The 71,526-nt window shown below is 40.7% G+C and overlaps 4 protein-coding genes across 5 annotated transcripts; 1 reads left to right on the top strand and 3 right to left on the bottom strand.

Moving 5' to 3' along the window:
• Nucleotides 1-20,210: 20,210 nt before the first annotated feature.
• apbb1 (amyloid beta (A4) precursor protein-binding, family B, member 1 (Fe65)) lies at nt 20,211-30,659 on the bottom strand. Its single transcript, XM_050064518.1, has 14 exons — nt 30,499-30,659; nt 29,169-29,829; nt 27,473-27,678; nt 27,331-27,390; nt 27,072-27,151; nt 26,878-26,944; nt 26,316-26,462; nt 26,012-26,139; nt 24,993-25,107; nt 24,795-24,879; nt 24,622-24,702; nt 24,337-24,452; nt 23,397-23,573; nt 20,211-22,965 (listed from the first exon to the last, which is right to left on the bottom strand). The coding sequence occupies exons 2-14, from the start codon at nt 29,806-29,808 to the stop codon at nt 22,810-22,812; spliced, it is 2,058 nt and encodes a 685-aa protein (XP_049920475.1). The 5' UTR covers nt 29,809-29,829; nt 30,499-30,659; the 3' UTR covers nt 20,211-22,809.
• A 1,551-nt stretch (nt 30,660-32,210) lies between these two features.
• Nucleotides 32,211-47,931, bottom strand: LOC126407222 (integrin-linked protein kinase). Its single transcript, XM_050071941.1, has 13 exons — nt 47,813-47,931; nt 46,314-46,578; nt 39,334-39,499; nt 38,036-38,131; nt 37,841-37,937; nt 37,669-37,752; nt 37,361-37,446; nt 37,138-37,247; nt 36,792-36,919; nt 36,466-36,587; nt 36,205-36,304; nt 33,838-33,968; nt 32,211-33,693 (listed from the first exon to the last, which is right to left on the bottom strand). The coding sequence occupies exons 2-13, from the start codon at nt 46,400-46,402 to the stop codon at nt 33,544-33,546; spliced, it is 1,359 nt and encodes a 452-aa protein (XP_049927898.1). The 5' UTR covers nt 46,403-46,578; nt 47,813-47,931; the 3' UTR covers nt 32,211-33,543.
• Nucleotides 47,932-49,224: 1,293 nt separating this feature from the next.
• On the top strand, nt 49,225-55,041 carry rrp8 (ribosomal RNA processing 8). The gene is made up of 8 exons (XM_050074030.1): nt 49,225-49,416; nt 49,522-49,639; nt 50,131-50,392; nt 50,521-51,358; nt 53,060-53,189; nt 53,268-53,374; nt 53,458-53,554; nt 54,275-55,041. Exons 2-8 carry the CDS (start codon nt 49,535-49,537, stop codon nt 54,386-54,388), a joined length of 1,653 nt encoding a protein of 550 aa, XP_049929987.1. The 5' UTR covers nt 49,225-49,416; nt 49,522-49,534; the 3' UTR covers nt 54,389-55,041.
• A 400-nt stretch (nt 55,042-55,441) lies between these two features.
• On the bottom strand, nt 55,442-67,992 carry si:ch211-149e23.4 (uncharacterized). 2 transcript variants are annotated; one of them, XM_050069036.1, is made up of 15 exons: nt 67,901-67,992; nt 64,673-65,002; nt 64,277-64,585; nt 60,911-61,192; nt 60,661-60,817; nt 60,162-60,331; nt 59,772-60,053; nt 59,335-59,634; nt 58,962-59,246; nt 58,690-58,852; nt 57,933-57,998; nt 57,467-57,639; nt 57,219-57,294; nt 55,991-56,018; nt 55,442-55,869 (listed from the first exon to the last, which is right to left on the bottom strand). In XM_050069036.1, exons 1-15 carry the CDS (start codon nt 67,965-67,967, stop codon nt 55,720-55,722), a joined length of 2,838 nt encoding a protein of 945 aa, XP_049924993.1. In that variant the 5' UTR covers nt 67,968-67,992; the 3' UTR covers nt 55,442-55,719. The 2 variants fall into 2 exon arrangements, with proteins under 2 accessions (XP_049924993.1, XP_049925001.1); XM_050069044.1 differs by lacking the exon at nt 57,933-57,998.
• Nucleotides 67,993-71,526: the final 3,534 nt, after the last annotated feature.

Genomic DNA, 71,526 nt, shown 5'->3' with positions numbered 1-71,526 from the left:
CATCTGATTAATAACTTTCTCCTTGTGCAGTTAAAGACCGCTCGGCAGGGCCACTGTCAGTCAAGAGGGGCAGTGTTGGGCGTCCTGCCCACCTAATTCGCTTACTGAGCACTGGGCAGCGTGCCCACCTACTGAAGACGCAGAGCAGACTGTCTCAGGCTGTCAGACTTTCATCTTGGAGATCCACCATGCTGGGCCTGCCAATGAAGACACCAGGAGTCTGTTACAAATCCACTCTTAACACTCTCCCACACATCTTCAGCTGGGAGAGGAGGAGAAATTAAGGCAAACTAAAGTCAACAGAAACATGCAAAACACTGCTGGGCTTTAAGCAGATGTCATTACAGATGGATATTATATTTACAAAGGCAAACGGGGATACAGTGTGTGCCGTCTCATTCATTTAGTTATTAACGTAAGGAAAAACTGGAGTAAAAATAACTCAATAACAGCCCTGTCAATGTGGCAGCCTGCAAGCTGCAAAAGCAAAAAATAAACACACATGTGTGAACACGGATACAGCCATTCCTCTCTCCTATCTCATCAAATTTCCATCTCCCGCTCACACACTGAATTCCTCTTTAAAACATCACTTGTACTTCAGAGAGATGGAGAGAAGAGAGAGAGGGCTGGAAGTAGATGGATGATGATTATTCAGGCACGCTCTCTCTTCTCTTTCTCCTCTCTCCATTGATCCCGTCCCATCAGAGAGGCTATAAATATTAATAAGAGGGCTTTGTTTTAGCAACCTGTGTGAAGATCAGAGCTTAGAACAATAGAAGTATCTGGACATGTATTTTTTTTTTTTTTTCGGCAGACAGGCAGGCAACCTGCAGAGTGTCCTTGGGGGAGGGGAGCCTGGGGGGGAGCCCAGCCCTCAGCCCAGCGCCTCGGGCTCAGTGCGTTCAAGTCAAGGGCAGCTCAAGGGGAACTGCTAATGTGGGAGACCTGAGTCTGGTTTAAAATTAGCCTTTCACAGGCTAAGTTGTGGTGCATGAAATTGTAGACATTGATTATAGTGTGTAGAACATACAAAACACTTTTTTTATATTTGCGTCAGGTTTTTCTTTGGTATTTTCACACAATTACAAAAGAAATTGTGCCACAACACAACAGATGAAGCAGGCACGGCATTATTTCTCTCATTCCCACATTCCTCTCTGAACCTTAAGGCAATTTTCAAAAAGGGTCAGCTCACTCGACTCACACACACACACACACACACACACAAACCTAATTTTCTCTCACTGCTTATGATATAGAGCAAAGCAGATTGTTTCAATATTAAAGGGTCAGTTCAACATTTTGGGAAAAGTGCGTTTTGGTTTCCTGGCAGAGTTAGATGAGAAGACTGATACAACTCTAATGTCTGTACAGTCAACACATTTTCACTCCGACCTTAATTGATGTTTTGCTCATGGACTTTCCGTGTCTACATTTGACGTACAAGGTACCCTGGATGCATTGGTTGTTGACACCGCAAATCGACTGTTTTTTCCCACAACAAACACACATGGTGGGGTTTAGGCAACAAAAGGAAGTGGTTAGGTTTAGGGGAAAAAAACAGGGTTTGGTTTTAGAATCTTACAGGACGTGAACACTGCTCTCTCGGGTGAAAGTCTGTCTTTGTTGACTCCTGCCCACCCCTTTGGACTTTCGCTACCTTAACTTTCGTTCTTGTCCCGCTGCGTTTCCCCCTGACGCTGCCAGGCGCCTTTAAACTATAGCAACCGGTTGTGTATCATGCTGACGTTAAAGGATGCCTTTTTTCGTTGGGTTCTGAAACCGCAAGTCACTGCCTATGCATCAGATTTTGACGACTTTGGCGTGAGACTAGGCTCTTACAGTATAAGGCTACAGTCTGCAGCAAATCAGACATGGTCGCCAAATAAGTTTATTAACTAGTCCTTTAAGCTTTAATGTACTGGCAGCCAATGACCCAGTCACCAAAAGAAAATGTTGGCATTGAAATATTTCTTCAAACCACAGATACGTTACATTTGCACGTTTCATATATAGCATATCAAAGTTTCTAAAGAGATGTAGTATATAAGCTGACTTTGTCATCAGGAGGTGGATGGAATAGCAGATGGCATGTTACCTAGGCGAGATGCCTGCCAAGTTGCAGACGGCTCCGACCATCTAACAACAATACTGGATGTCTTTTGGAGACACTTTGAGCCCTTTGGCCCCGAACCTGGCTGTTTTTCACAGACACAGCATTTCCCAGCAGTGTTTTAGCCACAAAAGCAGCATGTTTTTCACTGAAACATTGCATTATTTCCCCGAGGCATTTGAGCCACCAAGCCTGGGTGTATCTCACCACCCTATCCCTGCTTTTCCAACAACTTTTGTGCCTCCAAAAGCAGGTAATTCGTTTAGATCTTTTCATAAGCATAACCAAGTGGTTTTTGTGCCTAAACCTAATGTTGTCGAGAAATTCAAGGTTTGAACATATTGGTTAACAAATGTAATAAATCTGTGGTTCACAGAAATATTTTTTTTCTGGCTGTTGCGTTGCTGCCAGATAGAATTTTCTAAAAGAACGTGGATGTCCCATTTATTATTTACAATATTCTCTTCCTATTTCATTCTATTTACTATTCATAATATTTATAACTTTTTCAAACAATAACCTTTTTTATAACGTGATTTCTTTTGGAGGTGTCTGATATTTTTAATCTAGTCTTCTTTCTGGAAAAAAAAAAAGGTCATACATTGAATGCTTATTTCTGTCTCGAGGGGGTTGGTGGGCTGTGGAAACACCAGGTACAACAATGGAAATAAATCTGATACTCTATATTTCTATCCCTGATAAAGTCTGATATGTTGTGATTTTAGGAATATATTACAAGCTGCATAAATCTCAGATCAGACAGATACCTTTAAATCTCAGTAAATAAAACCAGATGCCACTTGGGGGGTAACAAAATGTTTTAATTTGGTTTGGGTGAACTGAGCCTTTAACTCAATTAAAGAAAAACCATCCAGAGATAAAACAGGTCAAATATGAGCCTAAGTGTATTTGACCTTCTCTCCCTCCCGGTGTCATTTAGTGTCTTAGAATAATATGTGTTTGTGCATTATGTGACCTCCATTTTCTCATCCTGACCTGACTGATGGTGTGAGCGTGTGGGGTCACGCTGCCCCGCCACTTGGTTAAACGTTTTAATGTTGTACCCGACATCATTGTGTTCACAAACCAGAGTCCTCTCTCTCATGGTGGGGACAGTGATGAAGGGTCTGGCCTGCTAAGGTTGCAAAAATAAAACTAGGACAATGGTTTGACCCAGGACAAAGAGGGAGTGTGTTGATGGCTGGTGGCAGAATGGATCCCTCTGGCTAATGGGAGTTTATGATTTACAGCAGATGTTAGCCAACTCCTTTTCAATCTAGAAACAATACGTGTGACATGGGGCCCATTTCTAGAAGGGAACGAATCGATGATACAGACTGGTGTGGTTTTTATGAGAAGTTGGACTGGATTGGCTGTGGGGGAATGACTGATGCAAGCCATCCAAGCTGATCCACTGAGTACAGGAGCTGCCTTTGTGATGTGTGGAGGATATAGCTGCAGTTTGTGCCGCTCATGAGTTACCATTACATTGAAGTCACAAAGCTAGGCATTGGAACAAAGAGAGGGCGCTGTTATTTGGATCTTTTCAGTCACACCTTGGAACCTTTTTTTTCTATTTGATAAAAAACTTTAAAGATTTGAAAGAGGCAGAGCTGAGCAGATGATTTTCTGATAAATAAATACTTAGTGATTTTTGAAAAACCCAGAAGGTTGTTTCACAACACTTTTCAAAAACTCTTTGCAGAACTCTTAAAAACTCTTAAAACACCTGGATGAAATAACATTCTGGTTTCTCAAGTTGGGACTTCAATAGTTATGGCCTTGCTCTTTTTGTTAAACACAATCAAAATATTCATTTATTTTTCATCAGTCTGTATGGAAATCACGTTGTAGAAACTCAGCAAGAAGATAGTGTGCGTCAGTTACAGCTACGGTCGTTGTTTGGATTTGGAAAAAAAGGTCTGAATTAGAGATTTATTGTGTAACATGGAATATTTTGTCATCCAGATGGTTAGGAAAATGTTTGAGGATTCTGAAATTACCATCAGGACAATGTTAAGTTTTCTTAACCTTCTGGGTGTTTCAAAGATTTCCAGGTAGCCCACATATTTTTTGGAAAATTGGATGCTTAGCGCGGTGACTCGAATGTTTCGTTAATGAGAGGCACAAACTGGAGCTAGATATTGCTGTTCAAGGGCTGTTGTTTGGCACATCCATTTCCAAACAAATGTGCAGGAGAGTGACGAGAAGAACAAAACTTGTAGAAAAGACTCCCACACACTGTCTAACTTGCAAAAATAAGTATTTGAATGCTGCGACGTTTCGGTGACAAGACCTTCATCAGGTTTGCCTTTGTTTAAGGGCCCTGACACACCAAGCCAGCTCTTGCTGGTCTCGTCATCACAAAGTCTCTTGCACCAGCTTGGTGGTGTGTGTCACACCGTTGGGCACTAGTCGGTCTGTATTGGATTTTTTTTTGCAGCTCACTTCAGTACATGAGAAGAGAAATGGAAGGGAAGACAGTAAACAAACAGCTAAAGTCAAGGTCAGTCAGTCGGGAGTGATATCAAAACAAACTTTGTATATAAGGTATGATTATTTCTATATATTGATTTAGCCCTTGAGCTCTTTAGCAGGAACAATTCATTACTGTTTGTGCTTTTGTTGGAGAGCACACGGTAAATATCCTTTCCGCTTTCAACATCGGGTCATGTTGGTCATGTGCTAACTGGCTAACTAGCCTCTTGAATCCCTCCTGTTAGTCTTCCAGTCTCTCTTTTTGAATGGCGAACACAGACTTCTACCACCTGTTGGTATGGAGAGTTACTTCCTCTGACGCAGGCCCAAGGCATATGTGCTACTTGAGCCCGGTCTCACTCCCAAGTCGTCGAAATCCGGCGCTTGGGCAGGGACTCGCGGTGTCAGAAACCTACTACAACGTCAACACGATACACGGCCTATTGCCATTATAGTTTATCGGTGCCTGGCGGCATCAGGGGGACATGTGGCAGGACAAGGATGAAAGTTAAGGCAGCAAAAGTCCAAGTGGGGTGGGTGGGTTATGTGGTGGATGGGTCCAACACCGACATTCACCTGAGAGAGTGGTGTTCGCGTCCCGTAAGATTATAAAGCCAAACCCTGTTCTTTTGTCCTAAACCTAACCAAGGGCTTTTGTTGCCTAAACCCAACCATGTGTGTGTGTGTTGTTGAAGGGAAAAAAAAGTCAATTTGCAGTGTTGTACCGATGTAGTGCATTCATTTTGAAAGAGACTGGATGCAAACATTATATTTCCTGTGAAAACTGAAGTGTATCTTGAAAGGAGAAAACTTGACATGGTGTCCCAGAACATCAACAACCAAAGCACCCAGGGTACCCTGCATGTCGTATGTGGATGTGGAAAGTCCATGACCAAAACGTCAATATGTGACGAGGTCAGAGTGAGAATGTGTTGGCTAGTAAGCCATTGGTTGTAGTCTTTGAGATGTGTTCAATTGCAACTTCTCAGCCAAGACACAGGTGACGCAACAGTCAGCCTTCATCACTACTAGTTCTTTAATGTCAGTTTGGTGGGCCTTAAAGGGGAGTTGGTGTTTCCTCTTTGTTGTCATACAACAGCAGATTATCACCTAGTTGTTACAGCTGAGAAAGACATTATTACATGCATTTAGTCCCCTTCTTCCACTGTTCTCTGTTAGGAGTCTACCTTAGTTTGGAAAAAGAGAGCTCTTCTATGGCACACCACTTATTACTTCCTCTTTTTCTTGTGTTGTTTAACTGCAGATTCCATTTAGTTAAATGCTGCATTACCACCCTCTACTGTTCATCTTTTTTCTCACTCTATCCACAAAATGTGTAGTGGTAAAACGTCTGAACATGGAGGGTTAACTTTTGTGATTTGAGACACCATACGTCTCTTATAAATGTGCAATCAGAGGGAGGAGTGTTGAAAGTCAAGTTCAGAAGAGGACAAAAAGTGAAATAACAGGAGTCTTGTGGTGTATTTAATGAATACTGCCTCTTTTATTCTACAGAACGTTTGTTTTTAATGGTAGGAATCATCAACATGGTGTGCATGATGAAAGATGATTTATTCACCTTGATGAAATGAAATGCACCCCCTTCATTTTATACCTGGAGTAAAAAAACAAAACAAAGATGTGTATGACAATAGCAGTGGGAGGAAATAATCAGGGCTCATTAGAGTCCACATGTTATGGGAGAGAGGGAAACCAAAGGCAGCTAAGATTAAAAACAGTGGGGTGTGCTTGTGACAGTGAATCTGTCCAATACTATGAGAAATGCTGTGACATGAATCCTGCAGGGGCAGCAACAAAAAATAGCATCTTGGTACCAAAATGATGATTTTAAGAGCTAAACAGAGGAGGAGGAGGAGGAGGAGTGCAGCTCCTATTCAAAAGGTAATGAATCACCAGAGAGCAAAAGGTAAAGAAAGAAATCAGGAGCACCATGTCCTCCTCTATTGTTCCGACTGTCAGGCCACAATCGGAGCCACAGCCGACAGGAGACTGACAATGAAGCAATGTATATACACTCCACCAGTTTGACTATATGAGACATTCTTCTGCGCTACCTCTTAAAGCCCCTATTGAGGGAACCAGCAAGGTGTGCGCTTGCATTTCATTTGTCGCCAGCCACTTGAGAATCTCCGGTATGACCTGTAAACAGGTTTCTCTGCATCCCAGCCAGCGGTGCGCCGGTGTCGCCTGTCTGCAACAGTGCCGAGCCAAGCGTCGCCCATGTCACGCTCCGATAGCTCAATTTAAATGGAAATTGGATGAACTGCTTGGAAGTGATCCAGCCATCCAGAACAATTAACCCATATTACTGGCAGGCCTTGAAGGAGTAATTTGACTTTGAATGAGAATGGGGAGGAAAGCCTGTGGTATTTAATACCACTGGAAACAAAATAGCCTCAAGTTCAGAAAAGAGCCTGTTTGCTGCTTTTAGTACCAGAGATTTCAAACAGCATCTCTAAATCCTTTTTACATATTTAATATGATGTAACAGTCATCCATTATCACAGTTAAAGGATGTAAATGATTGATAATGTTTATTTTCGCTCCAGTATTTCATCCGAGCAACAATAAAACTTGTATTCAAGTGGTCTCTGTTACTGCTACACTGGATGGATGGGAGCCAACATGCATATCTACAGAAGTCACTGGTTCCCTGTTGTCTTTGGTTCAAATGTACAACCACTATTAGAAGCAATCACTGCCCAAAGGGTAAAGCTCGGGTTAATCTTTTGTATTGTCAACAGATCCCACTGAAAGGCCAAACTCTAAAATGTATTAGTCTGTTTCTCAACACTTTTCACCTTCGCTACCCTGACAGTCGCAGCACCATCACTCCAACTGAAAATGTAAATGTTTGAAAAAGAAATATATATATATATATATATATATATATATACATATATATATATATATATATAAAAAGCCCTGTAATTTTTTAATGTGGCTGACCGCTTTGGTTTTGAGCAAACGTTACTAAAGCAGGAGAAAAAAGAGCTTACACGGGATTATTTTCAGCTGCGGATGATTACACATTTGGTTCGCTAGTGAAACACAGCAGCAGGATGGTGTAAACGACAGAGCCCATGTTCACCGTAATAAAGGAACATGTCACCAAGTGTAACAGTCTGGGTTACTGATGTGTTTTTAATAGTTGGCGGCCAACAGCGGAGGTCAAGGGCACAGAAAAATTACATACCAGGCTTTGCTTTTGTCACAGTCACAGTTTGTCATTTTTTCTCTCTCTTCAGTGATTTTAAATATGTGATGAGTCAACCATGACCCATCACGACCAATCTATTCAGACTGAATAAACACACTTAAAAATAAAACTTAGAAGCATTTAGAGATTAAGAGAGGAGTGTGATATATAGAAGCTAGAGATAATCACACCTTATATTGTCTATGGTGAGATGGCTGACCAAAGGCAGAAGAGGAACATGGCATAATGTCTATATTAAAGGGCCAGTTCACCCAAACTATAAAAAGAACAAAATAAAAATGTCATTCACATTAGTTCGATAAGGTCAGTAATAGATATCTCAGAGACAGATCAACCCAATCGCCGGAATAAATGTTAGCATTGTACATTTCTGCAAACCATGATATGTAAGATTTATATGTTATTATGTAGCAAATACCTTTATGTTTCAACAACTCTGTGGTTAATGTGTGGTTTGGTTTAGGCACAAACACCACTTGGTTATGGTGAGAAAAAGATCATGTTTTGGCTCATACAACTAGGGCTGTAGTCAACCAAAGAAAATCTTGGTCGACTAAAGTCGCACATAATCTTCAACTAATCAATTAGTCGTGGGGAAAAAAAAAAATCTGCACATTATTTTTACTTCTGCGGTGGTTTGTCTGTGTCACTCTGCAGTTACACCTCCAAAACACTAGTCGGCAGTGGAGGACTGTGTTAAGTGCTGTAAAGTTTAGTTCAAATCAAACTTTATTTATATAGTTGATTCAAAACACACATTAAACATGGCTTAATAGAGACAATTTCAAACACAAGTACACAAACTGGCTTCACTATAAATCGCAGAACTAACAGAAAAACACTTGTCTTTATCTGGACACATTTCCCCCACCAATACAACATGCTAATGTTGTTAGCACAAGTCTATGGCATTTTACATTGTATAAATTAGCCTAGCGTCTAGCGATCTTTTAGTAACGGTACATAATTTGGCTCCATTACAACTCACAACATTCAGCGACAAAACAACTGTCTTAAACTAAACACGTTTTCCAAGCAAATACAACATGCTAACCATATTAGCGCCAGCCTATGACATTTTACATTGTATACATTAGCCTAGCGACGAGTGGAGATTTCCTCTGCTCATATGAAGCCAGGATAAATCCGGAAGTGTAAATCCCTGAAGGATAAATCACACACAAGACTTAAGATGCTATTTTAGTGGAGGCTTTACTGTCTTCACAATTTATTGTTTCTTATCTGTGAAATACAAGTAAATACAACCTTAATTTCCACTGAGGGAAATGGTTTCAGCTTACAGAAAGAGACAGGAGGTCTGCCTCACCACGAGGCTAAGCGTGAGGGTGGGCGAGTTTCAACTTTCTGTCAACAACGGGGTTTTTTGAAAACACCCCCATTTTCACAGGGAACTTAGCCTGTCCCCCCACTGTTAATGTAGCTCTTCTCTCCTTATGAAAGTAACACGGCAATTATTCGACTAATGAGAATTTGGTCGGACGAGAGCATAGCAACCAAATAGTCGACTAGTCGACCAGGAGACTACAGCCCTATACAGCCCATATTTGGTGGCACAAACCTTGCAGGAAAAACAGGAAAAGTAGGTAAAAACACCTGGGATCAGTGGCTCAAATGTTTCTGGGAAACGGAAACTAACTGCAGGGAAAGGGTATTTTTCTGAGAAACAGGACTTCGGAGCAACGAGCCTTTGTTCTTGGGATAACGGCCTGTTGGAGAAATGGGCTTTCGGTCCAGTAAGACATTTTTCAGACTAATTGGGCTTTGGAATTTGGGCTGATTTCACAACATGGCCAGCTAAAACTATGAGCACGATGAGGTACCACTAGGAGTAAGAAAATATGTTATTTGTAGTTTAGGCCCTTTAACTCAACTATGACGAGAAAATGAAAATAAAAAGTTGCGAGAAAAAATTGCTGCTAGGCAGAGAAATTGTTCAAGGATGAGATTGTTTTCAGCCTGAATGCTGTTGAATTAAAATTCAAATAATTTAAATTGCTAAATAAGCTGCTAAATTTCGGTTTGAATCCCTCTCTATCTCCCTACAATGCTTATTTGTAAAATGTGGCCAGATTGCCTCCAGATTACATAGAATTTGACTTAAAATGTGAGTCTCAGTCACAATCTCTTTTTGAAGACTGGAAAGTTAGAATGTTTCTGCTAATGTTACAGTGTATATGTTTGTAGGCCAACTTTCAGACCCTTTGGCATTGATTGGATAATCAAAGTCACACAAATACTATAATTACAGTAAGTATAGCCCTGAGAGTAAACACACACAGTCACCGCAGACGGAAGACTCGGCCAGACTGGCAACAAATGATAAACATACTAATTTTTACACAAAGCACATCACTGTTAGTGTCTGAGGAAATAAGTATTCAGGGTTTGAGAGCTGCCTTGTCCCCCAGCGGTGTTGACAAGAAAGAGTTAGAGGAAAGGCAAAGGGAGGCCAGAAGAATGGCAAAAGCGGCTGAAATCACGGCACTCTGTATGCAGGGGGATTCAAGCGTGTTGGACTTTTGAGTCAGTCAGGTAATGGGTGAAATTGTGTCTGCTGCACAGCTTATAAATCGCAGTGCTGGCAGTATTTATCTATGTCTCAGACAATCCTGCTGGGAGATGGGAACGGTGAAATGAGAATCAACAGCCTGCTTCTCCTCCCCTCAGCTCCCGTCAGGTCATTTCATTCCCCCCCCTCAACCCTCCTCTCGAAGGCAACATGTGAGGAGAAACTGATAAATATAAAGCAAGTTGAGCCGCCTGCCTCTGCCCTTTGCATTTCGCCACAATTCCTGAGGTCATTTTAATGTATTTTGTCCAAACCTAAAGGGAACCAGACTACGCTGCTTCTCTTGCCCAAGCTCCTTGCAAAAATACGCTAAGATGAAGTATTCATTCCTATTTTAAAGCACTTCCTGTCTAGCACTACCACATTAAAGACCATCCACTCTAGTCCTCCATTGCATTTCCACACAAATTTTGCATATTTCATATCCCAAATCAGGGGTTTTTACACTCTAGTGATGGCATGTCCGCTATGTAATAAAAGATGGGACGGGAGCTATTTCTAGTCCCCCATCCTAGACAATTGCCCTTTGGCTTTGTCGCCAGCAGTCACACCTTGTTACCCCATCTCCGAAGGATAGAATAGAGGAGACAGACGTGGGCATGTGGAAAAGGGGTGGATGGAGAAAGAGGACAGGAACACAGGGAGGTAACAATAGCACGCAATTTCAGGCTTCATTGTAATTCTGCTCTCATCTCAGTCCCAAGTGACAAGCGGCGAGCCGCCCAGGATTCTAATCATTCCTGTTGTCAGATTGGTACCCCAAGTGAGATTGAGTTGATTGCTTGAACAAATTTGCAAAGTAACGATGCAATTTGCTGCAGTATGCCTTGGGAGGGTTCAGGCCGTCAGATTGCTGGGGTCTGTGGAGAGGCTCGCAGGAGACCAGGTTGGAAGTTGTTGTCTTCTTAGAGAGTCTCGTCTGCAAGTAAATTATTCTCACTCTTAATCTCTACACCTGTAAGAAAAACTGTTAAATATCTGCGTACGCTTGGTTTGACTGCACCAATGCTGCAGCCACAGAGGGTCAATGGATTTATGCCTTTATTGATTTTATTTTAGGAAACACACCTTTTTGCTTTACTGCCAAGAAACAGATGAGAAGATTGATACCACTCTCCTATTTGTCAGTTTAATATAAAGCTACAGTCAGCAGGCAGTTAGCTTAGCTTAGCTTAGCTTAGTTTAGCTTAATGACTGGAAATGGGAGGAAACAGTTAGCCTGGCTCAGTCCCAAGGTGACAAAATCCTATAAAGCTTAATAATTATGCATTAAGAGGCGACACTGTACCTGCAGTGGCTATGTGTGCATGCTCTGGGGATACAGAGTGCTATCTCTGTATCTCCCATGTTGTTCCTCTGTGGCTGAAGCTGCTACAGAGATACGACATGCGAACATGAGCTGTCCATGCTGACACAGTTCTCTAGTTCGCATGTCGTATCTCTGTAGCAGAGATACGACATGCGAACTAGAGAACTGTGTCCATGCTGACGCAGTTCTCTATTTTAATGTATTTTGTCCAAACCTAAAGGGAACCAGACTACGCTGCTTCTCTTGCCCAAGCTCCTTGCAAAAATACGCTAAGATGAAGTATTCATTCCTATTTTAAAGCACTTCCTGTCTAGCACTACCACATTAAAGACCATCCACTCTAGTCCTCCATCGCATTTCCACACAAATTTTGCATATTTCATGTCCCAAATCAGGGGTTTTTACACTCTAGTGATGGCAGGTCCGCTTTGTAATAAAAGATGGGACGGGAGCTATTTCTAGTCCCCCATCCTAGACAATTGAACTGTGACAGTTTTCTAGTTCGCATGTCGTATCTCTGTAGCAGAGATACGACATGCGAACTAGAAAACTGTGTCAGCATGGACAGCTCATGTTTTTACTTATGCACTCTGATGCCAGAAAAGATTGTTAAGAGTGAAGACGACTGGAGGAAGTTCAGTTGTCTTCTTCATGATAGCAACCGAGTGCAAACCCTCTGCTAATGAAAATGATCACTCTCTTCACAGTGAATGAAAAAACCTATAAATGGCAACTTGGAATAGTCAGTGATGTAACAAATAATTACTCTATATTACAAAGTAACGAAGGATATGGTCTGACCAGGTATGATACATCTGTCTGCTGTTGCAGTGGTGCTATAGCACTATAAATAAACCTCCACCAAAGGTATCAACATCCTGGTGTCTATGAGAAACCCAGTTTAAAGCTCACTAATTAACAAGTTATATGTGACTTGTTTCATTTGTACAAAATACCCAGGTTATTATGTACTTGGCCAGGTGCAGTGACTTCCCTGTAAAATCCAATGTTGTTTTTGGAAAAGATTAAAAAACATACAGTGTATTAATGAGGTGCTGGAAGGCAGAAATACAGTATTTGGTACCGTCAGTCAGAGCCAGGCGAGCTGTTTCCCTCTGTTTCCAGTCTTTTTGCTAAGCTAACAGTCGGCTTCTTGCTGTAGCTTCACATTAAGTGTGCCGACATGAGCGTGGTATCAATCTTCTCATCTAACTCTCAAACAAAAAAGCAAATAAGCACACAGCTCAAAAGATTAATGCGAGACGGTTCATTATTTGACTATCCGGAAATGAGAAAACATTTAAAACGATAACAACCTCTGTAACTAGCTGTTAGGATGTTTCATCCTTACGTATAATGAGACATGTCATTTTCCCACTAACTCCAATCATTGAACATTACAGCCTGACAAACCCCAGCATCACCGTGTATGAATATGAATTGGTTGCTGTCTCTCATCTCAAGTTTAATGATTAAAGATTCCAGTGACATGGTTTTGCACCAAATGTAAAGACCATTCATTTCCAGGATGACAGTCGCTATTCTTCATTGCAATTACTCTATTATGGAATTTGACAAATTTTAATAGAGATGACTGATTGGAGGTGGGAGAGAGGGGGCCAAGGTGCGCCAGAGACGTAGATTTGTCATAGAACAAAAGTGCTTGTCAGTGAGTCATATTGAGATCTTGGCTGCATTTCCATTCATGCATTTCCTGCAAAGAGGTCTATGACAAACTCTAAAAAGATTAATTTGGAGGTAACTGGTGGGAGGATCGATGGAATATTTGTCAAACAGACATATTTTTCCCCCACAATGCATCTCTCTCTTATCCCTCTGAAGAATCCAACAACAAATATCTAATAAACCAAATCTACAAATAAATAAATAGTTCACAGTCAAAGTTTACAAAGAGCATCTGGTTTCACTGCAAGCTGAAAGTCTCAAGAGTCCTCCAAATTAGCACCTCCTCATGAGAAGCAGGTAACTAGGTATTTAAGGTGATTGCACTTTTATTGTTGTTGCTTGGGGTGTTGGAGCCGCCTCACACAAAATAATCAAGTGTCTTTATATTCCCGTGTTTGCTTTGGTGTTTTCTCCATTTCCTTATGACTGCATTATCAGCTTTTACGGTCTATACATTTTGATGTAGTTTTTATGGATGACTTTTATGTCTCTTTCATTACATATTTCTGTTTTCGTCCTTCTGTATAGCACTATGTAACTCCTGTGAAAGGGTTATATAAATAAGGAGGTGGGGTAGACACTATAAAACACATGTTTCACAACAATACGATATGTTATCATCCATCCATCCATTTTTGTAACCGCTTATCCTCTTGAGAGTCGCAGAGGGGCTGGAGCCTATCCAAGCTGACATTGGGCGAAAGGCAGGATACACCCTGGACAGGTCGCCAGATTATCACAGGGCTGACATATAGAGACAGACAACCATTCACACCTACGGACAATTTAGAGTCACCAATTAACCTGCATGTCTTTGGACTGTGGGAGGAAGCCGGAGTACCCGGAGAAAACCCACGCTGACACGGGGAGAACATGCAAACTCCACACAGAAGGGCTCCCTCCTGGGATTGAACCAGGAACTATGAGGCGACAGTGCTAACCACCACACCACCGTGCCGATAAATATTGTATCGTTGATATTTTATCAACGATACAATATTTATCTGCCACGATACAATTTTAATTTGATTCAGTTCAGGGGCCTGTAATTAATATGAGAAGATACCAGTAAATAAGCTCATTGTCTTTTCCTTGGCTGCTAACCATTATCTGCCTGGTGCTAGACCACTAGCACTGTCTGAATGTTTAGAAAGTAGGTGTGCCTGGTCTGCAACGGTGACCCAGATGTGCCATGGGAATTTCAAAATAAAGGTGTATCTTAAAAATGGCAATATGTAGCGATGTTTTCAATTTGCATTAGTAATGTTGATTATTGAATAAATATACTACTCCAGACTGATGTATCGTTGGACGCCCATCAGACACTGATAAAAATATACACTGGAAATGACCATTCATTTAAGTACTGTACATAAGTACAGTGTTGAGATACTTGTACTTTGAGTATTTCCATTTTTGATACTTTTATCTTCAACTCCATTTTCTATTTTATTTTATTATTTATTTTATTTTACATTATTCTATTTTTATTTTTTACTTCACTGCAGTTATTTGACACCTGCAGTTACTTTGGCGATTATGATTTTAAATATTAAACATATCATCAGATTATAAAATACAGTGATACTGTTATAGATTAAACTACAGGATAGTATATAAAGTTACATATTAATGCATCAGTATCAACACTCTGTTATATATCATCCACAGAGGGTATTTTTAAAGTATTTTTAGTTTTGATAATTTAAGTGCATGTTGCTGATAGGAGTTTTCTACTTTTCAAGAATCTTTTTTTTTTTTTTTTTTTACAAATGACATTTTCGAGATCATATTAATAGATGGATTCATGTGGAGGGCATATAGGTGGGCTCCAGGTAATGAGCATCAGGTGTGGAATGGGGAAGCAAACAGTTTTTGACCGTGTTGTGGAAACAAGCATGGTGGCCCTCTGTGTTGTGGTCACTACATTAATAATTTCCCTTTAAAACTCTTGTATTGTAGCACATCCCAGTTATGTACTTTTGCGTGGTGAGTTTTTGAATGCAGGACTTTGACCCCTAATTGAGCATTTTTACACGCTGGTATTGATGCTATCACGCAAGTAAAGAAGTTAAATACTTCTTTCTCTTACTGGTAATTACTAATGTCATGCTCTTACTGAGTGCAGTGAAAATCTCCCCGTTCTAAAAAACAAGATCATGATGTGTTTTGTTCGTGGTTTAGGTTGCTATTGTCATGCATCCTCACATGCTGCTTGCTGCAGGACAGCAGAGTCGGTAAAGACAGTGATTCCTCTCAGATTGGTGTGTGCACTGAACTGCTACTTAACCGCCCCTGAGCTGCAGGAATCGCTGGAGGACCACTGGAGAAATGATTATCCAGACACCAGTGGGCTGCTGGCTGCTGCCAGTGGCAAAGCAATCACTGTGTTATTTGGGAGAGAATGAATTACTGAACATTTTGAGATTAGACCGTTTAATCCCCAAATGAAAAGCTCAGGGTGGGAGATTGTAGCAACATTTGTGCCTTGCATCTGTATTGTCTGTCGTTTATTCTCTATCACCTGTCTTTCCATGTTTTTTAATGCGTCTCATATTATTTTGGGGTTTTAGAGTACTGTGGAAGCAGGAATTGTTTTCTTATAATACTCCCTACAGTGGTAGCATAAAAAAGTATCATCCTCTCTTTCGGCTTTTCTTTGTAGTTCATCCAACTCTGTGCCTTCACACACATCCTGTGGCTGTGTTTGATTTGCTGTGGTCCTGACCAAAGCTCAGCACACATAGGTGTCGTCCCCGATTACCAAGAAGCACAGATCTCTGCAGAAGTGGGCAAAACACACAAAAAAGGCGGCAGATATCGTAACGGGTAAGCAGTGTTGAAATAGAGGCTGCAAAGGATATGAGAATCCTTGTTCAAAGAGGCGTATTCTTGCAATCTGAATCAGCCAGAGAAGGCTGTGCCCTACAGGGATTCCCATCATCTCTCTCAGACCTTGATACCAGGTTGAAGACAGAGCTTGCACCGGCTCCTTTTATCTAGCCTGAGATTGGTGATTAGATTGAAGAGCCCGGCAGAGGAGGCGCGAGTCTCCTCCACACAGAGAGGAAAAGCAATGTTCCACAAGACTACACATTCATTACTCAAAATAAATCTCCATTAAACAAATGCCATATGCATAATTAGTCTATAGGAATAATTATAAATGTGATTAGTTTCTCCATGGGCCGACCTATGTAAATTGTGATTGACACCCGGCAAAAACGGAGTGCATAAATCTGGCTTCAGAGATACACGGACACACACTGCAGCACAATAACTTAGCATCTGAATGCACAGGAGACAAAGGGATTTAGGGCATGGGTGGCTGTAAACATGCCACCACTGCGTATTCATGCTGTATACAAGGCTGTGTGCAACTTATGTATGTTTTTGTTTAAGGAATAAACAGTCAAAGTGCATAAAACAACAGCACCACAAGCTACAGTCCCCACAATGACTATAAAGTTGAATAAACACCTCTCTGAAACAGAGGTAAGAAAGCCCAAACGTACTATGCATCAATGGATAATAAAAACAATTTCAAGCTGCGTCCCAATTCCATAATACAGACAGGACATTTGACGGTCCACGCTTCATAGTGGGCTTTATTGATTTTACAGTTAGTGTGCAAGAAATCAACAGACTCAACATTTTTCGATCGACTGACAGAAAATTATGCACTTTATGTGCCATGCGAAGACAGACTGTGACTTCAGAATGCTCCAGCCAATTAAACATAACAAAGAGACTAAATGTGTCTCCAAAAACTTCACTAGTCATTCTGTCTTCTGACGTGTCCCTCAAACTGTTTCATCCCCATCAACAAATAGTTCATGGATGTAGAATTTTGTGCCTATGTTTTCCACCTGCTATTAGCTCCTCCTTTTCCTTTGTGCATTGCATTGTGGGATAGAGGTGTCCATTAAGAGGGCTGTGGCTCGATTGTAACCCTAGATTTGTGAAACTCTCTACAAATATTCTTATCTCACTGTTTTATGCTTAAAATCTGGTTAGATTAAGCCACAAGCAAAAGCACTTAGGTTAGGGTTTGGGAAATATAACTGTGTTAAAATGATCACTTCAAGCATGAAACTCGTGTACATGTAACTGGAGTTACCATGTGGACACAACCCATTAACACCAGGCTCAGACATTACTGACTGCTGTAGCCTAAGTGCACTATATTGAGGGCATTTCCTGTGGAAGTGCATTACATACTAAAACCTGCTTTGAGTTAGTATTTAGTGTGGATCTGAGCAGCCGTACTAGTAGCTCTCTGAGGCTGAAGGCACAGCTGAGCTCTGGATAAATGCTAACAACAATAACAAAATACGATCATTGTAGCAGGTAAAATGGCTACCATGTTTACCATCTTGGTTTAGGGTGTTAGCATACTTACACATGCTAATATGCTCTGAACATGGACCAAGTAGAAGCTGTACAAGTGTTAAAATATATTTTGAATGTCATACCAATCCATTCAATAATTGCTGATGCAACAACATAAATATTAACCTGCTGGGCTCTACAGAAAAATTCAGAAAATACCTAAAGACAGTAGGCTTTATCCTCTGAGGACCATGATTGTCTGCACCAAATTTGGAGCCAATCTAATTAGTAAATGCTGGGACATTTGACGAAACAGGTGGAAACTTTGACTTGCTGGCGGTGCCTGAAGATAAATCAGGAGATGACCAAAGTGGAGAGGATTCATCCTCTGGGGACCATGAAGAGTTGGTACCAAATTTGATGACAGTCTCTCCAGTAGTTGCTGACATATTTTAGTCTGGACTCTGCACCAAACTGATGGACTAACACTGCAATCCCTTAAGCCATGTTACTAGCATGGCTAAAAATCTGAAAATACTTATTAAGGGACACTTTGCTGATTTTCAACCAGCTTTGTATCTAAACAGTGTGGGTTGTATGTGTAAATTAACTGTTCTAAATTTTCCTCCATCTTACCAGCACCCAGATCCTTTATCTCTCAACTCAGATGGATTTTCGCTGGTTTTAGGGCTGTTACTGCAGATTGCACTTCCATATTTTTGTATGCCCACCATCATGGACACAAATAGGGATGGAAGCGGATTGAGAGAGACTCCCACCCCTCTCACGCTCTCTCAAAATCAGATCAAATAGTAAAACTAAGCAGCGCTGATCAAATATAACCCCAAATTATGTTACTGTATCGTCTGTTTTACATCAAAAATGTTTTAAGAAACATAATTTAGCTTACCATTTAATTGTGATTCGAGTTTGTCATCAGCTGGCCGCCAAATTATTTTATGTGGAAAATAAGCGGGAGTGTTTATAGGTACAGTGCACCGCAGTGCATTATGGTAGTTGTAGGTTTTCTACCTCTTAAGCAAAAGCAAGTGCCACAACTGTTTTTTCTGTTTTCTCTGGTCATGTAGCACCACTTTCAATGAAAAGACCATGTTTCCAGTGGATAAATACTTTTAAAATCTGTTTCAGAATAGAAAACAACCTGAACATGCTCATAAAAGTATCTTAAATAAAAAAAATATGGCTAAACCAATAGTGGTAAACAAAGACAAAAATTACCAACAATTGTGTGTACTAAAAAAACAAACGTAAGATACACACTTACGAAGCGTTCAAAAGCTAGAAAAGACAGCAGGAGAGAGAATGCAGGAAAATTGATGATCGTCTCATCAATAAAGCTTTAAGTAAATTAAAAGTTGTGAGAGAGGTAGATTGTGTTGGTATCGATTCAGAGTTGAGATCCTCTCTATCTGAAGGAGAACTAACAGAGTTGTTCTCAACATTGGGAGATGAAAGTGATTTTTTCCCACAGCTGGTGGTCTGCGTGAGTTTGTGTGGAAAAACTGATTAAAATGTGAATAACAAATCAGTCTCAACAAAAACTGAACATGATAATCTTCATAGACTGCACTAGTTTTAACTATGTGTACTTAATAAACTGAAAACTGAGTGTATATATGAGCTATAATCTGTCACGAGGTGGTTAAAATTCACACATACGTAGCCAGAGTCGACTGCTGTGGTGTTAACCTATGCAAGATTTGCACTGTATTAAAGAAGCAGCAATTTTGGTTTTAAAATTATACTGATATGATTAACACACATGATGCAACAGGACAGACTATTACTGTGGACTTCGATATGTTTCATCTATACAAACTGAAGTCAATAAGTCACCTCACACAGAGGCCTTAGTCTATCTCTTCAAAAGGAAGCGATTATAGCCAGAGCCTTGATCTGTCCCACCGCTCCGGGGATCCCGCTGGCAGGGCAGTGCTGATATTTGTGTGGAGATGGTGAAGCCAATTATTACCAGTCTGCGGCCACCGCGGATTCCACTTGATGTGCACCTTTCATCTCCAAAAGCCATCTCTTAGGGAAACAATAACCAGCCCTCCCCATCCTTTTGAACTCACCAGGTGGGGGCAGCAGTGCTGATATGAACTGAACAGGTGACAAAGGGGGGGCGGGGGGTGTTTTGCATTTTTTGTTCATGCTCTGTGCGACTGGTCTGTCAATACATATGGTAAAACCGGTGTCAGCAGGTTTAATGCATATGCAAAAGAGCCAGACAGGTTGTGTGTGTGGCTTCTTTTACATTTTAATGGAAAAGCTGGGAACGACAGATAAAGCCATTAACGGGAAATGAAAAAATGTCCACAACCAGAAACCAAAGGAGACATCTTCAGGCTACAGGATCCACACCTGCCCTTTGGAAACCAATCTCCTCAGACCCACTTAGCTTCACACAACCACAAAACTGCAGAGATATTAAAAGACCACAAGATGAGCAGTTATGATATGTTCACATTTATTGTGCAGTGACTTTTATATACATACATTTTATACACCTAATTTACATGAACAGAAATAAATTAATCTGCTAATGTTCTTAAACTCATCTGGCTTTAGTGTTGCCACTGACTGGACACAGCAAACTCTTAAAAAAGCAAAAATAATTTCAAGTGACACATATGTGACATGGCAGTAATATGAGACACTGTAGTCTAATTTTCATTAGTGTGATATCTTACACATATAAAGAAGCAGTTGGTAAGAGTTTTAGTGTTAGTGAGAACTTCTAAAATGTTTTAAACATCTACAGGAATCCATGAATGGAAGTTTGAGAGAGGCCGGACATTGAAAGCACCACTGTTACTTTCTAAATTGGGTGGTAAGGTCGCACAAAAGGTCAGACAGCAGAGCAGACTCCATGAGAGCTTTGTAGCTGGAAATCTGTCAAGCTTCTCTATACTCAAATTCCAATCCATATGTTTCAAACATGGATAATTATATTTAGGGATTATATATTTTACAAGTACCATGCTTATTTTAGCACTGATTTAAGGACTATTTTTTTTAATATAAAAATAAGATTGAATACATTTTTTTTTTTTTGAAAAACAAAACATCTACAATGTTTAAAAGTTGTGAACATTTCTATGCTTATGGCTAGTAAATCAAACTTAAATTATTCTAAAAATGGCTTTATTTGAGACCAGAGATGTTTCATTATGCACCAGTTAGAGTCAAACATTAAACATTAAGTCTCACACAGACATGTTGTCCATTAAAAAATGACTGTTTCATAGATGTTGTTCTTTAAATACAAAGCTGTATTTGTTATGCACGTCTTTACATTCATTTTCACAATATTTTGTTGTAATTTAATTGAGTGATACATTTGCTCTTATTTTCTGACACATAATGGTAGACTTATTTTTATCTGTATGCAGCGGAGTCAGTTAGCCTGAGGACATCTTTTTAGTCGCTACCACTGTCTCAGCGTGGTCAAACAAATACCCTGCAGAGGTCAACATTACCAAAAAAATCTTACAAACTGCATCTTTAATATTAGAGATGACTATTACTATTGTGCTACATACAGTATTGATCACCGACAGACACGTAAAGGTAAAATACAACTTGGCTAATTAGTGTTTTCTTTATAAAAAGTAAATCTAACCAACTATTGTGACTATCATCTTAATTGTGTACATTGTAATGTGTGGAAAACAATAAAAAATACATTAACTGGAGTGGCCAGGGCCCACACGTGTCAAAATGTGGCCGAGGAAAGAAATAAAAATGTAAACCACTGGAGAAATCATCTCTAGGTTTCCCATATACACAAACTGTAGATACAAACATTAACCTGCTCTCGTCTTTTCAGTCTGAAGGAACTGACAGGAAGTCTAACTCTCTACGGCTAGCTTTATGATAAACACTGATACTAACTAGAGTGACATGCCTATGAAACACGAAACACCACATCAACTCCAGCCTCCTCTTACCGTACAGAAACACAGAGAAAGAATTTACAGGATACATTGATGGGTCTTAAGCACTCTAAGCTATCAAAACATGCAGCTTGTGGTGAGTTTCTACAGTACTATTCAGTAGTTGTTGGTGGTAAACGGCTGTGTGAAAACCCAGAGTTTGTATTTTTTTTTATTACTATTATTTCTATCACAAGATGATGAAGATAATGATTTTCAACATGGCTCTGTTGTTCCGTTAGCCTCACACCCAAATCTAGCCAGACTCTCTCAATAAAGTGAACAAAATAAATGGCAAGGCAGCCGTCGCATCACCGCACACCATACAGGAACATCTGATTATTGCACACTAGCACTGAACTTGCAAATGTTCATGCAGAATGTATGAGGAACACACTACACTCAAATCAGTGGTTGCTCACTATGTGACAGATGACCATACAGTTCTTTGGAAGACTGAAATACATTGTTTGGGAGGGTCGGGGACGTTTAACCACGTGGCACACTACTGAGACGCCTACAGCGCCTCGATTACAACCTACGGTGGAGAGGAGAGGTGCGATGATGTTTTAGAAAACCAATATTAGGATACTTGACACCAGCTGATGACGACTGTGTTACAGTACCTTGTTTAAAAGTAGAAAAGGAGGAGCGTTAGAGATGATGATTGCACCGAGGAGGAGAAAAGGAACCATTTCTGAGAGAATCTAGCGACCAAATTCTAGCATCTGCATGTAAATATATATTACATCCATATCCAACATTCATAGCATTGTTTCTGTTAAAACACAAAAATAGTTAAGACTCACAGAAAGAATCCCAGCAAAGAAAAATAATAGATGCCAGGGGTTCATCTGTTTAGAGATGGGAGTTTAAAATTGTTGTATAAAGTAACAGATAAAAAAAAGGAAATAAATGCAATCTGTTCACATACATTTCCCCACAAACTACTCCACACACTAGACTAGAGACTAGACAGGTGAGACGGTCGTAAGGCGAAACTGTGGCAGAAGGATGAAAGAGGGAGGAGTGACATTGAGAAGGGGCTGTGGTGATGGACCTTGTGTTTAATGGACTGTGGAGCGTCTTCGCTCCGACTCAAGGGGACTGAGAGCCTGACCTGTAGCTCTTAAAGCTGCCCAGCAGACTCTGCACCCCCTTCTTGACCCGTCGAGCCACAGAGTCAGCAGGCGGAGTGGGCAGGCAGGAGGCCAGGCTGGGCGGGCGGGCATCCAAACATTTCTGGTAACGAAGCTATGAAAAGAAAACATACACGGCATAAATGGTTTGCCACAGAGATTCGACTCTGCACAAACATTGGCGTGCGCATATTAAAAAGGTATACTATATTGTTGGTTACTGTTTGTAAAAACCCCACCAGCGAAGGTGAACATGAAAGGCAACCCCAGATTCAATCTCTTGGATGCCTTCCACTTAAAGTCTGGCACCTGGTCGCTACCTTCATATAAAGCCCTGACTTTGCCAGAACACTGTGCGGGTACACGCCAAGTCCCATGCACAGAAAACAAAGAAAAGAAGACAATACAGGCAGAAGGCAGAGTCTCTGCAGAAAATTAGCTTTAAACTTTCCTGCATTTCCAGTGTCCTCCTCAAAAATAATTAACGAGTCATTAACATCTCTCCACCTGTATGGTTTTTATCTTAGGTATTTGTTCATGACTCACCATGCAGGCAGCCTGTACAGCCTCACTCAGACTGGCAGCATTGGGTTCGCACCAAAACATGTGACAGGCGAAATCTCGGGGACCCTCCGCCATGATGTAAGCGAAGGTGTGAACGTCCTTTCCCACACCCATGAAAGACAGGAAACGCACCCTGCACTCTGACAGCACCTCCTCACTCTGTAATTAGAAACAGAAATTAAAGTGAAATAATTAACCAAGTGTGCTTTAAATTCTTTACATGGTATATAAGTTGTATTTTCACAGTTTGCAGTGTTCAATGTAATTCCCAGACCCTTGCAAAAAAATGTATGATGTTGATATTTTCCATTGGATTTTAATTATCACAGAAAAAAAGTATCTGTGGCAAACAAAAGTTGATGATACTTAAACATTTTGTTCTGCAAGATGACTGTCACAAACGAACACTACTTTAGGATTTTTGAAGCATAAATGCAATAGCCAGAAGTAAAAAGCTAACGTTAGGCAATAAACCACAAACTTGTCTCCAACACAATGAGACTGACGATGACTACCTTTTTTTAAGACACCTAAAAGCTTGCAAATTCCCGAGTGGGTATTTACTGACTTATTTTATGTCAAAGAACAAAATGTGAAAGTCTCTTAAGCTTGTGATAACCACAGGCCTTGTTTCAGGCATCTAATCGAAAACCCATGGACTCCAAGACAAGGGCACCGGTGCTAAAATGCTCACTCATTTCCGTGTTGTAGGACTCATTCTTGCACCACTATATCTACTCTAATTTTGGCTTTTCAAAGCTATGTAGTCAAAGTTGAGTGACAGTAGGGAATGTTAAAAATGCATGTTTACATTATAACATACTGCTAACATCCCTGTAAAAGCACATCATGATCAAACTTTAGCCCCTAACTTCAAATTACCATATCACCTGTCATTCATGTTCAGTTTGGTGTCTGTTACCTGTTTTGAAAGTATTGTGAGGGTGGCTGGTGCGATGTTCACTGAGACAGGAGTCCACTCATTTCTATCTTTGCTGTTAACTGCTGCCTCGAGTGCGTCATTGATTATGTCCATACCTGAGAAATGTGCACAGGAGACACACAGAGAGTAAATTTCACAATACATTCACCTTATCATAGAGCATCATAACTGTGATCAGGACACATTAAGTACAGTTAATATTTCAAGGCATGACCAGCTGACGTAATCACATAAATCACTGTATATCTGAAGGTGTTTTCTTACCAACTGGCTTCGACACAGGCTCACAACCAAGGTAATAAACATGGAAGCGCTGGAAGAGTTCATTTTTCGGAGCAGGAAACTCTATAAAGAAAGGAGGGAGAATTAAGTAATCTGATTCCACACTTTAAACAATGAGGATACAAAAAGTGTGAAAGGCCTTAACGGTAATTTACCTTCAATAGGGACGACCACAGGGTTACCTGGGTCAGAGTTGAGCCTGCTCACCCCTGGCTTGGTCGCCTTTCTCTCCATCATTATCTAAAGTCAAATTAACAAGAAGAAAATGTAAGAAATGTATGGTTGATCATGGACCACAATCTTGCAACGAACATACATATAATGAAATAAGATTAAATCCAATTGTGGCTGACCTTTGAACACATCTCATGTAGGCTGGTGGCTATGTTCTTGGCGGGCGAGTCACAGCGGAAAACATGACACTTCAGAACCTGAGTCAGGTTGTCTCGAGCCACATAAGCAAAATCCCTGCAGGTGAAGTCAGATGGAAAAGGTCACACTCACATACTGACTCAGTAACACAGCATACATGTGAGCTGCTGTGATCAAACACATACACATAAGCACATGAAGCACACACACAACAGCACAAAACACTGATTTTATAAAACTTTAAATATAATAATTGTTGTAATATACCTTTCCCTGATCATGATGAAAAAACGCAGCATGAAAGAAAAAACACGATAGTTAGAACACAGTGAGGCAGCAAGCGGGCAGAAACAGCCTGCAATGCTCTCATCAATCCAGCAGAGGGCAGCAGCGTGCAATAAAAGGAGTACACAAAGGAGTGCAATGCGCTTGTCATGACAAATTTCTTTAGGAATGCAAAGCCTCTGAGTCATGAATGAATCACGACTACAGGAGGTGGTACATTATTTCAAATGGAAGTCAACCATTCAGTGCAACAAGATAATGGCAGAACATCCAAATAAGTAAGAAAAGTCTGTCTCTCCTGATCCAAGTCAGGAAGGATATTTAACAAACACTGACTGAGGATAAATTTATTAAAAAATATTATTATTATAATCAGAAAAATCCTGACAGATATAAACAAAATTTAATTTCTTTTTTTTCCAAATTTAAATTAATTCACTAGAAATAGGTTTTGACTGAGCACCTTCACACAAATTAAAAATGTGAACCAGGATATGAACAAAAAAACCTTTTTCTCCTACAAGTCAAATGAAAAATATAAGGTTATTAAAAAGAGTACATTTACAAAATGAAATACATTCAGCCAATGATCAAAACAAGTCTATTTGAAGCATGACTTAGCAAATTTAAGATGTTAGATAGTAAGATAAGCAAGATAAATAAATAATTTGTAGTTCTGCCGTCTTCACTTTGACCCTGTTCTGTGGACACTGACCTGCCGTTGTCTCTGCCGACACCCCAAACCCGAATGCTGCCAATGGGCTGAGCATGAAGCAGAGTCTGGCCCAGGGGGTCAATCAAGTTCATAGTGTCATTCTCCAGGACCATCAGCATGTCCTTACCCTGTCGGGACACACACACTCTTAGTAGGAGCAGCTACATTTCACCAACCATCTATGCATCCATCAATACACACTTAAATTTGAGTTATTTTGCTAAATTCCAATATGAATTTACCCACAGAAACATTTCTTTTCTATCCACATTAAAGTGAACATTATAGGTCAACATCCTCTCACCTCTCCCCAGATACCAGCAGTGTCATGAAGGTTGTGTTTGTGATAAGATAGCTGCCTGATGCAGTTGTTGACAGCAACACTGCTCTTGCCAGGTACCATGTCCTCCTCAGACATCTCCACCCAGCCCAGGGAGCGCACTGCAAAACACTGACGATACAAACATGCAGCACATTAGCACAAGACAGGACAGCACAGGGAAGGTGAAGAACAATGTTGCTAGGAAAGGGTGGAAATGTGTGGTGTGATTATTTCCTTTTTTTAACTCATTTAGCTAAGTAAACTGAAAAAAAAAAAATACTAATATAATAAGTACAAAATGTTCAAGTGTTTTTGCTTTTTTAAGTTCATGATTAGAGAGAGCAAATAAATTAAATTATACTTTATTAATCGCTGCAGAAAATATCAATCAATCTTAATTGTTTCAGAGCAGTTTTCAGTGTCAGTGCAGCGCCCGAGGATCAGTGCTGAGGCTAGTCTTCTATCTCAATATTCAATCTGGTTTTGAAACCCTAATTTACTCTCAGCACATTGGAGAGATCTGAGCATGAAACAACCGCTTTACCTTGGTTTCTATATCTGTGCTGAGTGGAGCGAGCTTCTCTTCTTCCTCAGACTGGGAGCAGTTGTAACTACAGTGAGAGAGAGAGAGAGAGAGAGAGAGAGAGAGATATGAGGATATGCAACATCAAGAGGAGAAGAAGAACAGATGAAAGTATACTAACTACTAACTAGTCTAAAAGCTCTAACAGCACATACTTCAGGTTGATGGATGCATAGCGTAGAGTTGCTCCTTCAAACTCCTTCAGACTTTGATCAGATGCAACCTCTCCCTCCTCCTAGAGACACAGACAAGAAGAAAAAACAGTTAACAATGGAAATTTTCTCGCATTCAAAGATGTTAACTCGACAGACACTGCACTCCAAAACTATGTGTTGTTGCCAAAATGTGAAAATATCTACCAACCATCTATCATGTATTTTGACTACACTAAATGACATTCTTGCCACAACTTACATTCCAAAGTTCCCCTTCACCGACTCCTTCATCTGTGCTGGAAAGATGAGCCCAGGATTCCTGGAAAATTTTAATAAAGATATTGGTGACTACAGACTCATTCAATTTCCTCGATCTATGCACAATGTGTATTTGGCCTTACCTCAGTCTCCTCACAGGGCGTAGTCTCCAGGGACATCGTTGAAGACATCATGGAGTCGCCAACTTTACCCAGGGGTGAAGGAGGCTCCCACTGGGTGGTGCCTGTGGGGATGTGCCAGTAGTATGTGCCTGATGTATCCCGCACCCTCATCCATCCCGCAGGCAGGTCTGTGTCTGTCTCAAAGGCACTGGAATCCCAAAAGGACTCTGAAATGAAGGGAGTGGATGAGAAACACTGGAGGAGAGACTGTTTATGGCAAACACTGTTGAAGGGAAACTTCAAAATGTCTGGTTGTTCGCAGCATCTAGTGTTGCACTTGTAAAGCTGCTTCACTTCATCTTGGTGGTATGAAATGAATATAACTGACCACTGACATGACGCTGATAAGATTAGATTACTACTACACTATTACTATAAACTAAGCTTTGCTATTCTTAACAACTATACTTTACTATATACTACTGTGCTATAATACTATTGAAAAATGATACTGATAAAATGAGACTGTACTGGCATCAGCAAACAAAATGTTTAAGCTGACTCAACAAAACAATATTGCACAAAAGCAAAACACAGGAATTGTCTCCAAAGCACATATATAGTGTTTCTTCCCACTCCTTTTTTGGTCTACAAATTGTCAGAAAATGGTGGAAAATGCCGATCAGTGTTTCCCAAAGCCCAGGATGACATCCTCTAATGTCTTGTTTTGTCCACTGCAACCCAAAACTATTCAGTTTACTGTCATCGAGGGGTGAAGAAACCAGAAAAAATAAATCACATCTAAGAAGCTTGAATCAGTACCCCCCCCCCTTTTTTTTCTTAAAAAAAAAAACAAAAAAAAACCTTAAACTGACTAGCTGATTATTAAATTAGTTGGCAATTAATTTAATAGTTGACAAATAATCCATTAATAATTGCAGCTCTAATGCATACTGTATGCTTTTGCAAACAAAGTCCAATAAAGGGTGCAATATGTGCACTTAACCTGTTCACACGAGGTAGGTACAACATTTTTAAAAAAGATCAGATTTGCATCAGACAAAAAAGGTACATTTTCAAGAATGACAGCTTCATTCATTAACACTTTACTCTCTGTCCCGTCTACCATCTATAAACAGTATGCAAACATTTAACAAATGATTTATAACACACTATATATCAAGTTATGAGCAGATAAAAGGATATCTTTTCAAGTTTACAGTGTTTGTCGGCAATTATAACTTCTCCTTAAGAGGTATATTTGATGTTATTCCAACTAACCCTAACCCTTACTATCATTCATTAACTTTTTCTACACCAGCCTCCTCTTATGGTTAGTTAATCATAGTTATGTTGTTAACAAATACATTTTAATGAACACTAATAAACACTATCCTGCTTATAACTACATTATAGTGTCATAAACTACTTATTAAATACCATTATATTGTTTATAAATGATAAATAGGGGGGCCAGAAGTAAAGTGGTGCCCTCTTATCCAATCTGGAACTCATCGACTCAAAGTGCAATGTATAATTTTGTACAGTAGGCCTATAATGAAAGCATAATCATGTACTGCCGTTTTCACCATGCCATTTTTATGTTTGCTGCTGTCTGTAAAACCTGTGACATCCAAATGCTCCATTAGGCATGTCTTATGTTGTAATATAGCATAAACGTGTGGCCTAAGTATCAAATTCATGTACTTCTATTTACCTCTATTGCCATTTGGAGAGCTGTCTGCTGTGTTGTCCTGAGACACTGCAGGCCAGCTGGGCTCTTCATCATTTGGTGTCCCATTTAGGTTGGAGAACAGGAGGCAGGCATTTCTCCCCACAACACTGCCCTCTCTGTGAGACTCCCCATTACTCTGGTCTTCTGTCACTCTCCCTCCTCTGGTATCACCTGATGTCTCTTCGTCTTCCTCTGATGTCTTTTCCTTGTCTTTATCATCTTCTCTCTCTTGATCTTTCTCTTCTGTAGACTCCAGAGTGTCGATGAGCAGAGGCTCATTAAGGATGTTCTTGGACTCCTCCTGATTGAGACCAGGGGTCATTGCTATTTTGGGAGACTTGGTCTGCTCCTCGTTTCCCTGTTGTTCTTCCTGAGTGGTGTTCTGATGAGGGAAGTCATCCTTGTTCCCATTCTGGCTGATATTGCAGTTGTGGTCCTGGTCCTGCTGGTTCTCAGCTACTTTCCGCAGCTGGTTTTGGCCTTCTTTAACCCACTTGGCATTGTTGCCAGTGGACTCCTGGTCGCACCAGTGGCTGCTGTCGTTCAGCTTGTTCTTCAGCTCTTCATCTTGTTTTTGTTTATTTACAACATATGGCATGTCTTCATCATCATGGCCACCCATGTTAACTTTCCATGTATCAGGCTGATGGAGGAAGAGGTTGAGATGTTACGTTATTAGCATCACCGTTAGCATGCTAGCTAGCAGGCTAGCGTTACAAAATTGTGAAATTCAGGCAGAGTTTTTCATCAGAGTTGGAGGAAATGAACTGTGGCTGCTTCATACAAATATACCCAGAAGCGCTAACCATGTAATAATCGCTAAAATATACTAGTTACATAAGCTGCAAAGCAACTAGCTAGCAACATTTTAAGATGGACACTGAAGTTTGTTTCCTGTTCGTCTATTCCGGGTTGGGTATTACTGCGGTTATTTTCACTGTTGGATTTTACCAACGAATATGAAACGTACTTCAGCTGCATCACCGTCCATTTGCCAACACGACCTTTTCTGTTTTAGTATTGAGATCAATATAAAGACGGTCAGGAGTTCAATGCATCATTTTTGATTCAGTCAACACATTTTCAACTAATATCCACGTCTAAAATCACACTGCGTACTGAAATACATCGATATTAATCGGATGCCATCGCTGAAGCTGGATATAACGGGATCCATCCGCCATCATCACCGTCATCTTAGCTAGGCTAACGTTAGCTCCTCAGCTAGCTTGCTAACGTTTCCAAACAAGAAAATCAAAGCGAAGCGAAATGGCAGTGATTTATGAAGCTTATAATAATAATTTTCACTTACCAGCTCCAACAAACCACCTGTTGTCGAAATACGGTTTACGGTGCGAGCTAACTACATATTTCCATAAATCGTGAGGGCTCGCTTCGTTTCTAGGTGGTGTTTTCTGTCAGTGGGCTCGACTGGTGATGGAGGGCGAATCTGCGTCACGGAGCAACGTCACGGCCTGGGCTCAGAGAGAGAGAGAGCTGCCACCCAGGCACAGAGCCGGAGGGAGCTCAGTGAAATAAGATGGACCTTTTCCGTTTTTGAAGACATATTGATCCGGTGCCGCATCATCTGTGAAGCATAATGAATAGCTTCCGTGCCAACGGCAGTATTTAAGATGTCTGATACTTGCAGTGGTGGAGAGTACAGACCCAGGCACTGTACTTCAGTACAACTTTAAAGTACTTGTAGCCTACTTTACTCCATGGTACATTTGATGGTACTTTATACTTCTACTCCATTTCAGAATAAAATAATGTTCTTTTTACTTCATTACACTGTTTGACATCTTAAATTACTAGTTACCTTACAGATCACTGACACAAAATATAAATAAATATATTTTATTAAACGTTATGGTACCCAGCAAGTAATTTAAATAAGTCCCACCTTTACCACAGCACCTTTAAAATGATGTATAACGTTATATAAATGCATCAATAATTATAATCTAGAACACAATATACATTATTCTGAAACGGACCATTTTGCATGATGATTTCTTTTACTTTTGGTATGTCAGTTAAAGTTGATGTTAATACTTTTTTTTACTTCAGTAAGGTTTTAGATGCAGGACTTGTGAGAGTTTATTTCTGCACTGCGGTATTGCTGCTTAAGTAAAAGATCCAAGTACTTCTTCCACTACTGCATTAAATCTGCATTAAATGGCAGTGTGTTTATGAGTTGTAATCAATCATTTGTTATGGGTTTATGGATCAGGAATAGATCAATACTTTAATACTTTTAGGTTGACGCATCATTCGTGTTCATGCTTTTCTGGTGGTACACTTATTTTGTTTAAGCCAAAACAAAATGGTGTCAGCTTTATGAAATCATTAGACAACTCCACTGAACCATTTGACCTCTGACCTTCTGGAGAACAGCTGCAGGACATCTGAACCAGAATCCCTTCAACTATTCATTCACATTCAAAATGAAATATTTGGTGCATTCTGGAAAAGCTTTTACTACACTGACTAACTTGAGGTTTATTACCCTTACATGACAAATTACAACACACAATGACTCACAGACTTTGGCTTATTTAACAACTCTATTGAAATGTATAAGAATTAATGGCTTATTTGAAAGTAAGAAATTGTTAGTGACTCACTAGCTGTGGAGGTTTTTTACTACCTGGCAGCCTACAAGTTGTTCTTAATAATGGCTTATAACAGATCCATAAAACATTATTAAATGATATATTAAATATTCAAATCTTAGTATTTATTCAGCAGATTACTTACATACTTGATCATCATTAGGACATAAGGCCACAATGAGCTCAAGTAATATTATCATCTTAAATTCATGTTATTTATGCCTTTTCTGATGTCCATTTGACAGTTATAAGACTCAACCCTAAAAAATGATCACAAAAGCACTATCCCACCTTAAGTTACATATCAGTTGGTAAATATCATTGGTCTGATATTGATGTTGCTTTTTAATGCAGATGCAAATTACCTATTAATGCCCAATTCCCACTACAAATTCACACATTCATGTTGCCCATATTTTTCCTTTTTAATATACTTATATATAAATACATACATTTGTATAAGTCATTCTTAATTTTGGCTTCAACCTGTGATTCGAGCAAGCTGGTGGAGGCACAGAGACGATGCAGGTAGAAGAAACAACCCATGAGACTGATTCAAAGTCAGAAGTAATCTAGTAATCTCAAGTGAAAAAACAATATGACAGTTTGCAGGATGTTAACACCAACCCTTAATGTCTCAGTCACCTTCTGTTGGCGGCTGCTTCTGATGTAGCCATGAAATTGTGAGAAAAGGCAGGCCCCATGCTTCACAAAACAAACTATAACTGTACCTGTGATTCCCATGAATAAATTACAGGCTCGGCTGACGCATTCATTCCTGACACTACATCGAAAAGAAGGTATTATGTGTTGGATTACATAGATTGCCAGTATTCAACATGAGCGTGAAACGCTTTTAGACATCTTGAAAAAGAGACCGACTTTTGTTGAATAGTACAGCTAATAAATGGGAAAGGAAATTAATGAAAATAAACTAGATTACAGTAATACATTACATTATTGTAATACAGATGAGAAAATAAGCAATCTCGTAATGCATTTTTAAAGTAATCTTCCCAAAATCTCAATGATCAAATGCCATTTTTGCTCAAGGCAGGTCAAGCTCTACACATCACTACACAGCCAAGCTGAATGGTACAACACTGCTAAGTACTCTCATGGCCGCCACTCATTCATATACATTTTCTTACATGTTGTTTAAATGCTTGGTTTCAGACGTGTCATGCTTGCCCAGTTGCATACAGTTTGCTGCTAACATTAGCTTTTCCCCACAAGACAAGCTCGAGTTAATATGTCGTTTGTTTTATTACGAGCCACCATTTACAGAGGAACAGTTTCCTTACAGGGTGACTTTTTAATAGTGAGCCCACTCCAGATAAGAAAAATAAGGCCTTAAATCCACTGAAGCAATGTGGCAGACTGTCATGCTGACCTCCACAGGTTATTCAGTCTACAGGATTGAAGAAGATTGTACTCAGTCCACATGATTACAGTTTAGAAGATGAACAGTCAATATTAAGCTCCTGCGAAGACAGCAACGGCGGACAAAGATGGAGACACTAATAAAAACTTAATAGCACTTTGCAAAAAAAACAACATAATAGAAGTGACTGCTGCTGAATCATCTCAGAAGCAGAAGCTACAGTGGCGTTGAATGCAGCGGTAGAGTGAGAGTTTAAGGCAATACTGGTAAGCACCACACCACCATATCAGAGTGATATTTGGGGTAAGATGTCCCCCAATTCAACAGTCCAGCACAGGAGGGCAGAGGAGGTTTATCACTTGTCCTGCATTTTTTCCAGAATTGGCACAATCATGTCAAATTTAGGCCTCTTTGCCGGGTCTTCGTTCATGCATATCTTCATGAGCTTGCAAATGTGGGGTGAGATTCCAGGGGGGATGGTGGGCCTCAAACCCTCCAAGGCAACCTGAGAGCCAAAACAGACATATACGTTTGTTACAGTAGAGAAGATATTCTTGAGTGCATTAAAAGCCAGAGTAATAGTTTATTTTGCCTGCAAGTGGTTGCTACCCAGCCGCTAATGGAATGAGCGAAAGATAGCTCTGCTGACCTTCATGCCAATTTCCATGTTGGAGAGGTCGGCATACGGCACTTCTCTGGTCACTAACTCCCACAGCAGAATAGCAAAGCTCCACATGTCTGCTGACCGACGGTTGATCTCCTCTGGCTTCTTCTGCAGGGCTGGAGATCACAGAGGGCGACAAGTGAAGGTTATGCAGAGCAAACACACTGAAGCGTTGTGGTGTGTGAACCCACACAACAGACACTGCCTCCCTCTGCCTTCTGCAAAAATCACTTATATTCAAGCACAGCCGAGCACACATTTGTGACTACTAGGTTAAAATGGAGAATTTCTATATGAATGTGATTTATTACCTAAATGTATTTAACACTACTGAATGAAAAGCTGGAAGTAGTTTTTTGTAGATAGGCTGCAGTGCAAACATTATCTGAAATGAAATTGCATTCAGTTATGCAGTTATGCTATGTGTGAGGTCAAATATCCATCCATTAACTGATGACCAGGAAACTGTGGGACCATAACCATAAGCCACATACACACATTTGTGCTGTGTCTTTACAATTCACAACACTGACTTCAGTAATCATCCATTTTCTGTGAGTGGTCATCATAAAGTGTTAAAGAAAATGCCTTTACATTCACTGTGGTAAACTAATCTAAGAAGTGCTTGATAACCACACTGCCCACAGTAGTAGGATAAAGTTATGGAAACAGAATGTAACAGAGTGGGATAAAGTGAGGGACTTAACTTTGATATGCAGGCAACAGAAAAATATGGACGAAAGAAATAAAAAAAATGTCAAAAGTGAGAAATCACAGTGAAAGAGGATAAATGGTAATAGCCTGGTCAATAAAGGTGTAACAATCCATCAGTTTTGATTGATGTATCTATTTGATGATCAACGACCCAATATAAATGATGAAAAGTTAAAGCATCGATTCATATCATCATTTTTAGGGCAAACCGCATAACAAAACCAGGCAGATAACGGCAAGCAGCCAAGAAAAAGACAGTCAAGATAACGTTATTTACTCAGGAGCAAATCAGCGGTGTGGAAATATTTTGGATTTCAGAGTAAATACAGGTTAAAAGACAAAGCACATGCCATGTTAACAATACCGATATGAGATAAGATACTCATGAAACATGATGTATCTGCCTTAGCTGCTCTGTTTCAACAATGTTCAGCTGAAAAAAAACGTGCATGCAGGCTGAAATTCATCTGAGCTGTTGTGTTGGGAAACAGAGTGACTTAGCCCAACGGTGAGTAAGAAAAAGTATGAATAATACATGTAATTTGTTAAGTTATGAGTAGAGGAACACTCCACTAGCTGCGAGGCTAGTTTGTGCAATTTAAAAGTACTTGTGCTGATAATGGGTAACAAGCAAAAAAACTGTTTTGTCGATGAACCTTGACAGTTATAATTTGATACTTTTGTTAAAAGATCTTGTTGTTAATCCATGTTTTATGGCTGTTGGGAGAAGTTTGCCTTCAGGGCTTTAAGCCAGGTAGCCCTGAAGTTTTAGGAAAAAGATCATGGTTTGGGTTAGAATGAAAAGATTTCTGGACAAAAGCCCTTAAGGCTAACTTATCCCATGTGCTGTTTGTGTGTTAGTGGAGTCACTTTAAAGTTATCTTTACTGCACTTAACCAGTCACAATTATTTATGTGTTGTTTTTATCTTTTATGGCCAAAAGCAAAAAAGAAAGGGGTGGCAGCTTCTTTTGTAACCACTTGTGTTACACGGGCATATGATATCGTCTCATATCGATCGCAAACCCCTGAACTGATTGGTGGACGCTGATATCAGCAAATATTGTATCGTCCAAAGAATGAATATAATATTGCATCATGATAAAACTAGTGATTTACACCCCAACTGGTCATATACATCTTTTTCTTTTTATTCAAATATTCATATTTTACTTTATCAGTTAATTAATTTTAAGTTCTTTCTGAAGATAAGACCTATTAAAATTCTTCATCTTAGCTAAATATTTACATTTTTGCCATCTCAATAGCGATTCTCTCTGTGCTCTCAATTTCATGTCTCACTGCCCATTACATGTAGACTGTATGGAGGTTGTTTCTATGGTAACCGGTCTCCTGTACCCCATACAGTCACCACCATCATGCTCCATACACTGTTCTGTCAATGTAACGCTTTTCTGTGAACTGCTGCTACTGTCTGTCACTGCTGCAGATGTTCCCTGGTTATTTTCACACAGTGTGATCAGTTTATGTTTTGATTTCACTGCATCTCAAGGGGACATCAGCTGTGGATTACATTTAGTTCTGAGACAGTCTAGAGTTCCCTGCATCCATCATTCACGCTCGAGCTGCTGTGGTTTCAGCTGTCACTTTGGATCCGTGCTTTATGAGTGATGCCTACCCTCAGGGGCTACCCATGCCGGTGAGTACATCCTGCCAGGACACTGGAAGGAGAACTTGACATCTGCCATGCTGATCCTGGCTGTCATGTCTTCATCTATCTGTGGAAACAAGAAGCGCCGACTGAGATGTCACTTTAAAGTTGAACAGATGACACTTACTTCTCTGCTGTTTTCTGTTTTAAGCAAACAGTTTCACAGTTTCCTGTGACAGGTCAGTTCATTATCCTGAAAGTTATGCTGAAACCACAGAGTCCTCTTACCATAACGCTCTTGCTGTTGAGATAGTGGCGAGGGATCATGGGTTCAAGTGTGTGCAAGAAAGCCATTCCACAAGCAATGTCCAGCGCAAACTTCACCGCCTGCGTCTGGTCCACCACAAAGTCTGACAGCAGAATGAGTGACAAATCACAACAGGTTTCAGCCCCTCTTACTTTCACCACATATGAGGATGGTGGTACAATGCCTACTGTACAAAGAACAATGGCAACATAATGAGAAATGTGAAAGTGCCATAAATCACAAATCGTTGCAAACCACTAAAAATGGTGACAAGAACGGACTGTGTAACCAGAGTAGAAGTACTCACTGGTGCCTTCATGCAGCACATTGTAGAGAGAGCCATAAGGCATCCAGTGTGTGATGATGATGGGGTGAGGGGCGGGAGGAGACTGACATGCTCCCAACATGGGTAGGACATTCGGATGGGAAAATATCCTGGGATGGAGCCCAAGAGGGAGGGACAGGGGAGACAGACAGACAGACAGAAATAGGCAAACCCACAGAGGATTTGTCATTAACAGATGCCTTGTGTGAGACGCAACACCTCCAAAAAGAAATAATACAAATAATCTGGTTCAATGCAAACAGACAAATGAGTGACGACAACTGCACAGAACACAGAGGCAGTAGAAAAGTCAGGATTAAATAATAACCTGAGTTTGGGATATTCCTCATTGAAGTCTCGGCTTTTCCTTGTGGTCCAGTCACGAACTTTTAGCACCTTAACAACAATCTCATTCCCCTGCCAGCGACCTTGCCACAGCTAAAAACAAGAATTAGACACAGAAAAACAGACATGAATGGCATGTTTTGTGTAAACGATCATCAGCAATTCTGCATGACCATTCAGTGTGATAAAAATAAGATCAGAGGTACCTCTCCAGACTGGTTCTCATTTATTTTAGCCAGGAGAGCGAGCTGTTTGTAGTCAATGCCTGCATGTTTGTTCAAAGTGCCATTGCCTAGAAACACAAGATGGAGTTCAGACAAAAGCCCCACTATTCATGTCAAATTTAGCACAACACCATACAGACGAAAAAGGCAGTGGAAATTTCAAACACCACATCAGGTCTGGTTGGGACGCCAGCTAGGAACATTTTTTCTCTTTCATGCAGCACTCTGACCAAACCGACTGATGGAAACTGGTCAGCAAATAAACTGTTTCATGTGTGTGTGGGACTCACGGGGTCGAGTTCTGGTAGTGCCTTTCCAGAACGTGTCCTTGAAGGGAATTTTAGTCAAGCTCTGTCCCATTTTCTCAGCCTTTTCTGTGTGTTGAAAGGATAGTTTAAGATGAGAAAACTGAACACAAGGGCAATTAAGTATGAGGTAAGTGGTAATGAGGAGTCAGGATACCTTTGAGGAGTTCCCGCAGGTGAGGTTTGGCTTTGTCCAGAGGGGTTTCCCCATATTTGTTACAGATGCTCACCTGAGCTCCATTAGTCACAAGGTCCTGAGTTAAAGGACAGATTGGTGTCAGCCACATTTTAATAGAATTACACATGAATACAGATAAGTCTCAGCTTTAAAACCACCAGGGGGCGCACTAACCTCAGCCACTTGATCTTGGCCCCAGAAGCAGGCATAATGCAGTGGTGTGTTTCCGTGTTCATTGGCTGCATTTGTGTCTGCCTTGCACTGGATCAGCTGAAAGAGGAGCAGAAACAAAGGGTTATATGCAAAACAAGGCTGGTCAGATCTTGTTTGGGCTGTATACAGGGCTTAGTGTTCATGCTGCCAACAAAAATCATGGAAGTTCGTCTTGCCTGTGGACACATACCAGAGGTATTGAGACATGCCTAACATTAAACTCAATAGCTGCCTGGCAGCAATTCTAAATCAGACACCCTGGAGCAGAGGCCTCACATTATGGCATACGATATACTAAGATACAAGACATCCTTGCATTCTTTCAGAAACTAAAATGAAATGTCTTTAAGCAAACACAATCGTCTAACAGGTCACTTTGTGTTCCTCTATTTTACCCACCAGGTGCTGCTGTTTTAAAAACACTTACAATATGTGAGCTCCACATACCACACTGCAAGTTGCATCACAAGAGCAAACCAGTGGGTTACAAAGCCTTAAAACAGGACATACATTGTACCCATGTGATGTGCCTTAAAAGGACTCCTGCTGCTGAGTTTGTATGCTGCGTAGGAGCTTGTGCATGCACACACTACAAGCCAGTGGATCCCTGTATTGCTGGTTGAATTACAGCTACTGATTGTGCACAAATTGTGCTTTTAAATGGTCAATTATCTGCAAATTAAAAAAAGTCCATTTGTCATTAAGTCAGCCTGCAGCTGATATATTTAACCTCTTGTCCATCCCTTTTAAGAAATATTTAAAATGTGCAAGCATTGAATAACGGAAGGATTAATTAATCAGTTTAGAGGTAAATAACTACTTTCACACCACAAATTTCTTGTTCTATCCTTCACACGTGTTATAAGCAGGTTTAATAATCATACTTGCAGCCATCGAAACATTAAGTTTTCCCTCGACACTGACTACCTTCAGTTGCAAGAACAGACAAGACCTTCTGTCTATAATTGCTATTCATATGTCATCATTTTAGGTTTCATAATATCCTGTGTTCATGAAGCAATAGATTTTAACACCTGTGTGCTTAGAAGGGATTAGTGTCCGTTTCACAGCTTGGGCTTTACTCTGACAAATAGTCCAAAGAGAGAGACTATGTTGTGTTATATTGTTATGGAGGTAATTCATATTCTGACAATCATCAGAAACAATATTACAGTGGGGTTACAGGATGACTAAGAAACCAGGAAGGAACCTTTTCAAGCATCGATGTGTGCTCACCCCACTGTTTACATGCAACCTACCTTTCCCACGATTTCGCGATGTCCATGGCTGGAAGCCAGGTGCAGAGGCGTGTCGTCCCCGCGATTCATGACGTTGATGCGAGCCCCTCTCATGATGAGCATGTCCACCACGCTGGAGCGGCCCTCCCTGCATGCCCAGTGGAGAGGGCTGAAGCCGTGGTCATCTCTACAGTGTGAGAGGAAAATTCATGTTGACTTAATGTTTCACAAAAGCCTTTAGCACAGCAAAGGACTTAGCAACTTTTCCAGCCTGTCCTGCAGTTACTCTAAATATGAATTTAGGGAGAAAAAAGTATCCAGTAACTTCAGTCCCTCTGCTATCCACATTAAGTAAGTACAATAATGTTATGTAAAAAGATTTCACTCTGAGAATACATAGGCCTCACACCATGTCCTAACAGCAAGCAAGCGTGTCTCTGTCCACACTGAATCCATCAAATATGCACTTCAGTTATGTCACGTAAACAAAACACTATCAATTAGCTGTTCATTCATGTAAACACATAACAAGTCATGTAGGATATCAGCTGTGCATTTGAGGGAGACTTAACCACTTGAAAGATGTAGATGTAGAAGTACTTGCCATCTTCACACTTTTTAAACAGAAAAACATGTTTTATATCGTGACAAAATGAAATGATGAAAATAGTTAACAGAAAGTAAGTTTTTATTGGCAATATTATCAGAAACTTTCAGCTGTCACTGATAAATGCATGTTCCTGGGTCAAACACTCACCCTGCATTAGGTGTACCCCCTGAACTGCCAACAAATATAAGAGTCCTGCAATAAATCCTACTTTCATTAGGTCTCCACCCAAATTATATCTAAAGGGGTAGACTAAGTATTAGAAACACCTCTAAAAATAACGCAGTTTACCAGCAGTGCAAAATACAGCCACCAAAATCATCATTAAGTTGAATTAGCACCTCTCTATAACAGTTTCCACACAAACTGAATGTTATAATTTTCATAAAGCTATAATTTACTGCAGGATTGCTATATTAGACTGTATTTTTTAAGCTACTAATAAACTGACAAATGTGTGTATTTATCTGAAACTATGAATTTTCACAACGCCTAATGAGGAGTTTGTTCATTTGTACTTCTGTCATCTTCCTCAGAAAAGGGAAGTTAACACAACTCAGGCTGAGACAACACGTAACAGGCCTCTGCTGCTCATCATTTCTCTTTGTCTCCATGACACTGGCAGCAACACATGTAGGACAGTGGCCTCGATTACATGGCAGAGTGACTGATGGCATACTTCCTCAGAGAAAAAGAGATAAAGATTGAGAGATTAAGGCGCAGTAAGAGCTGAGTGACAGAGAGTCAATCAGGAAAAGACTAGAAAAAAACAAAACAGAACAGTAGGCCGAGCATTTGCTGCAGTCCTTATAAGGCCCAGTGAGACTTCCTTCAGCAGTGCTGCACACGCATACACTCCAGCTGCTCTGTGTGACTGTGTCATTCTTCATTTCTCTGCTCTCTCCGCCTGGCTGTGGTCACCTCCTCCTCTATTACAGAGTGTCCTCCCTCATGTGAGTCTCACAACCCCCTCGCCCTTTCGGTAAAATCCATACTCTCCCTCTCAGTTTCACTTAAACAGCTGGACTGTACTGATGATGTATTCAACTTTCCATACACTTTACTTTTTTCATGTGGGCTTTATTGTTTGTGCCAAAACACAGCACAGTCCCCCAGATAATAAAGTTATGCACTTGCTGAAGGCCAGCATGAAGTAATGAGTAGGCAGACAGCATAATAATGTGATCAGAGAACTAAGGGAGTATTATAAATCTGGAGGAATCTGAACCCTCTGCCCCCCCTTCCTGCCATCAATTCACTGGCTTGTATTCGCACATCCTGCAAAGCTCTGCTCAAAACAGCATCAAGAGCCCCACAGAGACCCTCAGTCCCACAACACACATCTATACGTGCATCTGGGTGACCTGCTGCAGTCACACCAGATCTGCTCTATGTGCAATTTCCTTTCAGACCAAAAGGGCAAATCCTAAAAACTAATTAGCCTAAGTTTATGAGAGAGAAACTCCCCACAGTCTCACTTCTATGATTTTATTAGTTTTCTGTGCTAAGTCTGTTTAGGTTGTAGAGTTTTTAAGTTAATGGCTGTGTTCTTCTAAAGCACACATTCACAAAATTATCGGTTTGCTTATCTGTATGATCTTATATTCAGTATTTGCAAATAACTAAAGGTGAAAGGAGAAGCTGATTCATGGATTAGTCAGTCAATTTGTGCAGGACCTCAGGACGGCTAGAGATACTTTCATGTGGTTCTAATGGGAATCCTTGAATAAAAAACATGCATAAAATTACTCTGCAACTACTTTGACAGTTTATTAATATTGTTCAAGTCTTTCTTTGTCATCTTTCTGGTCCCAGCTCCTCCAATGTGAGGATTTGATGCCTCTTTCTTTTATCTTTTAAATCTAACTAGTTATGGTGTTTTAGTTGGACAAAACAAGACAGTTAAAGATGATTTTATTCACCCATAATCATTTATTATAAACAAAAAAGGGCCCCAATCCACATACAGCTGCTAAAAATGTACTACTGACACATCAGTGAGGCTCATGCCTCCTCTCTGTGTGTGGATTTCTATTCGGGGGACCTTTTTATAGGATAGATTTTCCCTTTAAGCTAGCTTCATCCCCACAACCCAAAGGCACTTGAGTGCCAGGGTTTTCTGCAGCTCACCCCCTCCACACTGGCTGCGGTAATTTATTTCAGGCACTTCCACCTGCCAACAGTGCTCAGTTTGGCAGACGGAAAAGACCGAGGAAGAGCCCCTGTCTGCACCCTGTATGTCTGTGCCTGGACATCCCTGCCAGGTCATGTAACAGGCCTCAGACCAGAGAAAACAGCATCCACGAAAACATCTAACAAATGAATGACTAACAATACTTTGACTGTGACATTGGAGAAATTTATAGTCTTTACTCAGTCATCTCATCACAAGTCAACAAATTACTTTATGCTCAGCACACAGATATAGACTACATCTGTCAGCAGGTTTTATTTGACCTGAAGTGCAAACTGTGACGACATCAGTGGGCATGACATTTTCTACAGATAAGAAAGAGACATAAGGGGAGGCATGTGGTGAGAAACCATCAGAAAAAAGAGCGTGCAGTGGTCTCATTGATAGTTAGTTCATGCTTGTGTTTTGATAACAACAAATATCTGTTACAATAACAGAACAAAAGCTAAAAGGTAATCAATGCGACCCGCCATCTTGCTGCTACTGTTTACTTCCGTTTCGAATTGTGCAACATCCTTTGTTGATGATGTATCATTGATTACAATGGTTATCTTCAAAACTGATGAAGTTGGCTGGTTTGCTCAATAGCGCCAAGGTTAAAGAATCCTGAATGGAACAAGTTCAAGAAGCAGAGCTAATGTGGTGAAAAACATACCCACTAATCTGTGTTAGCTAGGGCTTGGCGATGAATCAAATTATTTTTTCCATTATGATTTTGGCTACCAACGATTCCATTTAAAGTTCAAGGAAATCCACTGTTGAAAAGACAAGTCTTTTAAATACAGCAAGCTTAATAAAAGCATGATGTTTCTGAAGTCTGTGAGTAATCGTGTAAACTAATAGTCAGCTCAATACTGACCAAAATAATCGTGATAATGATTTTAGCTGTAATCAAGCAACCCTAGTGCTGGCTCACTCACAAAACTGCTATCACCGACACCATTACAACCTGCACGAACAAGCCTCTAGTCCACAGTCTGCATGCAACAGTACCCACTGCAGAGCAACAGGCTCACTCTGCTAAAGAGGTTACAATCAGTATTCACACTGATATCCACCACCTTCCCAAAAAAGAAGCCTCAACATTAACAACAAGGTAAACTCCATAAAAATAAGTGCTGTCCAACTATCAGGAAAGTGTTATCCTCAAACCGTTATTCACACACGTACAGGGCCTCTTCTGGACGTACATATGAGGAGGCTAAATACAGATCACCATTAAAGCCACGATTACACACTCGTAGGCCAAAGAAATCACACGAGCACTTAAGTCAGTCCTCTGAGACTAAAAACAACACAAATGTGGCACTGAGGAATGGGTTGGGCACAGGACCTCATAACCCTTAAACCTGTAATAAACACTGTTTTCATACCACTAGGGCTGTAACAATCATTTTCAATATCGATTAACATGCCATCTTGTTTTGTTCCACAAAAGCTGAGAACAGCATCACAATTTCTTAGAGCCAGAGATGATGTTTGCTTCGGGTGTCGTCTGACCAACAATATAAATCCAGAGATACTGTATTATTCTAATGTAAGACAAAGAAAAGCAGCAGGTGCGCACATTTGAGAGGCCGGGACACAAGACTTCAATGATTAATCAATTGTTAAAATAGAGTTAATGATTAATTTTCAACAAATGTAGACAGCTGAAATTATTAGTTGTTAAGATGATTGTTAGAAAAGTCCCCAGCAACTATTTTCATAATCTATTATTTGACATTTTATAGTCAAAATTATTGACTATGTGAGAAAATGACTAGCTTGTCCAGCCTGGACTAATCCATTGACTGACCTATTGTTTCAGCTCTATATATAACTTGAAATTAAAAACCACAAATTACCCTTCATGCTAATTTTCAACATAAAACTATAACTCGTACCAACATTATGCACCAACTAGCAAAGAGGTGGTGTAAAACATATTCAGAGAAGACCATAGAGGATGACTGTATCGTAAACATTTTGGAGAATTTGTTTTAAACTTTGCAATTAACTCTTGTAAACTTGGAGGGAATGTTGAGGGGAAATGATAGCAGCTATCTAATACCACTGGGAGACGAATACCGGAAACACATAACTGGAGGAGGGGAAGGAGACGTGACCTGCTATGGCTTACTGTGCATGTCTCTTCTGAAAAATTCATTATTTGCCCCCCCTCAACACACACACACACACACACACACACACACACACACACACACACACACACACACACACACACACACACAAAGATCCTCTGTCTCGTCACACATAACTCTTCCAGTCCTGCCCCATTACAATAATCTCCTCCCCCTCTCTCTCAGTTTTGGTAGGTGGTAGATGTTTCCCTCAGGCCTCCTTGTAAGGAGATTCAGCATTCCACTACTACTCTCTGTATAGGGGTTACATCAGTGTAAACACACTATTATCGAGGAGCACAGAAAATATTATAGTAAGGATCTGATAGGCTGAGATATAGTGGGTTTACTTAAATATAGGAGGGGAGGAATAAGTTCTGTAGGGAAATGAAAAGACAAGAATAAATGGGTTTCACCCACTGGGGGAGATATATCAACCGGAAAAGGGGACTTGACATGTAATCAGCTAATGGACGAGTCACATGTAGGGAGTGCATGGATCCACACTGGCTTGATGTAACCATACTGTTTTACAAAAGTGGGAGAATTGAATAAGAGTAACAGAAAAGCGGAGCAAACACAATCAGCACTGACATTAAAAGGGAGAACAAATCTCTTTTCATTCCTGCACAAATGGCTGAATTAAAAAGGAGGAAAAAAGCAAAAGTGCTTCAAGAAGACGTCTTGCATATTATTATAATTAAAAAACGTTTTTTTTTATTATATTAAAAGCTGTGAACAACTCTTTTTAGCCAAACTATAAAATGCAACTGGAGACGTCTGAGTGTCTCAGAAGGCAACAGAACAATCCTATGTTTTCTTAGCTTGTCTTATCACATTATTAATAGATCAGACTAACTAGTTTACTTCCGGATGTTATCAGAGTCACACCTCTTAAACAGAACCATGTTTCATTTTGTTACCATTCTTACATGAGACATTAGACGGCCACACTACTAGTTGAACATTTTTACGTTCAACTTTGCAACAGCATTCAAAGAAAATGAAAAAAGCAGCCACTAGTTTCTCTGGCACTTCTGAAACGTGTCCACTGCAGACAAATCTTCGTCAGTGTTATAAACAATCCAAGCAGATGTCAATGCGTTTGACCTTCTTACCATAAATGTACTAAAACAGTTAAAAAGACAAAGAGGAGAGCAGCTCCAACACAAACAGTCATTATAATTAAATAGATCTATTCAGTCTCTTTGTGTTTACTCTGAAAATAAATACCGGTAGTCTAAATCTGGGAGTCCAGAAGGGAAGCTTCACGGGTGGTCATCACTACTTGACAGCAAGCTCGGCCAAGTTTCTCTTTACAGTGTCAGCTGAGGACACAGAAGCTGCTGAGGATGGACTATGATCTGTAACTATCAGATTGATATTTGTATAATAAACATGTCAAATCTTACAGAGGCCTGCAGCATTCTGTGCATTCATGTCCAGTCTTTTTTTTTAAATTGCCATCAAGCCCAAAGTCAATTACAGCAAAAACTGCAAGCGTGACTAACTCGACCATCACAGTGGGTTTCCTGTCCGACATCATGCTTTTGAATTACTCCGCTGGCATTCTGGACATAAACATGTGCCCACAAGGAAATGAGTTCAATCGCAGGTCAGGCTCTCGCTAGGGACTGAAAAGGCGGGCTTTCAGTCTGCATCAGAAATTTGGTTTGAGAATGCAACATTTAAAGTAGACAAAAGACAGACAGTGTACCTGATATGTAACTGGGATTCTGGGTTACGTTATCTAGCATCACAGACTCATGTTGTGGCAGGTCTCATGCAGATAAAGTATAACTGTCAAAATGATCATTGGCTGAAAAGTGAAGATACAAAATCTATCAGTGTCTGTTTAACTGTGAATTAACTTTATGATGATTCTTGAGCCTGTATAGATAAACAAGTGATTATTTTTATATTTTTCCCGGACAAGCTAAATCAAATCTTTAACGACAACAAAAGCCTGTTAATTTTTAATCAGCATCGAACCATCGACAGAAGTGATTTGTGATCTCTGGATACCATTAACATCCTTCTGACAAAGAAACACACTCATAAATAAACTTTGGCTCACCCTTGATTGAGGTCATTCTCCGTATTGTCCAACCATAAGCGAACTGCCACTGCATTGCCTTCCCGGCACTGCGTGAAGATATCATCCATTTTGACTGGTGTATTCTCCTTCTCTTAAGGCGCACCCGTGATCGTAGATGCAGAACTGAAGTGGGACAGATGAGGGAGGCGACCCGAGGGGTTCAACAGGTTCCTGGCCAGCATCAGTCCCTCATCTGGGATAATGAGCGACACAGTCTGAGATACTAAACAGCACTCTGGCAACCCTGAAAAAAGGACACAATGAGGGAATTTGCTCTGTTAACACATCTTTTAATCAGTTTAATCTCTATTCCAGACAATTGTACAAACCTAAAACGAACAAAGCTCAACAACCAAGCTAGTGTTGAGTAATCTTATCCACCCATAAGAGTGGGTGGCTGTTCCCAACTGTGACTCACAACACTTGGTTGTGACTAGCACCCTGTACACCAGTGTAGATAAATATTTTTATCCAGTGTGGTGCTAAATCCTGTACTTCCTTAATACTTGAATTAGCACTTCAATTATTACTCATTTAATCAATTAGATGACTGACTGGAAATTAATCTGCAATTCTTTTGCTAATCAATTGTTTAAACATTTATCATGCAAAAAAGTCCAACACTACTTGATGCCAGCTTCCTACACCTGTGGATTCTCTGTCTTATGTGATACTAAACTGAGGATATTTGAGTTTCAGCTTTATTAAAGTCTGATTTTAATAAACACAATAGATACAGAGAGAGACTGAAGTGTAAATAACATGCTTCCTCATATTTCATACAGCCTAAACTATGATGAAACTATGTGTAGGCTGAATAAATAACATAATTGCAGGTCATTACTGAAGACAACAGATTGTGGCAGGGATAACAAATGTGTCATGACACTGGCAAAGGACTGGGATCACAATTTTTGACCTCTAATTACAATCACAAATGAAAAGACACACTTCATTCATGTTTGAATAAGCCAAGCACTCATATTAAAAATAGGTTGGTAGATGATAGCATATCTATAGCTGCAGCTCATCTTAATGTGCTGTCACTGCGCAGGTTGGCTTTGTTCATGTATATAACATAAACACTGCATCAACCTGGTGCCACAGTAATGAGTTCACCGTTAGCAACCCACTGCCTTACAGCACTGTGACTAGCTACACTGCTATCTCGCTAACACACAGGAACAGCTCATTAAAGTAAGCTGGTTATCCCTTCAGCTCCTGTCGCCACCACCGTATACGTTTATTACACTCCATTAAACTGAAAGTGACTGGGTTAGCTCCAACGTTAGCTAGCATCCTCTGGCTGACAAAATGAGACACAGGCTAACAAGCTAACCAACTGCCCTGACGCCGCGGACTGTCTCCGTCTCTCTCATTTGACGCTGACTTGACTGAAGTGAACATGAAACAATATAAGTTGGTGGTTTGAACAGTCCAAATCGATGTTAAATATGTCTCCAATATGATCAACTTACCGGGTACAGTCGCCTGTTGCGGTGAACAGAAGTTATTAGCAGCGTTGTGTGTTGTGTCCAGTAGATTGAATGCTGTGGGACGTCCACACCCTCACTGCCGCCGTACGTACGTGGTAACGTTCAATGAAAGGAAGAGAACGCCCCGCCCCCTACAGGCTGCACAGGGAACTGCAGGAGGGCAAAAATATTCACAGCCTCAGGTCACAGATTTTTATTCGACTTTATAAGAGGCATCAACAAAGTTACAGTGTGTGCAGTGACGGAGGAACATATTTTGTTTATGTAAACGTAGCAATACTACAGTTTAGAAATACTCTGTGACTCAGTAAAAGTCTTGCATTTAAACTACAATTGTTTAAGTACTCTTTATGCAGAGTGGCCCATTTAATAATGTGTAGGGCTTAACATATATTTTTGTTATTATGATGATGCATTATGCTAATAATTTGACTGTTGTAGCTGGTAAAGGTGTTGCTTAATATCTGCTGAATTTCTCATGGGTGATCAATAAAGTCTTGTCTTCATTCATTTTAATGCATCCAAGTATTCATAGGTATCAAATAGCTTTAGTGGAGTAAAAAGTACAATATCGTGGGGTAGAATTAAAAGGTATCTGGCATAAAATGGAAAGTACCTCAGTACTGTACTTAAGTAAAGTATTTGAGTAAATGTGCTTAGTTACTTTCCACCACTGGTCATGTGCATGTCCTAAAGGGAAAATCCACCCTAAAACACAACACATTTTATATTGTATCATGGTAGTCATATGATTAGCCCTGTGAAGTGTGAAGTGAATATGTACAAACATTTAAAAAAATGTTTCCCTACAGGCTGGAAATGTTTTTTCCCCTCCAAATCTCTAGTTTTAAATCTAGCTTTAGTTGTAGCCAAGGTTGAAAAGTTGACCTTACATAAAACAGAAAAAAAATCAGAAAACACTGAATATGTGTGAGTTTATCAAACCGCTTGTGCAGTAAAAGATCTAAGTATGTTTATATAAAGATTAAACAAGGTATATAACACATACTGTACATGCATACGGTATGTTTGTTTTGATTGCATTCTGGAGGATTGTTGGAAAAATTATGTATTTTAAAATTACTTATTACTTACTAAGTTATTTATAATACTGTTATTGGAATAATGACAATATGTGGTTTTGTTGGTAGATTTATTTACTATTTGTTATTGTTTGTTATTCTTCAGTTCTTGAGAATATACAATTATTTTATAATTTATTATATATTATAATTATTATTATTATATTCAAATAGTTACATTTTGTACTCTACAAAGTCTGAAAAACAACAGAAAATTTAAATCAATCTATATTTGTTGTGTATAACAACATTATCACAAAAACATCAGGTCCCATAAACCTTTGCTTTGCGTACGTCATCCATATGCGCCTGTAGTTCTGTTTTGCTTCCCTGAAGCACATGAGACAAACCAACGTGGCTTTTGCATTTGACAAGAAATTTCAGCAGCTATTAAATGTAGTTACATGTTTGTTACAGGAAACATTTTTATACAAACACCTTCATTAACGGAACAAACCGTTTGACAAGTAAACCAACTTGTTATTCCGCTGCAGAGACAAACTGGTGAGTAACTGAGTTAGCAGTTAGCGCGTTGATAGAGAAGAAGTGACACTGGCAGAGGTTTTCTCATCTCCAGCAGGTTTACAGTTGTTTGTGTGTTTCTTCCAGACCTCCGGGAAACATGTTTAATGAAGATGAAGACTGGAGTGACGAACCAGACGCTCAGGTCCTGAGCAAGACTGTCCTTAGAAACACCCAGAAGGCGAACAGCAGCACTAATGTCAAGGTACATGAAGAGTCAGTTTAGTTACCTGCTGCTAGCAAGTTGTATTGATATCGAGGCTTACCAGTATTTCCATATAATGTGCAATGTTTATATGGATTTATTTAGTGTCCTGAGCTTGTTGTGTTTTCTTAATGATCCTTGTTCTGGGTGACCAAAAAACCCAAACATGTACATGCACATATATGTACACATGCATGAAAGATAACACATAGGAAGCTACAGCTCATTTCCTGAACAGATTCTGCAACATAACAACAAAAAAATCAAACTTTCTACTTCCCTTATAAAAAAAGACAGAATCAAAAATACTAAAAATTCAGAAATGCAGTTTGTAGCACAGGAAGCTATTAAAAATGTGATTTTCCACAGTTACACACTGTCTTAATAACATCCTCTGCCTATCTTCAGTGATCCAGTATTCACTGACCAGCCCAACATTAGGCTGCACACTTTGGTTGAAAGACTTGTATCTGAATTTATCCCCTGCTCAGGCCAAGGCTGTTGGAAAGAAGAGCCTGCTGCGCACCCTGCAGACACTGGGGTCAGTACCAGAGTGGAAGAACGACGACCATCAGCAGGACAGTGACAGTGAGGCAGAAGTGGCCCCATCACACAGTAAGAAAAAGAAGAAAAGAAGGAAAAGGCGAAAGCAAGCAGAAACGACAGGAGAGCAGCAGGAGAATGACGACTTAGGTCAGACTGATATAAAGGAGAAACCTGTGACAAAGAAGAGGAAGAAAGACAATAAATTTGGTGAGTAATGACCTGGTTAAAGGCTTACATGTCATTTCATTTACATTTTAGAGTGCTGATGACAGAACAGTGTTGATGTTCACACAATTTGATTATAATATAACATCAAAATGTATGTCTTTCTAAAGGGGCCTCGAAGGTAAAAAACACATCAGTAGACCAGACACAGGATGAAGAAATGACTAAATCTGCAACAGTCAATGTAAACACACCAGAGAACACAGAGAAACTGAGCAGACAACAATGGAAAAACAAAATGAAGAACAAGAGGAAATGTAAAAATAAATACAAACAGAATGATCCTGGCTCTGAGAAGGAAGTCAGTAAAGCAGAATCTGCAGAGCAACACAAGCCAAAGGAAGATGTCAAAATAGATTCAAGTAGCAACAACAGCAACATTAACAGTCAGACACCAGCCAAGAAAAAGGAAAAAGATCGTAAAGCACAGAAAAGAAAAAAGACTGAAGAGGACACCGACATGACTGGTGCAGCACTCAGAGGAGGAAAGCAGCACATTGGAGGCAAAGCTGAAAAAGTTGCAGCCAAATCTTCTGCTGATGAAGTGAAGATCACAGATGATCAGCACCATTCACCCACTAAAACACCGAAACCAGACCTGAGCAGAGAACAGATTCTGAAAAGAGAGAAGCTACGGAAAATGCTCCACAGCCAGGAAACAGTCCAACAGGAGGTTCCTGCGGAGACGAATGAGGAGCCAGTGGTACCAGAAAAAGAGGTGAAACCGGACCGCTCGGCCTCCCTCAGGTCCCGCATGGAGCAGCGGCTGGAGTCGGCTCGTTTCCGCTACATTAATGAAGTTCTGTACAGCACGACCAGCGGGGAGGCGAAGCGCATGTTCAGACAGGACCCAGAGGCCTTTGGGATCTACCACAGAGGTTACACGGCGCAGGTGCAGAGATGGCCAACCAATCCAGTGGACGACATCATCGCATACATCCGACAAAAGTGAGATATTAGGGTCAATGTCATTTTTTGCATGTAATTCAACATTTAGGATTTAGCTGAGTTTCTTCATTTCAGTTCATGAAGAAAGTCCAGAAGTCCTTCTGGAGCTTTCAGCTGTATCTCAAGGTCGTCTTCAGCAGCTGAACAGGCTCAGGTGTCTTTACATGACCATGAAGAGTAAAACTTGTGTCACTTGATAACAGGAACAACCCCTACACAACAAATTATAAATCAAAGTCTCACACGAGGACACTTTTGTCAGCTCCATTTGCTGAAGATGACCATAGGCTGCAGTTTAAAGCCACAGAAAGTTCGTAAGTGGACCTATGAGCTTAGTTCAGCCCTCTTTTAACCCTTTAAAACCTGGAGTGACATCACTTTTCTTGTGCTGCTTTCAGACAGCTTTTGTAAGTATTTAAACCTTTGAGCCTTGAGCAAATTGGTGTGGTTTCTTTCAAAAATGTGCGAAAAAAGGCAGTGAGCAACTTTGTAAATAAATTTAAAAAAAAACCTAAAAATTGCAACAACAAAAAAAAAACAAAAAAAAAAACAACCCAATTCAGAAAATAAAAAAAAATAGGGACAAAACGAAAAAACGCTAGGGGGAAATAATATCCATAATTATTATCACTACATTTTAAAATTATGTTACAGAATTATTATAATCTTTAAGCACTCTTTCCAGGTCATTTGTTTGTTTTTAACTTTCTTTCTTTCTTTCTTTCTTTCTTTCTTTCTTTCTTTCTTTTTTTTTTTTAACTAATTTCTTGCTAATTTTTTGGGTCATTTCTACTTTTGTTGCTCATTGCCTTCCTCCATGTTTTGAAAAAAAAAAATCAAGCCAATATGCTCAGGTTTCAAAAGGGTTAAAAGGATGTTAGTTTGCTCACTTACATTGAGGTTTGTTGGACAAACACACACTAAATTACAAGGATTAAGTTGCAAAATTCACAGTTAAGTTCAATGTGTGTGTGTGTGTGATGATGATGTTATACATTTTCATCACGGCAAAAATAAGTAATGACTTTGAATTAATTTTACATGAATTACCTGAATTTCAGTGCTGTCTTGCTTCCTTACAGTATCTCAGGAATAATACAAAGATGAGACATTCTCTATTATCTCTCTGCTCATCAGGGGATGGGTGAGGTTGGCAAGACATCATTGCCACTCGCTTGGAGACGGTCGGGCACACTTTTGGCCCAACTCCTGAGATGGTCAATCTGGAAATGCAAATTAGCACAGCGTTGTTTGACTTGGTGCACCCAGAGGTGCAATGGAAAAGTCCTATTCTTTAGTGTCTATCTTTTCTCAAGGCATTAACAGGGCACTTCCATAAGAATAAAATATCCCTGACATTTCTTCTTGGGCTTCCAAAACTCGCATTATCTACATAATTTATCTGCTGTATACGGTGTATACCTTCCATTACTCTTCTGAAGACTATGTGTCAGCGGGGAATAATGCAGGAGATAATGCTACACTGTGGGTGTTTAATTAATGCTTCATTTGGCTGCTGTGAGAAGACAGCCTTGTCACCGTCAGCAATTTGTGAGAAAATCAACAGTTTTGGTATTTTGTGGTCCTGTGAACTTAAAATCTGCTTTTGCTCTCTGTAGATTGCAAATTTAAATGTAATTAAATGTTATCTTGTTTGATATCCCGTGGTTGTAAACACATCAATTGTGTCACCCCTTTCAGGCCTTCCTCTCTGGTGGTTGCAGACTTTGGTTGTGGCGACTGTAAAATAGCGCGCAGTGTGAAGAACAAAGTGCACAGCTTCGACTTGGCAGCCACCTGTGAGCTTGTCACAGTGTGTGACATGGCCGACGTGAGTGCATTGTTTCTCTGCATGTTAATTCACAAACAGATTGTGTGACTGTTAGAAAATAAAATTCTCTCTATGCAGGTCCCGCTTCGTGACAGCTCTGTGGACATCGCTGTGTTCTGCCTTTCACTCATGGGGACCAACCTGGCAGATTTTCTGGCAGAGGCCAATCGTGTCTTAAAGATGGGGTAAAATATATCACATTAATTCAGTACAGGCTTGGCAGTTATATCTTTTATGTCTGTATAACTGTTTTGCACAATCATTGTAGGGGTGTCCTTAAAATAGCAGAAGTGGCGAGCAGGTTTGAGAACGTGCGGAGCTTCATCAATGCACTGGCAAGTCTGGGATTCAAGATGTCGGCCAAGGTAAGGCTACAAATAGGATGACATCAGGGACTAGGGTTGTGTATTGGCAAGAATCTGACGATACGATACATATCTTGACACGGGTTACAATTTACTATATTGCGATATATTGCGATTTTTTTTTTTTTTAATCCATGAAAACTTTGCATTTAAACTATTAACCAAAAATTGATACGGTATCACAAAACATATCACGATATTCAAGTGCATCGATATTTTCGTACACCCCCATCAGGGACAAAGAAACACGTTTGTATTTGTCTACATTTACATTTCTTTTTTATGAAATGGTAAGTTCACACTCCAGTTATGAGAACTCCCTACACTTTTGTTTCCAGCTGCACAATCTCAATTAAACATGCAAAAATACATAACAACATTTATTGTCAGTACAGGTGTCATTATTTCTTTTCCCTTTTTAAGAATTCAGTTCGCTCAGCGAGGGAGTTCATAGCTGCCAGCTGCCAGCTGCACCTTTCATAATTTATAGCAGGTGGCTGTGGTGCTTTGGGCAGGAAACCTCAGGTGGAAGAGAACAGTCAGTACGCTGGTTCATTGTTGGCAACAAACAGACTTGGTTAAATGTATTTAAAAGTAGATGAACATCATTTAAACATCAAAATCTGCCACATAAAGGCCGGTACTCAGGTTAGCCTGTGCATAATACATCTACCCAGTGAGTGTATGCAAAGACTGATGGGTGTTTTCTTTCTTTTTAAGGACACAGAAAATACTCATTTCTACTCCTTTGAATTAGTGAAGACGGGAGACGCTCCAGAAAATATAAAGAAATTTGGACTACAGTTGAAGCCCTGTGTCTATAAGAAAAGGTGAATTGAATTGGTGTGATTTCAGACAATGACTGTGCGTGGGACATTTTGAAACAGTGTGTTTGTGTATGTGCAGCTTTGGTCTCCTGTTAATCGAAGCTGAATTTGTACATTTGTATCTAAATGTATTGTATTTGTATCGTGTAAGTGTATTGATACACTTTAAAGCCTCTGTAATTCACAGATTTTTCATGTAATACAGGGCTCTGATCACATGCCATCAATATCCAAGTGCAGATTTCCTTCCTTCCTTCCTTCCTTCCTTCCTTCCTTCCTTCCTTCCTTCCATGTTTCCTTTCTCTGGCTTACGATTTGCTGATCAGGAATATAACCCTGTGTGGTGTTTTGTTGGAATAAAAACCTACATCAGTGTTTGGATGACTCGTTATACACAGGTCATCAGTTCAGTAAATTTCATGAGAAAACGAGTGTAAATGTTAAGATTGTTTTGCAAAACACTTAAAACTCCAGAAAAAGTGAAAAATAAAACACAACTTTTTTAAATAAATCTGCCTCATGACTGTTTGACACACAGGAGCACTGATTGTATTGAATTTTTTTGTAGTAAAGAACAGATGTGTGGCACTAAACCACACTGAAATTTTATTATGTCATATTTTTGATTTACGTCACATGCAATATGTGAATTAATAAAAACTTTATTACCATGAACCAGTTTTCCCAGTCGGGAACTCATCTCTGTGATTACTCCATCACCACATGAAGGGGTAAATCCTGACTCACTCTGTTGTGTGTATGTGTGTGTGTGTAATAATTTGCCACAAGAGGGTGTAACAACACTGCAACCGAATGTGGGCAGATGAGCTGAAGATGAGTGTGTCTCCATCTCGATCATATGCTACATGAGAATTTATTTATAGAGTAACTTAGGTTGTCACAGCAGATGGCTCTCACTGATTTAGTCGACCAAAGATATCACAAGGGCAGATGGTGTGAAGATAAAGTCACAGCCACCAGTCAGTTGTCTCTACTACGTGTTTGTTGTAGTTCAGTCATATGGTAGCACATTAAACAAAACAGTAAATTTGTGGAAAAAGTTAATTGTGGTGACTTTATTGACAAATACTGGAAAATACAATGTGCATAAAAACAGTACAAAATTCAAGTAAAATGAAAAAGTGCAAAAATAATGCGTTTAAAAACATTAATGCAAATCCATCAAAGTAAAAAAACCTTAAAAAGAACAGATATTTCAGAATGTAAACAGGATTATTTCACTTCTAATGCTGAACTAAAGCTGCAGTTTCAGTAAACCTTCATATCCAGTTTGCGCACAATGTAAAGCAGAAGGTTGAATCCAAAGCTGTCTCATCTTCACACTGTACTCTTGACATCAATGACGATGGAGTAACTGACCAGCTGAGCGTATTCCTTACTGTCCTCATCCTCCACTGCTGGCTTCTTCACCTCAGGAGAGCCGGGCTCTTGCATCAGAGATGTCAACGCTGAGAGGGACTCCCGCTGCTGATTATATAGAGAGAATAAAACAAGTTGAGAAACCAGAAAAACAAGATATGTTTACAGGATTTATAAACACATTTCTGAAAGGAAAGTAAACTTAAGTGTTAACTGAATTTAGTCTTACTTTGTGTTGTTTCCTGCAACATCCTTTGCTGTAAAACAAGAGATTTGTGTATGAATCATCTGTCTTGAATTTTTTAAAGCAGCTTGTAGGGCTGAACAGCACCACTAGATGGCACTGTGACTTAATCTGACGCTGAGTTCAGCTCAAATAGGCAAGTTGCAGGTGTGAATGTATTATGTTACGGGAATATGAATGGAGACAAGTGGTGGCCCAAGTCCTCATCATTGATCTCTGATGTCAGAAGCAGCAGCTCACTTTGTACATTATGACCTCGGTGACATCACCCCAATGATGACCTGCAGTTGTCAAAAAGTGTCCCCACTACTGGAGAAGGGAGAGGGGAGGTTGACGTTGGTCCCAAAATAGCATTTCTCCCGGGGAGTCATGTTTTCTTGTGTACGCTTGTTGTACGCTGTGTGACTGACCTTCCCAAATTAGCCTGACAGGACCTTCCCACTGGAGCGAGGGATAATGGGACCGAGGCTCTGTCAACCAATGGCACCTTGACCAAATGTTCTGACCGGAGAGCCAGGCCTATTGAAATAGCTTCTGAACCTCTGCTGTGCTGCACAGTGCAGCTTTACTCACAGCAGGGCCTGATCGGATCCTGACAAACATTCTTCAGAGAAGTTAGATTTGGCAGCAAATGTGAAAATGTGGAAACTTCTGCAGGCAGAAACCATAAACAGTTCTCAGATCGTGACAGATATCCCACATCAGTCGTAAAAGACGAGTGACTCACTGATTTTTTCCAACAGCAATAAGATTAAGAAATGGATTTGTAGATTTTTCGCACTGATGAATAGCAGTTTGGATTTCATTACACTAATAACTTCATGTGGACTTTCTGAACCTTTTACCTTTGCTTTTGCAATGTGGCATCGATGATAATGTGCCAACAAGCAGCAGTCTGCTGCAGAGAGTGCCAGAAGTAACGCTGCTAAAAGCCGTAGCAGGAAACTGGAAAATAAATCTGTTTATGTTACTGACAGAGGGAACATTTTCTACCTGTCTACAAGCAGGGCTGCGGTGGCAGAGGCACCTGTCTGCTTCAGCCACATCGCTTCCTGTTTGTGAATATAATACTTTGGTTTTGGTGAGTTGGGTTAACGATCTGTGCATCCTGTTTGTCTCGTATTGTGTGCCACTGACAGCGTTGGCCTCATTTACCCTTCAACACATCACCTGCCGAGTTCCAACCTGTCACCTGTGGAGGCATTTAACTCACCAGCACACCCAGAGGGTGACGACGAGGATGAGGATCATGGCAAAGGCCGAAGACATGCAGATAATGGCCACAAGTGCTGAAACACACAGACATTAAAATTGTCAAAGCCACAAATATTAACCAAGTCTTCTCATTTTGAAACAGAAAACCTACGTCAGCATGCTGATATGATCTGATCGTCTTCGGCAAACATGTCGATCTGAGCGCAGATGGAAAACACAAGATAAGCAAGGTTGGTAAGTTCTCACCAAACTGTTTGTCCTTGCTCATGACCTCCACGAGAATGTTGACAGTGGCTGTGTGGTGATAGAAGGACGCCTGGCAGGTGTACAGGCCTTCATCCGCCTCTGTGAGCTCTGACTGGAAGACCATTGCATGCCCTTCCATTCGGACGTATGAGCCGACGTATGAGCCATCTCTCCTGAAACACAAGTGACTTTTAACTGAGTTTGTCTTTAAGGGGTTATTTTGTATTATTCTTATTGGTCCATCTCGCAAGAGTGCCTGACTTCCTTCCTCTATCTGCTCTAACTCCATCTGCGTCTCCTATAGACATAAATGTTCAAAACTGCACAACAAACATGAAATTTAATTTGTATTAAAGGCCCACTGTGTAGAATTAAGAGGCATGTATTGGCAGATATCGTATATCATCTTCATAACTATGTGTTCAGTAGTTTTTAATAACCTGAGAATAAGAATTGTTGTATTTACCTTAAAATGAGCCTTTTATATCTACGTATGGAGCGGGTCCTCTTGCACAGGGTTCGCCATGTTGTTCTACAGTAGCCCAGAACGGACAAATCAAACACTGACTCTAGATAGGGACATTCTTGTGTTTTTGCATTTTCCTGTTCTCGTGTCTGCCACCATATTTCTCCTACATGCTTGGCACACGGGAGAAGTTTCAGTTGTGCACCATCATTGTTAGATGCCACTAAATCCAACACCCTGGCCCCTATAGAAGGTTCAGTAATTTGCTAAATCAGCTGGGCACTGTACATTTTAGCAGAGGCTACACATGTGCCAGAAGTACATGTGCATTGGTTGGGGCTATTTTCAGCTGTGGATTAATACGCATTTGGTGCTCCAGTGAGTATTTATAGCAGGGTGTGTTTGTGGAACTGATTCAAAGTAAACAGTGCCTACAATTTAATACAACGAGGGGCTGTGGTACAGAGGAATAAGTTGTGTCAGGCTTTGGCTACACTGATGATCAATTCATTTTGGTCTTTTCATGGGAACTGCTGATGATTGGAAAACATATAATATCTCTAAACTTATACTTTAAGGTCAAAGTGATGCTGGATGATACTAATGTTACGGAAACAATCCAGTTGACATCTTCAGCCTGATATTCTTAACTCTCTGAATGTGTTAGCTCCTTTAAATAGAGAGAACTGTGCAGCCCACAGTGCGTACAGGTGCTTGCCCGTGATGATTAGGTGGAAGATAATAAAAGATAGTCCACCTTTTACAGCTGAGGTCGTACTCTGGCACGTTGCCTTCGACACGGAGCAGTACTCTCTGGTTGCGATGATTTTCCTGGAGAGTCAGTCTGTGTGTGATGGTTTTACCACCGTAGCGGGTTTGCAGAGGAGTCGTGTGGTTTAAGACTCTCACGGAGGAGATATCTGCAGAAAAGTCAGATGAACTTTGAAGACGAACTTTGTATCTTTGGTTATCTGAGTGCATTGATGTGTTATACTACATTTCATGTAATCTTGTTTCTGTTAAACTCACGGTATTTAGGAATACGAATGGTCTTCTTCTCTGTGGCTCCATGTTCAAACTGATACACACAGGTCAGGTCCTGTCCCTCATGAAGGGCCAGTGGAAACTGATAAGTCAGCCTGGCTTTGCGGACACGCCCTTCATACTCTGAGTTCAGGGATGTTTGGCCTTTGGCATTTTCGGGAAGGACCCAGGCGAGGTTCGTCCCGGCACCCTCCCCTCTGCAGTCACACACTGCCAGCCAGAAGGGAGAGTCCTGCTGCCTCACCACAGACACACTCAGCACAGGGGCTTCTGAAAAAGAAAACAAGGGGTGACAGGAAGGGGATGAGCAGCTGCATGAGTCACAGAGAGAAATATCTCAAAGAAAGAAATAACGTACTGTGCACAAGAATGTGTATTGTTCTTTTTTCTGGTGCCTCCAGGCTCAGATGCTCCACCATGCAGGTCACATTCTGACCGGAATACAAAGAGGACAAGAAGTACGCAGAGCCACAGGCCAATACCAAACCATCAGCCTGGACTTTAGTCTCTGACACATAACTGATGCTGTTGTCTTTGTTTCCAACATGCCAGGTTATGTTTGCTGCAGGGGCAACACTGGTCACAGAGCAGTCCACCTTTGTGTACTCGTCACCGTCTTTCCACTCAGTGCTGGAGTCGATGGTGATGTTTGGGCGAGCTGCGTGAGAACAGAAGTTAAACTACAGGAAGCGAAAGGTTTCTTTTGAGAGAAAGATAAAAATCTGTGGCGCTCATACATCCAAATATGTCCGCTACTCAGACAAAATTATCCATCGCTTGATTTGTTGAACATACCGCAAAGAGGGAGGGTTATGCTTCTGTTCTCTGGCTCCTCAAACGCAGGGTGATTTATCACACACTCTGCAGTGAGCTCCCAAGGCGAGCAGGCAGGGAGGAGTAAAACTCCTCTGACAGAGTGGCTTCCATTATGAGAAGTGAAATTGAACCAAGAGACTCCAGACACACCCTCTGGTAGAAGCCAGGACATGTTGGCTGCAGGAACAGCATCAACTGCTGAGCACTCAATCACTCTGTGTCCATCTTCAGTCTTCGAATCAACTTGTATAGTAGGAGGAACTGAGAAGAAAATAAAGTTTCACATCACTGTTTCATAGTAAGACGATAAAAATTCAACATGTAGCCACGGAAGTCTTAAAACAAACAGATGCAAAGAGTTTCACCCACCAGGCTGTACAACATGAGGTTTCACTGTGACATTTAACTTCAGCATCGCTTCAAGATGGCGATACGAGAAGGTACATTCGTACAGGCCGGCATGCTGATGCTCCACGGGACCCTTCACTGTGAGGTTACTGCCAACCAGCTCCACACCCTCAGGCAAGGGCCCATCATCTCTAGAGGGAAATACATTCTTCAGTTTTAAGGTTTTACCAATATTAAAGATATGACTTTTTTTCAATCAGGAAACATGTCTAAATCTGGTTCCTGCTGTCTATCACTTGTGGTTTAGTGCCACCAAATGTGTTACCACATCCTCCACAATGTACGTAGCTTGTTTCAGTCCCCATGCACACGAGAAAAAAAGTAGTATTGATGTTACCTGCTTCTGTCAATATGTTTCCTCTTTTTATTTTTTTCTCCAAGAGAAAAAGACGCTCATAGCAAGAGAGAGACAATAACATCTTAGAAGTTGCCAGACTTTACATCACCTAATATGTCTTACTTTTTGCAGGTAGCATTGAAACGTGGCACATTCCCCGTGATCTGCAGGCTGATGACGACGTCACTCTGTCCTTCCTGCAGCTCCAAAAATTCAGTGCCTTGGAAGTCATCACTCTTGCTTTCCAGCTCTGAGTTCAACAACTGAACTCTGGATAAAGCTGCAGAATAGAAACCACATTTCTGTTTTCTGCAACGTCTACCTCATGAGCACCAGCAGAGCTTTTCAAATGTGAAACACTGATTGTACTCACAAAAAGATGGCAGTGTTATGACTCGTGACTCTTTGTGTGCAAATTTGGGGTGGTCAAACAAACAGGTGACATTCTGCCCCTCATACTCGGTTGCCGGGAGGAGGACTGAGCTCGTTTGCATGTCTGAGTCTGGGCTGTCCTCCCTCTGCAGCTCTTTGTCGGTGTTCAAAGCCAAGGAGATGTCAGCGTCAGGTCTCCCTCCAGATGAAATGCAAGAGACCACCCACAACTCACTTCCTCCTTCTTGTACCATCTCTGCTTTAATGGTCACATTTGGCCTCGCTAAAGAGCAGGAAGAAAGGCGAGAAGAGTTATTCTTTCACAAGGACTAATGTTTTTTCCAGCAAATTAAAAAGTCAGATATCAGGTTGAGGCTCAGGGTGTTTTTGTTGAATAGGAAGCCGGAGCCGGATGAGCTGAATGTTAGCTAAACACAAGCCGTGAGGGGCTTCTGCTTGGGTTTTGGAGAGTGCTGACTTAGGCTTATCACCTGTCCCATCTGTTGGCTGGGCTGCAGCTGAGAGCAGATGTCTGGCCCAGCTGCTGTCCAACCAAAGCTGAGAGAACTGCAGGCTTTAATACAGGGAATCAGCCGAGATCAGAGTCCATTATCAAATACATAAAAGTCATGGTGTCATACAATAGCCAACCATCCCTAATGAGTAAGAGGAGTGAGCTTGGCTGTTGCGGAAGGGTATGCACATTTAAAGCGAGTTAAAGTACTTTGGCTTAAAAAATTTCATCTGTTAACACCAAGAGTTAATGTGTAGATTTTATCACCGCAGTTCGGAAATTACCTAAGCTGCAGTACTTCAATGGGTTGTGAAAGTATCACGGACAAATGAGTTGGCTGGCCTGGCTCGTGCTAATGGGATTGTTACCGTACAGCCTGCTGTATGCACACTCACTGTATCCATGCGGGTATCTGGATGCCCTGCATTGCATAAAGTGCCTAAAAAACACTTAACTCAGATGAACTGCTTTAAATGCAAGGCAGCCAATAAGCCGCCTGTGCCCACTGGGGAGCATCTCAATTTCAAACTGAAAGGCGGAGAGGAAAACAAACATTTTGAGAGCATTAAAAGGTTGATGACCAAATTGAAATGGTCCTGACAATCAGCATTATGTTGCACCACACAAGAGTCTTTACTTGGTCTGTTTGTGCCAATTATGTTACTTCATGTGTGCTAGAGGCAGTGCATGTAACATGGGAACCAGAACATGCTGGGTGTGAACTTGAACATTGCTGAACCAGTTTTTGTAACTTTGTAAATTTATGTTAATAGTTGCTCATTTCAAATTTGTATAATCTAATTTTTTTTTGCCACTTGGGGGCAGCAGAGACAAATTGTGAATACAACATTGACATATTGTCTCATTAGCATCCATTTGACCATCCAAATTTAAGTCTAACATTGACGCTCCGTTTTTGGTCTCCACCAGCACCTAAAGAAAATATCTGACTCTCTAGGCTAAATGCTCCACTATGTCCCTTGAGGGCTCATTTGTGCCCAACGCTAGATAGGTATACAGACAGACACACAGAGAGCTTTCTGTTTGTACTTTGCGTTCACTTTGTCTGTTTTTGCATGTTTCCTGAACGCTTATGGACATGAATGAAACGGAGCAGTCTCACCAGAAATTTACGGGGGCAGTGTAAAGTATTTCAAGTGAGACACAACACAAAAGAGACATTTTAAAAACTGGCAGAACTGAATGAATTGGTAATATAGTGAAAAGAATTTTCTGTCCACATGTTGCAATGTATGTAAGGACACACAGATCACCGCCACCTACAATGCTGCCTCTGTTAAAAGGTCCATTATTATAACCTCCTTCACCATCACCTCATTTGTTCTTGTGGGTAACTTCTGATTCGGCTTGATGGATGTCAACATAAGGGACGCATGGAAGTATGTAGGCAGTGACAGTTACAAAGAATTAAACAAACGGATCAAATTTCGGTATGTAAATGAGCCATTAGTCGCTAACTGTGTCTGTTAGGTGTTCAGTTAACAGGTAGCAAACAGACTAATCAAAGTTTTTCCGCTGAAAACAGCTGCCTACTGCAGCATAACACAACACTGGTGAGAGTGAACCAGAACAGGAGGTTATGGGCCTGAAAACCAAAATAATGAGCTGGAAAGAAGCTAAAATGCTCTGTAGAGCTAAGAGTACAACACATTCTCCCTCCGACCTCGTCACATATTGACGTTTTGGTCATGGACTTTCCACGTCCACATGCGATGTGCAGGGCACCCTGGGTGCTTTGGTTGTTGACGTTCTGGGACGCCGTGTCAAGTTTTGCTTGTTACATGCATTGTCTTCTTTCAAGATACACTTCCTAACCCAAACACACATGGTTGGGTTTAGACAACAAAAGCATGTGGTTAGGTTTAGGAAAAAAGAACAGGGTTTGGCTTTGGAATCTTACGGGACACAAGCACTGCTCTCTCGGGTGAAAGTCAACGTTTGTTGGACCCATCCACCACTGCTCCGGGCTGCCCCACTTGAACTTTTGCCCGCTTTAACTTTCATCCTTGTCCTGCCAAATTTCCCCCGATGCTACCAGGCACTGTTAAACTATAATGGCACCCAGCCCCGTATCATGCTGATGTTAAAGGATGCTTTTTTTCGTTGGTGTCTGACGCTGCATGTTACTGCCCAAGTGTAGGATTTCGACAACTTCAGAGTGAGACCGGGCTCAAGACAAACTGGAGAGTCAGGTCCTAGGTCTCTGTGGACTCATCACTATGACCAGCTCCTTTTTTATATACACAGTCATTTTATCTGTTAATAATATAAAAATATTGATTAACTTTTTAATTGTATATTCAACAAAAAAACGTCTATAGAACAAAATATATATACATATACATATATATATATATATATATATATATATATATAAAGTGAGCATGCTAGATTTTAAGTTTCCTCTAATTCGAGATTCTTCGATCATAGGCTATACATCATGAATATTTTATGGTGAGCAAGACCTTCCAAAGTTGGTCAAAAAATTTTAACTAGAGAAATGCAGTCACCAAACTGCAAGCTGTGCACTGTGGTGTGATATTGTTATCAGTTACTGGGTTGGTTGTTGCTGCATTATGGTGTTCCACATGCTCGACGTCAGTGAAAAGAGTGCATTCCCACATGAATGCATTACATTGTGCAATGTGATTTATGGTCTGTCACTGTTGTATATGGAGCAGAGTGGGAAGGAACAGCCAGTGTGAGATGCTGAGTCATGATGCACAATTACAAAACTCTCACTGGTGATGCAATACAATATCTCACCTCCTGGCAACACAGAGGGACACTCACAACAACAATGACAATGCTCAGCTGTGAACGTGAGCTTACTGTAGGTTTCCACCCTCACTGTGGTGAGTTTGGGGTTTGGGAGGGTCGGGTGTTGAACCACGCAGGTCACGCTGTCTTCGTCCTGCAGGTGGGTGGGGAAGCGGAGGATGCTGCTCAGAGTGGAGGTTCCGTTTGAGTGTATGGTTTCAGTCACGTTCACAGTGAAGGGGTCACCTGAGGGAGGACGGCCACCGACCAACCAGCTGATCCTAGGAACAGGCCGGCCACCAACTGCAGAGCATGACACTGACTGGTAGTGAGTGCCGCTTATGGTCTCAGCATTCACCACAATCTGTATGTCAGGCCGAGCTGTGAAAGAAGTAAAAAATGTCATCTTAAATGACAGCAACCTCATCAGGCTGATTTCCTCTTATAAGAGAATAACACACAGCTTACCTACTACAGTGACGAATACGCTGTCAGAATAATATTCCTCCTCTGATTCAAACTCGCAGATGTATTCTCCCTCGGCCTCCACACTGGACACCTTCATCTGAACTGTGAGGTTGGTCAAAGAGTCTGGGTAGGAGAAGTCTTCACGGCTAAATGGCCTGCCACTTAAAAATCCTGCCAGTCGCTTGGATTTAAATTTAGAACTACTCTGGCGTCTCCACTCAGCGCTCTGGATGTCGCTCTCGCCCAGATATATACAGCTCAGGTAGATGTCCTCTCCCAGGACTCCTGTGACATTGTGTGTGACCTCAAGAAGTGGCTCTCCACTCGGACCTGAGATACAGAACAACACACTTTTCAATAACAATGAGAGGTCATAAGTTCAACTGAACAGCCCTAAAAATTGCAAACACTAGCAGAGCAGAAATGTCTTAGAGGGGAAAATGTGATTGTTCAGACAGACAGCAGGTTGATAGATGTACGTTATTGTGCCTGTGAGAGTGGTTTCTGCACATCCCATTGTCTTTCACTGGTTAAGAGAAACAGTGATGGATGAGGCGGACTAACTGGGTCAGTGGTTATGAGGTTCTCAGTCATTTTATCATGATTAGAAGGTGCCAATGACTAATCAATATAAACAAGAGTCCACAGCCACAGCAGTGCTTTGAGCTAAAAGCTAATATCAGCATGCTGACACATTTACAGTGGCAATGCTAACATGCTAACTATCTTATTGCATATTTGCACGCCAACATTAGCTAGTTAGCACTTAGCACTAAGTGCAGCTGAGGCTGATGGGAATGTCAGTAGTTTTGCAGGTATTTGGTGACGAACCTACAGATGATACAATTTACCCAGAATTAAAATGCATCCATTAGCTTTGCCTGCTCAACCTTTACAGTGCTGGAACCCACTTTTCCCCTTCTCTAACATCAAGTAAACTGACGACCCCTGACTCAGTGACATATTTTATGGATATTTCATTTTAGCACAGAACATCTGAAACTGTAGGCTGCACATTAACCCAAACAGTGAATGCAATAACTGCAGAAAGTTTGTGGGAGATTTAGATTAACTGTGTGCAGATTATATCCTGTGAACATTGCACCTGAGATAAGTTTTCAGCGGCACTTGCCCATTGTTCTATTTGCTCTTTGGTTGTTTTGACTCCGTACTTTTCTTATGCAGGACACTGTTAGCAGAGAGTGAAGGCTCTGTGAATACAGTTTGTGTTCAGGTCTTCACCTTGCCCTTATCCTGTGAAGGGGTATTTAAGGATATGTCTTAAATAATAATCTAGACTTTAGAAATAACTATAAGGCCTCATGACCCCCATGTGAATTTTTGGCAACCCCTAGTGAGAGTCAGGACCCCTAGGTTAGGAACAACTAGGTTAGACAGTTGTGACAGGCAATAGGCGAGAATTAAAATGAAAAAAGAAAATGGAAAATAAATCAGATTTTATAGGTCATAACTGAATGTTGAAATGGATGGTTTCCTGAAATGGAAACTACAGCAGCTTAAATGCAAAAGCTTAGATTGAAATGTGCTATAAGAAAGGAAACATATAAGATTCGAATGTGTATTAAATCCACAATCAACAAATGTCAGTCTCATGGAGGCACTACAAGAAAAATCAGGGGATCACCAAAGTCAGTAGGATTCATCCTCTGGAGACCATGAATGTAAGTATAAAATCAGTCGATCCAATGCAATCCATCCAATAGCTGTTGAGATATTTCAGTCCGGACCAAAGTGGCGGGCCGACCCAACAACAAACCAGCGGTACCATTGTTGCCGTCAGCACGGCTACCAAACATAAAGCTGCAACCTTTATGAAATGATATGAAAGTTATGAAAGTTCAAGAAGACCTCTAATAATCAAAGGGCTTAAGACAGGAATCAAACTTTGAGCACACAATGGCACTTGGCAAATGCAACCTTGTCCCCTCAGTGTATATTTAATAGAGGACTCCATTATGTTAATGGAATGAAAACAGTCCAAAAGTTACGCCCTGATCCATACTCGAACACAGACCACCGCTTCCCTCCACACAGTTGAGAAATCAGCCACGATTAGGGGAGGTTTCACAGGAGAGGACATTTAATAGAAGCTGACAGGTTTTAACACTTGCAGAGAGGACAGTGTGCAGACTCTAATGCATACAAAGTTCCCTTCATCCTGCTCCCTCCTCTGACTTTATCAAAGTGCACTCGAGGACACAGTTGCCCCATCAGCCAGCTGAAGCCAAGAACCTCTATTCGGCCCCAGCCATATGATGAGTAAAATTATGCTGCTGCACTGCTTCATGGAAAACCACAGAACATACTGCTGCAGTGTGAAGTGTTTGCATCAAACAGTGAAAAAGCTGAAACTCTGTTGGTTTCACTATACATCACAGCAAATGGAAACAATGTGGAGAGCCAAAGCCTTTTAAGAGGAGAGGACACAGAGGGAGAGAAATAAATATGCTGTATCAGTTCAATTATGCCTTGTGGGTTTATAATTCATTTGCCCTTGAAGGTTATTGCCAAAATAAATGTCAGCCAAGCATGGAAAAGGCACACCTTAAGGATACAAACTAAGTAATAACTGAGAGGAAAAAAATCAGTTATTCATGCACTGCATCATATTTCCTGAGCCCCAGGGGCTTCTTTTTCTCACCAAACAGCAACCATTCACTGGTGGTGCACAGCAACTCTTCCTTTGCAGAGTGGGGATGTGGTGAACAAATCCGACTTTAAAAAACAGAGCTTTTTCACATGTTTAAACTTTCATCTCCAGCTGAGAGTCCCACGATGACTGCAGAAACAAAGACTTAAAACGGTACAGTAGGATCTCTAAGTTAGTGTAGGCTGCAGAGGGTTTTCCCCTTACACAAAGAAAAACCTTAACAACCCTCGTATATTAACTTTTAAAGGCTGTAAGGAAACAAATGTGGCTTTAGGTGACAATAATGGTCGATAATAATGAACTGACTGCTGGAGTGACAATGCCAATATGCCATCAGAAATATATTGCAGAAATAGTTATTACATAGTGTGTTTCAGGATGCGCCCAGCATGTGGCTTTATTGCCCGTGTGCATTTATAATTGGACTAATCACTTAGGAAAACCATAGCAGCCCTGTTTAGTGTAAATGCCACAGGTTAAACGAGACCTTAAGGGCCAGTAAAATAAGCCCATAAACAGCTGACAGTCACAGACGGATTGTAACCCTGCAGACTTACCCAGAATTTCCAAGGAGTGAGCAACATTTAGGACAAAACCCAAAATCAACAGCCCTGAGCATCCCATGCTGGTGTCATTGAGTGAAACAGAGTTGGCTCAACTGACTGTATGTAAAGCATAAGGGTATTTAAAGTGTGTGTGTGTGTCAATATGTGTGTGTGTGTGTGTGTGTGTGTGTGCTGTGGTTTATGGTTAGAGGTACACACCCAGCTGACACTGATGTTTGTGCCTCTGTGTGTGTGTGTGTGTGTGTGTGTGTGTGTGTGTGTGTGTGTGTGTGTGTGTGCATGTTTGCTGCCGCTCATACACCCATATGTGTGCAGGTTCACACACACATACACCTACACACACACACACACACACACACACACACACACACACACACACACACACACAATAGCTGTGCGTACAACTGCTTCTCCCCCTTCCTTCTGAAACAATAACTGGGCTCTTTTGTGCATCAGATTTGCATGTCTCTCTCAGTTTTCACTTCAGACTCTGTTTTCTCCAAGTCACCATGCACTATGTGTCTGCTCAGTTACTCAGTCACCTCATATAGCAGGGCGCCTTGGGAAGTGGTAAAGAGCATGCATCATTCATACTGTGCCGCCCCTGCTCGGGCACTCAGAGACTGCCTGTCTGCAAGACAGCTTGCTGCTGCTGCTCATGCCCTGCAGTGTGGGAAATCATTCACTTCTGGGTATTGCTTTATGGCATTATGCTCCTCTAATTCACTTTGAGGCTGTGTTTTGTTTTTGTTTTCCTCAGTAAGACCTATTTGCTGAGGACAAAACTGCAAACAGACACAAATGAGGGTAAGAAAGGTAAAGATGTTTTTCACGGGACTAAGCACTGCACAGCATTTCAGGCCGGTCTATGTGTGAGTTTTTTATTTCCTGTTAAAGTTGATCAACTTTAGTGTTGAGTCATCGATACCACAAGAGGATGACAGTGAATGAAATGACCTGACAATAAAGAAAAAAAAAATGCTACCGACACATTTTGATTTCGTGTGGTTTGTAACGGCTTTTTGAATCGTCTGGTACAAAACTGCCAGTCGTAGTGAGACATTTCATAGCCTGTGAAAGTGGGTTTTACAACAAAGAAAGTAGTTCTCTCATCCTCTTTCTCTCTCTACCACACACACACACAAACACACACTGCAGCAGAGTCAAGCTTCAGAGGGGCTTGCACTACACAAACATCCCTTAAATGCCTTTTCATCCACAGACCTCCCTTACAGTGCTGAATGTAAAGCCTCACTAGCATGATAAGAGGCCAAGGCCCTTAGATACACCTATCACTGAGTATGTTTACATGCACACTGTTATTACAATTATTACAATATTCTGAATTTGATACGAATCATATAAACATTGAAGCCCGTATTAGTCGGCTCTTAGGAGCAGTCTTTGGACATGTATACAGTGCATTCAGAATATGCATCTCAGTTGTGGTTTTTAGTTTGCGACACACAGCCTCTCTTGCCTGTTTATGGTCAGCTCTGTGCGCTGTCATGGATACACTGTACACAGACCAGCTCAACAACAGTTTGCTAAGCTGGCGTACAGATGCATGCCCAAAAGGAAAGCCCCATTTCTGGACAGAAGGAGAAACACAGCGACTTTTAAACATTGCGAAAGACTTGGCTATCAGCAGGTTTTTGGATATGCGCAAATATCGCAACGCTGAAGGTGGTTGAAGGAGTGAAAGAGGTAGGCTGTGTTCGCACAATTAAAGTTGCTCACCATCTGGTGGAAAACTAAAAAAACAATCGTATCTGATGCAAGAAAGTGACACAAGCAGCTCCAGCCGTTCCACTTTTACATATTTAGAATGATAAGCGACATGTTAGAGTGAGTATGCATGGTTGCAGGATATTCATTTTCATTAGCCATGTAAACAATTTAGTAGGAATATTCATGGATTATATGGATTACTGAACCGGCCTACCGGACACAGGCAGAGAGGCCCAAAGTGTCAGGGGCCCTGGGTCTTGGCCTTAACCTGCAAAATGTCACTCAAATTAACATGTATTGACCAGGAAGAGACTCAAAATGACCACAAAGAGATGTGGAGGAACTGCAAAGAGACACAAAATCACTAAAAGATGCATAGCCACTACAACGAGATGCAAAACAGCATCAAAAAAAGGCAAAACCACCACAAAGTCTGTGTCTTGCTCCTGCGTAGGAGAGGTGATGGGGCCTTTTGCATATCTGTGCGCAGCGGCACATTGTCTAATAATCCGCCCATGGGAACGTTGTCTTTTTCGGAATATTTTGTGCATGTAAACTTGAGGGTTTACTTGCAATCGCTTCTCCTAATATAATCACATTTGGCCAGAATCACGCCAAATCATTTAGCACAAGTCACATGAGAATGACAACAGTCTATATCCAGTCATGCACACCATATATTTCACGACACAAGTTTATGCCAGGTCATTTACACTGTAAGAGCAGAGGAAGGAGCAACATTCAGGGTCTACCTTTTGTCTGCTCAGGATTCAAATTCAGATGTTTAATCCCTTGAAGTTACTTTTGTCACGCACGCTTCACCTTTCTATCCATTGGAAAGACCTTCAAAGAGTTGTAAGACATTTGTTTCCAAGTGTTAATCGTATCTTCCTTTCTTGTGAAGTGTTTCTTGAGTTATTTTGTTTTACAACACAGACTGATAACAAGATGAAGGGAAGCAAATTTTCTGTCTACATTTAAAAATCATTGAAACCAGCTTCTGAACCGCACACAGAGATGAGAGGTTTTGTTGGCATGATCTAGGCAAGATTAAAGGTCTTATTACTTGCAGTCTTGCTCTCTGACTTGATTGTGACTGCAGATGATTGTATCTCCGGAAGGTAAAACACATTTCGGTCGATCACAGAGGTTACATGCACCATTTGATGTTGAGGGCAACACTTGACACGGAGTCTCTCTCTCTCATGTGTAATCACATGAACATGGGGCTGATTATCATTTTCCAGCTAATTAAATTACCTGAAGTGGTTTATTTCCTGAAGGTGTGGGTGGAGATGGAGTGAAGTTTGGAGACGGAGACTGGAAAACCTTCAGTGTTTTCCGGGTGTGCCCGACTGTCTGCGAGCTAATGCATTTTACTGACAATGAATTGTTAACATTTCACAGACAAGGTACTTATAGACTTCGCAGATGTACAACTGGCATGCTTTTCACCTTGCTGGCTTTCTCTTTATCACTTTCTCTTTGGACACACATGCGGAAATTCAGCTGGAAAAAACAAGGTAGTTGGTGATCAGCCAGTAATAATGTGTGTGCAGTAAAGCACCGGCGAGCCTGCCTGTGAAGGGCTGTGTGGTAACCTACTTAACTCCATGGAACCTTATCATCACTTTGTTCAGAGGAGGAAAATCACTGATCATCTGCACCATCTCTTCCTGCTGGTATTCATTTACAGCTGAATTATCACCATACCCTCCAGCACTCCCCCATACACACACACACACACACACATACACACACACACAGGCGCATAAACAGATTTCACAGTGACGCAAAACTTGATTGATTTGCCACTATCAATCCGAGTCACATAACTTTCTTGGCCTGTGACACTGCTGGCATCCGTGTACAAAGGGAAAAAAACA

This window comes from Epinephelus moara, chromosome 2 (assembly GCF_006386435.1).
Source record: "Epinephelus moara isolate mb chromosome 2, YSFRI_EMoa_1.0, whole genome shotgun sequence".
Classification (NCBI taxonomy): Eukaryota; Metazoa; Chordata; class Actinopteri; order Perciformes; family Serranidae; genus Epinephelus; species Epinephelus moara.
This window is presented reverse-complemented; position numbering and strand designations above follow the sequence as displayed.

Bases quoted from the DNA above. Each gene is read 5' to 3' on its own strand.
- apbb1 (XM_050064518.1), bottom strand. From the start codon at position 29,808: ATGGGTGGCCATGATGATGAAGACATGCCATATGTTGTAAATAAACAA. The intron at 27,679-29,168 runs GTAAATAGAAGT...CCTTCATTTCAG, and splicing joins CTCTCCAAATGGCAATAGAG to AGTCCTTTTGGGATTCCAGT. The intron at 24,703-24,794 runs GTAAATTACCGT...CTTTCTTTATAG, and splicing joins TGTGGTCGTCCCTATTGAAG to AGTTTCCTGCTCCGAAAAAT.
- LOC126407222 (XM_050071941.1), bottom strand. From the start codon at position 46,402: ATGGATGATATCTTCACGCAGTGCCGGGAAGGCAATGCAGTGGCAGTT. The intron at 38,132-39,333 runs GTAGGTTGCATG...CTCCTCTTTCAG, and splicing joins ATCGCGAAATCGTGGGAAAG to CTGATCCAGTGCAAGGCAGA. The intron at 37,753-37,840 runs GTATCCTGACTC...TTCAACACACAG, and splicing joins CCTGCGGGAACTCCTCAAAG to AAAAGGCTGAGAAAATGGGA.
- rrp8 (XM_050074030.1), top strand. From the start codon at position 49,535: ATGTTTAATGAAGATGAAGACTGGAGTGACGAACCAGACGCTCAGGTC. The intron at 50,393-50,520 runs GTGAGTAATGAC...GTCTTTCTAAAG, and splicing joins GAAGAAAGACAATAAATTTG to GGGCCTCGAAGGTAAAAAAC. The intron at 53,190-53,267 runs GTGAGTGCATTG...CTCTCTATGCAG, and splicing joins CAGTGTGTGACATGGCCGAC to GTCCCGCTTCGTGACAGCTC.
- si:ch211-149e23.4 (XM_050069036.1), bottom strand. From the start codon at position 67,967: ATGGGATGCTCAGGGCTGTTGATTTTGGGTTTTGTCCTAAATGTTGCT. The intron at 64,586-64,672 runs GTAAGCTGTGTG...CTTCTTTCACAG, and splicing joins CGTATTCGTCACTGTAGTAG to CTCGGCCTGACATACAGATT. The intron at 57,640-57,932 runs GTAAATACAACA...CTTGTGTTTCAG, and splicing joins TATAAAAGGCTCATTTTAAG to GAGAGATGGCTCATACGTCG.